Source organism: Telopea speciosissima, chromosome 7 (assembly GCF_018873765.1).
Source record: "Telopea speciosissima isolate NSW1024214 ecotype Mountain lineage chromosome 7, Tspe_v1, whole genome shotgun sequence".
Lineage (NCBI taxonomy): Eukaryota > Viridiplantae > Streptophyta > Magnoliopsida > Proteales > Proteaceae > Telopea > Telopea speciosissima.
Window position 1 is genome coordinate 39,879,453 of NC_057922.1, and position 72,089 is coordinate 39,951,541.

General features: G+C 42.2%; 1 protein-coding gene and 1 pseudogene across 1 annotated transcript; both read left to right on the top strand.

The window, feature by feature from the left end:
• The first annotated feature begins 7,817 nt into the window (after positions 1-7,817).
• Positions 7,818-32,551, top strand: LOC122668552 (annotated as a pseudogene).
• Positions 32,552-38,360: 5,809 nt separating this feature from the next.
• Positions 38,361-39,555, top strand: LOC122668553. Its single transcript, XM_043865100.1, has 2 exons — positions 38,361-38,775; positions 38,873-39,555. Exons 1-2 carry the CDS (start codon positions 38,361-38,363, stop codon positions 39,553-39,555), a joined length of 1,098 nt encoding a protein of 365 aa, XP_043721035.1.
• The last annotated feature ends 32,534 nt before the right edge of the window (positions 39,556-72,089 follow it).

Genomic DNA, 72,089 nt, shown 5'->3' on the forward strand with positions numbered 1-72,089 from the left:
GTGCACAAACAGGGTGTGGCGCAATGATCGCCTTACCCCTGCCTGAGCTCCTTGCCCAAGTGAGGGTAAGGCTGTCATTGCACCATGCTTTATTTATGCACCGTGCTTTATTTATGCACCGCTCAGGCCACTACGATCAACGGCGCCGTAGAAGATCACGATCCTAGAGCGAAAGATTCATCATGCCATGTAGTTCATAGGCTGCGCGCCCTCCAAATGTCACACAATGATTCTCTGCTTGTTCCAATGCATCGAGGACGTTTCATACTCCTACATTACTTTTTTTTTTGGTAGGATACTTCTACACTACTTAACACTTGGAAACCGCGGCATGATGTCTTTCTACAACCATGGTGCTTCATCCGTTAAATTAACCTTATAAATCATCTGAAATGACACCTCTATAAGTGTTCTAGGTGTATTTAGAAAATACACTTTTGTTTTTTTAAACCCGAATTTACACTGGGACCCGGGTTGTCCCTAAATTTTATTATCCTCAAACTCCACAAAAAGGGAAGAATACACGGGAGGAACATTATCGCTTTACCTCAACCCAACCAGAAAAATCCACTCTCAATCACACTTTTGATTTCTGTCTTATTCTTAAAAGTTGTTTAGTAATAGATAAAAAAGGAGTTAGGAAAGGCGTTTATGTATGGTCGCATATGGCGATTTGAAAGCTTCTTCAAATTTCGACCTTTGCATTGTCACCATCGCATGGTTATATGTACAACTTATACACCATGTGCGGTTGTACATATAACCTTTCACCAAAAGAGTTTTCAAAATATTTTAAAAGTGGATAGCTATAAATGTAACAATGGAAAGTGATGTTTCCAAAAATCACAAGATAAATATGAGCCATCCATTTTTATGATTTTTTTATTCTAATTCATCTATTCTCACTTGAAGTTGGGACACATAACATACATGAGATATGTGCTTGTTAGAATCTAAAAGTTTACATGTGGCAAATCTAGACCTTGTACTCTCTATCCAACAGTCAGAATAGATCTAGCAAACGTCCATATGGTAGTATAGACGTGTTATGACATTTGAAAAAAAAAGTATACCTTTATGATAATATTATGTTATTGTGTTTTTTTTTTTTTTTTTTGGGTAAAAAGAATTCATTTATTGAAAACGTGAAAGCTTATGATGGAGAGTTACACAAGTCAAGTATTCATGGATCGAAACTATGCCACACTAGCGTACATGTCACCGATAGGGTCTCCCTTGCCAGGGAATCATCCAAACTGTTGCTCTCCAGCCTTTAGAATTAAGTTGAAAATACAAGTATCAAAGAAAGAAATAAGGTGAACAATATCCTCCAGGATAGATCTCAAGTGAAGAGGAGATGATGTGATTCCGTTTTGTAGATAGGAGATCAACTCTTAATGTCCGATCAATAACCACTCTTTCATAACCTTCTGAAACTGTTTCCAACATAGATGAACGAATAGCAAGTGCTTCTCCGGTTGCAACATCATTGAAGTTCATAGGAATAGAAAAGCATGTAGCGAATGACCATTGCAATCTCGGCATATAAATCCAAGTCCCCCATCATTTGACTTTAAAGGTAAACTCGTATCACAATTAATCTTTGCCATACCTAAAGATGGAACTGTCCACCGGTGGGAGTGGACTCTAAAGCATTGCTTGAAACAGGTTTCAAGGTAGAAGCCGATTGGGAATTTTGGTATTCTAAGAAGGCTGACAGGGAAGCCTGTATTACCACCTCTGGTGTCCAAACCTGTCGACCAAAAACTCCATCATTTCTTGCTTTCCAAAGCATCCAACAAATGAAACTGCTGTGGGTCAAACTTACCATTATGTTATTGTCAAAAAGCACATTTGTCTAGTACATACATTATGTGAAATTAGGCTTTTTCTCATGTCAAAGAAGAAATGTGTTATACTAATACAGTAAACAATAAAGTTACAATTTTTTAATTAAATTATTTAACATCTCGAGGGGTATCAATAACCCAACTTTCAATGACAAAAAAATTCATTCTTACAAGTTTAAGGGAGAAAAAATGGAATGATCAATGGTTAAATTTCTTATTAATTTATAATTTGTTCTTTATAACTATTATAAGGAGCAAAAATACAATGATTAATGGTATATTTTCTACAAATTTATGAGCTCCCCTATAGTTTGTCCGAATTACTTTATCATCACCTCCATTGGGGATACTCATTAATTTTTTTCTCTCTAAAAATCATTTTTATATATAATTGTGATCAATTCCTTATTGAGAGTAACCTATTTCTTTATTTGTTCCAAAAAAAAAAGGGAGGAATCTCAAACATTTTGAACCATTATTAGTAATCTATTTTTTTAACCCGAAAATTACCTGGGACTTAGGGCAGCCCTTAAGATTTTATTAAAATGAATCGACAATAAAGATGAATACAATGGGGAGGACATTCCCGCCTAACCCCAAACCCAATCGAGAACAAAGGTAACAAGACAAAAACACTGGATCACTCAAAGAAAGAGCTCTTAACCAGACCCAACCAAATATAAAGTTACAATATTAACACTGGAAGACCACTAGCATCCTCTTGAGAAATCCGCTAAAGATTGTGAGGTAACTTAATCTCTCCAAAAAACATTGAATTAGATGCCGATTCACAAGCTAAATTTGCTAGGTAATCTGCTGCCCTATTGCCTTCCCGGTATGTTAAAGAAATCATAGGCTTAAGAGCATCAATCAGCTCCAAAATTTCCTGAAACCAGTACCATCCTTTCCAAAAACCACATTTCCTTTTTGAAATGCAACAAATTGTAGCCGCAGAATCCGAGCTGACATGGAACTCCCTAAACCCCATGCTCGAGCAGAGCTTCAACCCATCTCCCAACACCCTAAGCTCACCAATGGCATTGGTACACTCACCATCGTATTTTGCAAAGGCAGCTATAACACCTCCATCATTATTCCTAATGATGCCCCCACCCCCTCCTTCTCCAGGGTTGCCTTTGCAAGCTCCATCCACATTGAGCTTGATTGAGGAAAAAAGAGGACACCACAATACAAGAAACAGCACCTTATAGGCTTTAGTGGGGTGAGCAATACCAAAGAATTGTAAAACAAGATTTTTCCTGAAAGAAGGGAACTTCACAAAAGAAGAATAAAGGGGAATCTCTTTAACCCAATTTCTAATTACGCCCACCAGGTAACTGGCCGCACGAGCCTTTTTCCCATGTCTACGATTTTTTCTTTCTTTTCATAGTTCCCAAATTATGAAAGAAGGTAGCAATCCAATAATCACTCCACACAAGCTATCGTCCTTGGCATGACTATGCCAAAATAATAATCTGCTCCGCACATCCTGCGATGGAACAATCTCCACTTCACAAAGTTTAGAGAAGAAACTCTAAACCTTGGATGCCATACCCCCTTCCACCAGACAGTGATTCGTCGATTTACACTTGGATTGACCACAACATAGACATTTCGAAGCTAAAGGAACCCCCATCCTCATGATGGCATCATCCATGGGGACTCCTCCACTCAAGACCTGCCACGAGAAGAACCCAATCTTGGTGGGGATCATATGATTCCACAACCATTTAGCAAATGGCTTTTCATCCGAAACCATTCTGATTTCATTCCAAAAGGATTTAGTGGAAAATTTACCATCCCTCGCCAGAGTCCAAACAAGGGTATCCTCCTTGTCAGACAGAAAAAGCTTACCATTCATCAAACTATCATGCACATTGACTGAATCAATTTTAATCAGAATCTCTTGATTCCAAGTTCCATCCACACTACTAACATCTTTGACACGAACGGATAAGTCAAGTTGAAGGGCCCCGTTTACATAATCTACCAAAGCTCCCCATTCCGACCAGTTATCAAGCCAAAAATTGATATCTCCTTTTCCAATGAGCCACCATGTTTTTTAGATCAAGAACTCTTTATGCAGAGAGCTATTTTCCAAGAGATTGACCCACCAGCCCACAAACCTGCCAAAATTATATGCTCATTTTTCAAAAATTTTGTTTTAAAAAAAGAACACCACAGCGATTTTGAAGATAGGATTCTCCACAGGCCCTTTAAGTGCAAAGCTAGGCTTATGTCCTCTATATGACGAATCCCCAGGCCACCTTCTTTGATCAGTTTACACACCTTATTCCAACCCACCCAGTGATGTCGCTTGTCCCAATCTAATTGGCCCCACAGGAAGTCAGGGCAAATACTGTTAAATCTTCTAATAATAGTTTTAGGGATATCCAAGGTTGAGATAATATGAATTGACATGGAGGCCAACACATGTTTGAGCAAAACCACTCTCGCCCCTGGAGACAGCAATTTTCCTTTCCAGCCAGCAACCTTCCTTCACATTTTAGATAAGAAGTCATCAAAGAAATTAATGCAAAGTCACCCAGCGTATAGAGGCGCTCCAAGATAAGTGATTGGTAATCTCTTTCCAGTAAAACCCGTAACCAACTCCACCATGCGACAATTGTGCTCAGAGGCTTTCTCACTCATTACAAAGTAACTTTTAGCCTTATTCACCAACTGCCCTGAAATGGTTTCATACCTATTAATGAATCCAAGGATTTGTTTCAAAGAATTCTTCAGCCCCCTGGAGAAGATTATGGTATCATCTGCAAACAAGCTATGTGAAATTCCCAGGCATCCCCGAGGAAGCTGAAAAAAAGTTGTTCTTCCCTCCACAAACAAGGATCTTAAACCTTTGCTCAGAACCTCCTCTGCAAGAATAAAAAGAGAAGGCGACAATGGGTCCCGTTGACGCACCCCCCTCGAAGATTTAAAGAAATCTGAGGGACCACCATCAAGAACTACAGAGAACCAACAATTTTCTACCATCTTTTTTATCAGGCTGATCCTTCCCTCCGCAAAACCAAACTTTTTAAAAACTTTGTACAATAATTCTGATTCCAACTTGTCATACGCGTTCGCCATGTCCAGTTTGAACACTACATTGCCTCCACGAATACCCCTGTTGATATCCTGAACCACTTCTTGCACCAGAGCTATATTATCTTGAATGTTTCGCCCCTGTATGAAATCTCCTTGCTCCTCCAAGATAATAGAGGGAAGAATGGTAGCTAATCTTACAAAAATAATTTTTGCAATTATTTTATAAGCAAAATTGCCTAAAATAATAGGGCGAAAGTCAAATATTACCTTTGGATTGTCCTACTTTGGAAATAACACTAGGTTGGCCGAGGTGTAGCATCGTAGCAAGAAAACCCCCACAAAAAAGTCCTTGACCGCGGCCCAAACATCATCCCTAATAATCTCCCAGCAAGCCGTAGAAAAGTAGCCAGTGAAACCATCCGGGCCTGGGGCACTATCTGCTGACAAGCCAAAAACTGTTGCCTTAACCTCTTCTAAAGACAGAGAGGCCATGAGAAACATGTTATTCTCCTCAGAGACCAGAGAGGGAATGTATTGCAGCAGGTCCTCATCATGCTGACAATTTTGAGAAGTAAAAATGTCAAAAAAATATCTCACCGTCTTAGCTGCAATACCAATTGCTTCAGTGATCCAATTGCCATTGAAATCTTTAATCTTTTCTACACATTGGTGTCGTCTTCGAACATTGACCATCGTATGGAAAAACTTAGTGTTTCTCTCCCCCTCCTTGAGCCATCTCACCCTCAATTTTTGCCTCCAAAAAATTTCTTCCTCAAGCAAAACTTCGTTAAGAGCTTTTTTAGCTTCCTCTAGCTCCCCCTTAGTCGTCTCATTTGAATTTTGCTCATACTCTACCTCTGCTCTGCAAACTCTATCTTCTACCCTTCTTGCATTTTGATGAATATTCCCGAAAACCGTTTTGTTCCAAAACCGAAGCTGAGATCGAAGAGCTTTTAATTTAAGATAAAGAATGTGCAAAGGGGAACCGTAGCACGGTATCGACCAACATTCCCTAACTCAACCCATAAATCTAGGGTGAGAAAGCCATATTTAGTGGAAATTAAAAGAGGAAAATTTCTTAGGCGCCTGAACTGCACAATCCAACAGAATGGGAACATGATCCGAACAAGTCCTGCTTAAATGAGTCACTTTACTCACCGCAAAAAATTTATCCTAAAGGCCATTAAATAGAAAACGATCAAGGCAAGCAACAACTTTACCACTGCCCGTTTGGTTATTGAACCAGGTGAAAGAATTACCTTGGAAGCCTCCATCAAAAAGACCAGCAGCATTCACAAAATTCCCAAATTCCTCAAGAGAAATTGGGCACGCCAACCTACCACCAACCTTTTGACATGTGGCTAATGTAGAGAATTCCCACACTATCCTTTTTTTAATAATGCCAAGAAACTCAATTCATATGGCAAAAACTAATGTGACTAAGGATCTGCTACAATACTTGGTAACAACTAGGAAGACTGAACGAGGGAATGGAGTTAAACAAAATAACCATGGTTAAGCACCAAGGATAAAGATTTGCTCACTCGGAACCAAGGTGCCTTGCGAGTTTATGTTGTGTAAGAAATGAATGAGAGAGAGAGAGAGGGGTTTTAGTGCATGGTACCGGAATGGGTATCAGTCAACCAAGAAACCGATATGATATTGAATCGGTATCAACATGGCCAATTACTCACTGTCTGTATTGTATCACCAATACGGTATTAAGATGAATCACTTGTAAAATCGATACGAATCGCCCAATATCAATATCTCAAACAATGCCGGAGAGTGAGAGAGAAAACGTGCACTTAAACAGAAGGGAGCTGATCTTTTTAGGTATAAACCAAAGGGATTTTTTTGGGTACGATTTTAGGTATAATGTTGGAGAGAGAGAGAAAGCATTGAGTGGAGCAAGGAGTATGCCTTGAACAGGGCGGGTGGAAGTTTACGTGGACCATCCTTGGATCCGATCTCCACCCACATGGGTTACAGGGTATCAAAGGGGGGCAGTGGATCCTAAGTGGGTGAAGATTGGGTTCGTGGACCATCCTTGGATCCGATCTCCACCCACATGGGTTACAGGGGATCAAAGGGGGGCAGTGGATCCTAAGTGGGTGAAGATTGGGTTCGTGGACCTCATCAGCACTCGGTGCAAGTCAGGATTCAGGAACCGGTGGCGTACTTGCAAGACTAATGGGATTTGACATCCCAAGAAGACAAAGGATAGCGACCACGTACCACAAGTAAAGTGAGGAAGAAGTTTATGTTTTTTTTTTTAGGGTTTTTGACAAATGCTCCTTAAAAATACCTATTTCTCCAAATGCCCCTACAATTTTTCTAATTGTTACAAAGTCCCTCTACTTTCAAAACAATGTAGCACTTTGGTCTTGTCGTTACTTTGGGACGTTAGACATTAATTTTAAGAAATCTAATGACAAATATACCCCTCTGATATAAACCCATGAAAATTAATGAATTAAATGACTAAATTGCCCTCATCTTCCCCAAATTATTTAGGGTTTGAAATGAAAATCGAAAAAAAACCTAAAATCATTCAAAAAACCATCTGCCCCAAATCCATTTCATTGTTATACCCTAATTTTGTTGTTTCTTCAAATTTATGTACATATGGTCCTTACTATTTGATTATGATTCTTCATACTTTAGCACTGAAGGAATTTATATTTGAATTGGGGATTTCAAATGCATGCCTAAGGTTACAGCATTAATGGCCGGATTTTGCAGGCCAACAGAAGGTTACACCATTAATCCCTCGCTTGATGTATGTACACCTCAAGAACACCGATGAAGGCATCGGAATCTGCTACTGCGGCTTTCTTTCCATAACCGCCAATCACCCTTGATAAGCTTACTGGATTCTGGACAGAGAAATCCTATTTCTGTCTAAAGAGGTCGCTAATGACAGGGGAGTTCTTGAACAGAGACACGACTGACATCGAAGTAGCCATGATCACAGCCAAGTAATTAACACACACACAGAAAAGAGAAAGAAAAGAGCAAATAAAACCCCAAATCGGAATCAAAGGCTGTAATCTCAACTTCAAACTAAAAACTGAAAAACCCTAAATCTAAAACTACCAAAACTACAGTTGTAGAAGAAAGTAAACACAGGTTTTCAAGACCAAAAAGCAGATAACCCGAGCTTAAAAATAAGCCAAGAACGCAAACATCACAAGGGAGTTAGTGAAACAGGGGAAATAGGAAACTCAAAACACTCAAGCAAAAAACCCAACAATCGATGAAGTTAGCTATTAAATCATTGAGAAAGAGAGGGAAAAAAAAAGAGTCCAGCTGAGAGTTTAGACCTGGGGGAGAAATTAATCCATTTGACCCTTTTATTTTTCTTGAACAAAAGTCAAACCAAATCCAATATTTTTATGGATTCTTATCGAGATGATCTTGAAAGTAATTCCCGAGTCTTTTTGGTTACTTTAATCTCAATTGTATTCATGTTAAGGTCGACAGAAGGTTACACCATTAAACGGAGTTGGGGAAGATGGTTTTTTGAATGATTTTAAGGTTTTTTTAGATTTTCATTTCAAATCCTAAATTATTTGGGGAAGATGAGGCCAATTTGGTCATTTTACTCATTAAATTTGATGGATTTTTATCAGAGAGGCATTTTGGTCATTAGATTTCCTAGAACTAACGGTCTAACATCTCAAATTAACAGATTGGACTAAAGTGCTATACTATTTTGAAAGTAGAAGAAATTTACAATTAAAAAATTTGTAAGAAAGCATTAAGACAAATGGGCATTTTCAAGGGGTCATTTGTCAAAAACCCTTTTTTTATTAAACTCTGATTTAAAAAAGGGCACAAGCAGAGGCACAACATGCAATATTTCTTTCTTTTTATCCGGACGAAGAAGGCCTACTGCAAAATTTCCGCTTTGGAAGAAAGCATTGGGTCGTTGGCTTATGATTTGACCGCATGTTTGTTAACGGCGTCATATGTTCACCGCTCCACTCTGATACTTAGTTAGTAAGTTCGGGAACGGCAATTGAACGGGAACGGATACGTACGGCAGTTAAACGGATTAGACGGTAATAATACTTTTCAAAAATCCAGCTTCATAAAATGCATACGGTAATAATACGGTACGCGTTTAATACGGATATAATACGGCATAGACGGCAATAATACTTTAAAAAAAACGGACATATATTCATTATATAACATGCATTCACCACCTAATAAACAAAATAATATCATGATTTTATTAACTAAAATAAACACAATAATATAATATGCTACATAACATCTCTAAGATTATCATTTAACATACCAAAATATCAATAATCTACAAGAAATGAATGTAGATTGTCTGAAAATGACATGAGCAAGTTGAAAGACCAGAGAAACAAGAGGAGAGTACAAGACTTAAGTGCCGCTTTGTTGAACGGAGATGGCGAGGATGATTGGAGATGGAGGGCGGCTACTTTTGCCTGCTACGGTTGGATGTTCAACGCAAATCGAAAGGGACGAAAGGGAAAGTGAAATCGTTTCCCTAAATTCTAATCTTTTGGATAATTTTTTTTTTATAAAAAAAAACGTATAATACGTGTATTATTCGAGTATAATACGTGCTTGCTTAAAAAACGCATTTTTTTATAAAAATACGGGAAAATACGGGAACGGGAGTATTATACGTTTAAAAATACGGAAACGCGTATAATACGCGTATGATACGCGACTTTACTAACTAAGCTCTGATATCCCTCACATGCCAGCACCGAAGGACGGAGAGAGAGAGAGAGAGAGAGAGTACAAAAAATTAGATGCCAATGATGTTTTGGCTTGATCTCAGTATGATCGTAGACAGAGTTGTTTGGAAGATAAGGACCCGTGTAATCAACCCCTTGTAAGGGAATATTCATGGGATGCTGTTTTGATCCTTTATTTATTTTCTATCCATCTTCCTTTTACGTCTTTATACTTCTCTTAATTCTTTTACTGGCATAGTCTCTATCGGATCCATGTAGCCGATTCCATTTAGTTGGGATAAGATTATGGTTGTTGTTGTTGTTGTTGTACAGTTAAATCTTCACTGTTGAACTCTGTTCTTTTTAGGGGATACCCCTTCAAAGGGTTTCCTTGAAAGGGCACATTCCAAATTAGTGCCTTAGAGCACTCTCAAGTCTCAATAAGGGCATGTCTTTACGTAGAAACATATCCATACCAAAAATGGGCTCAAGACCATGTCCAAGACAAAAAGAAGTCAACCAAAAAGAAAAAGTCTAGCTCATATATCCTCACCCATGCCCCCACTCGGTTCGACGCGCATGTGTGAAAAAGCACCCCGAACCCCCAACACATTGATGAAGGGAGAATCTCTCGTTTATAGGGGTGTAATCTTGTTTATAGGGCTTACACCCCTAAAAAACCCTATCTTTTATATATATATATATATATATATATACATCTCCTCTTGCCCATCTCTAAGCAATATGAGACTAAACTCCTAAAGCAACACACTCACGTGGGAGACAAAAAAACAAAATAAGATGTATTTTTAATTCCATTACCAAACTATACCTGTATTGTTGCCCAGCTCAAATTCCTTTTAATTGATTGTCATTGAAAACATAAATCTTGGGAGAGGGTTCTCTGTGGTATCATACATTGGAGGGCAACGATGTTAGTTCATGTGAGGAGGAGAAAGGAGAGAGATAGACCCAGAATTGCTACCATTGCTACCATACCTTATCCTAGCGGCTCAGACAACCTTATCCATAAATATTTTGGCTGGATCCTACTTGCAGCTAAAATAAAGGGAAGGAAAGTGAAACCAAATAATGGGAAAGGGTTGGACATGCCCCCTGCTCCAAGTAAGTAGGCGGCCTAGCTCAATGGGAAGGGTGGGATGGGAGGGGCAAGGTGGTCTTTTCACAAGGGGGAGGGGAGAGAGATAGATACAAGGTGGGCACCTCAACAGCGTGCCCACCCTTTTCCCCTTAATAATATTGCGGATGAGAGTTCCTCACACTGCCAATGTAGGGAGGAATCTACAAGCCACATCAATGGGTGTCCTATAACAATGTATCATCCATATAAATTCACATTTTCAAAATTGATATACGAGAAAATAAAATAAAATAAATTACGAGAGGGAAACTCCACAGTGGCTGGTAATAATTTTTTCTTATATTAAAATAGAATGTTTTATAATTATTATCTACAGTGTAATTTTAGGGATAGGGTTCTTGAATAATTGGCAAAGAGGACCGCACCAATGAGGAGTGTCAGAATTGTTTCATTAAGAGGATGGCAATGAGGCTATTTTATATGAAGAGCAAACAAATAGATAGAGAGTGTGAGCTAGTGTATCTAGTGGTTTAGAGAACTTTTTCCCTTAATTTTAAAATAGGGTAAATTACACATCACCCCCTAGTTTTCTAACAAAACTCAAATTACCCTTGGTTTTTGAATATACTCATCCGTCCTCCTCTATAGTAACGGTGTTAGTCTGCTGTTAGTTATTGGTGTGAAGGGACTATTTTACCATTGTACTAAAACATTAAAATTAAATTTACAATACTACTCCTCAAAATCTATGTTTGGATGTCAAGAGTAGTTTAGGAATTTAAATTTATTTAACTAGCTGACATCATCAATTAACAGTATAAAACTACCTGTAGGGACTAATTTATCATATTGGGGGCTAATACAGTGGTGATTTGAGTATTCTCAAAAACTAGGGGTGATGTGTAATTTACTCTTTAATTTTAATATTATAAAATTTAGTTATTAATTTTTAGATGGAGGGATTCATACGCTACCCGCTTTTGCTGGCGTCTTATATATTATGCCAATAGCATATAGCAAAATGGTATACTTAATGAAGAGAGAGAAGGGAACCCACATATTTAATGAGGGGAGAGAGGAGGGAGAGAGGAGAGAGACTATAAATGACATTTAGGGTATCTAAATATGTTTGGGATACCTAAACTAAGATAACATTAATTGATTAATAAAAAAAAGATTATTTTCAATTTTACCCTTACAAAGTCTTACTATTCTTCTTCTCATCCTCAAGTAAATTTATAATGTTGTTCAACATAATGTAGACACCTGATTTTTGTCACCCCCCTGGCGATGACGATACACAAAGGACCGACGACTTCTGTCTCAGACACAAAAAAAAAAGAGAGAATGTGTAGACTTGGCCCATGAAAAAGCCCATTGGTGCCAAGCCCATAAGGGGGTGCCACATGGCATCCAAAGGGAATCAAAAAAAAAGGATAAAAAAAAGAAAAAAACTAATAAAACCTTAACCTATTAAAGGGGGAGGGTAAAAAAGGAAAAGAAGAAAAAAAATTTCTAAACCTAAAAGAGGGAAAGACTAAAATGGGAAAGAAAGTCTTTAAAAAAAAAAAGATACCTAAACCTAAAAGAGGGAAGAGGTAAAGTGGGAAAGAAAAGAAGGGCGAGCGGTAGCAGCGCTTGAGCGCTGCCATTATAAGGTAATGGTAGTAGTGCTCCATCAATCTGAACTGTTGATTACCATCATCTAATCTGGAACGTTCATTTTTCTAGAGCACATTACCTGCTCTTTACCCACATAGCCGGTGAATTATTCATCTCTTGCAAACACGATCCCCCAAATCTGAGCAGTCTTCTCCTACAAACACGGTCCCATAAATCTGAACCGCATTCATCTTCTTTAGCAAACAACCTCTTCCTATTCTTCACTGATCTAAAACTGTAATGGCATTTCATTCCAACCTTCCAAAGGTGGAATCCTAACTTAATATTGAAGATAGAAAGAGAGGCAGCAAATACCCATCGCTATTCAAAGGAAAACCATCGGCGGTGGCCCAATCCACTCTCTCAGGCTTGGTTTATACGGATCTTGCTCAGTGATTCTCCTTTTATTACTTATTCCTTCTCTACTTCATTGATTCTTTATTTGAAACTTTTCAGCTTAAGTTCAAAGTTCTGTGATTTTATGGTTTCTTTACAAAAAAGAAACCTGAGAAAATTTTGATTTTATGGTTTCTTTCAATTGGTAGAAATGATGGCTGGATTCCTTCCCCTTCTTCTCCGATTGATATCCATTTATGATACATACGTCAGTGGTTTTCACTGACGGCTTAATTTGATTGAAAAACAAGTGTTTGTAAATGGGGTTTCTATAGAATTATTGAAAGAAGAACAAATGACTCCTTTGGCATTTGAGTATGTGACGGATTGGCTGGATAGAGTTCCCCAAATGGTTAGGTTTCCATTTCATGTTTGGAAGGCAAAACCTCTCATTCTATCTTCAATATTAGGATTCTATTTCACTTTCGAAGGCTAGGTGAAATACCATTAGGCTTTTCAGATTGGTAAAGAAGAAGAAGGGTAAGGGATTTAGGGGATCGTGTGTGGAAAAGAAGATGAAGAAGGTTATCATTTTGTTTGTCCTTTAAAAAATTCAACGGCTCAAATTTTATGTCAGAAAATCAATGACTAAGATTGATGGAGCACTGCCATCAATGTTTTATTATGGCAGTGCTTGAGCACTGCGACCTTTTAGCCAACGGTAAAACATAGATGGAAAAGGTTCTCTCATTTTTACTCGGAAAGTGATGTTTTCTAAAGGGAGAATGTTTTCTAGGTGAGACGTAGAGGCCACACCCAAGCATAACAAGGGCTGGAATGACCACCATGCCTCTCATGTATAGTAAAAATTTTGGACAACGACATATCCTTTTTCTTGGAACCATTCGTCCCATTGGGGGGGGTGCTCTCTGATGAAGTTTGCTTCACGTGCTTTTTCTCTTGTAGCTTTTTTCTCTGTTTTCCCATGGCCACTGGTGGCCCACAGGTGGACCACCTTGCCCTTCCTTCTCCCCAAGCCCTAACTAGGCATGACACGCTGGATGAGGGAAGGTCGTGGGCTAGTCTCTTTGGAGGGGGGCGATGACAGGATGATTCTGTGTCTATTCCCTTCATTGAACCGCGGGTAATCGAGGGGAAGAAGTGGCGTGCTGCAACCCAGCTGATCTTTTGGAGGAGAGGGATTGGTGGGAGGCGGCTCTGGTTGGTTACGTTTTCGGCCAGCGTCCATCCTTCACCCTGATGAAGCGATATGCTAGGGAGAAGTGGGCTCATGTGGGTGCAGTTGAAGTGTATGGATTAGAGAGTGGGATCTTCATTTTTGACTTCCAAGAAGTGTCTCTGAGTCGCCAAATCCTGGACGAAGGGCCCTAGACCCTGGGATCTCGCCCCTTGATTCTCCGGCCGTGGTCTCCGGAGGTGTCTCTAATCAAGAAGGAGGAAACAACCCTCCCCATTTGGGTGAGATTATATGGTTTGAACCTGCATTTTTTGGGTAACTGCTCATTGGGCTGTATTGCTAGTGTACTTGGCAAAACCATTTGTATTGATCATCGAATGACAGTGCGGGAGCGCCTCTCTTTCGCTTTCTTCTGTGTTCTGGTGAACGCGACTAATGGTCTACCAGATTCTATTCCCATCGTCCTAGAAGATGGCACTCGGATATTGTAGCATGTTTCTTATGACTGGGCTCCCCCCCCCCCATTGCAGCTCGTGTAAGGACTTCAGCCATAATGTGAACTCTTGCCCTGCAGCCATTTCCAATGCTGATCCTGAGGCTCCTATTCCTCCTACGGGAGGGGTTACCAGTGCCAATGGCTGGAAAGGGAATGGGCGACGACGTAACCGAGGGAAGGTCTCTAAGGTGGCGCCACCTTCCTCCACCCAAGAGCAGCTGCGCCACCCTCTTGCGATGGATATGGAAGATTCTCCTATTTTGGAAGGTGAGAATAATCACATCCCTCTTGGCGCCGCCGCTTCTGTAGGCTTGACTGAACCTCACCAGCCCGGTTTGGAAGGAGAGAATAGTGCTACTATCCCTGTTATGGAAGCTTTGGATTTGCCCAAAGATCCTTTGAACAGTTCAATATACTTCATTACAGCGTAACCTTTTTTTATTTTATTAAATAAAGTAATACGACTAAATTTCCCATCGTCTCTCTTGCCTAGGAACATGACCATGGGCTAAGAGAGACAAACAAGTCTCACCAATGTGACGATGGCGGCGCTCAGCAGCACCTTGTTGCTCATGAGTGTGAGGGCAAGAGAGGCTATGGGAAATACCCAAGGTGGAGAAAAAATTGGGGAGAGTACGATACTCACCCCCCCAATCGGTTTGAACACTACGAATCTTGCGATCAAAGAGCCGTTCAACAAGCAATTGAAAGGTGTGAAAGGTAGAAAAGACATCAGACTTGTGCATAATAGGACAAAAGCTATGGATTCATACAGAAAAATGACAAATAAAAGTGAAAACACAATACCCTTGTTGGAGAGAGATCGGTGAGTTCTCCGATAGCCTCAATCGGGTTGCCGCAGAAAAGAAAGGAGGAACGTGTGAAAATTAAGAGTTGAGAAGCTGTTATTTAAAAAGGAATACACAAGGAGTAAGGAGGGAGGGAAGGAGGGAAGGAGGTGGCGGGTATAGAGAGAAGAGGGCCATCGCTTATAATATTTTCAAAAGTATTCCGTTTTCCGTTCAATTCCAAAAGATTCGGAATAAAGTTTCGTATTTCATACACGGATTCAGATCTTCTATGGCCTCTATAGTAGCACTCATTGTCCTACCCTGCTTTCTGGGGAGGACACGTGTAAAGCAATATATCCAACGACTACTTTTGAATTTTTCAAAATTTCTTTGTTAAAAGCGGTAACGTGTACGACCGTCTGACCTATTTTCGATCCATGGATTGTGGAGTTTGTTAATTCTCCACCCGTGTATTCTATACGTTGATTAAATAAAGTTGTTATTTCCACCAAAAATAATAATAATAATAATATTTTAATTCCAACAATTGGGGATAGATAGGACATGGTCTCCAAATGTTAAATTTCATAGTCTAATTCAATCAAATACCCCCCTTTTGTATTGACAAGCGTCCAATATATCTTAATGCATATAACACTATTTTAGACATTACTATGCACTTTCCTAATTTGACTAAAGGCAAATGATTTGAATTATAATTAAAAAAAAAAACATAAAATAAATGAGTCAAATTTGTTCTGTGATTATTAAATCATCACCTTTCATTACATAATTAATACAATAAGAGAAAAAGCACTATGTCCGGGAATGAGGCCTATGCCAGCATTTCCATAGTCTATCTCTCTCCTCCCCATATGAAAAGACACATTTGCTGTTATACCCACACCCCGGGAGTATAATTAATTATTATTTTCTTTCCGTGACGTGTAGTTACCGCTGCCATATATGCTGGTGAGATGTTCTCACTGGTGGTCAAACCCAGCTACATAATTATTGACCACAGTACGGATTTGCCTGTAGAGGAAACTATCGGGGTCATGGAGGACAAACCATGACGGCTAAGAAGTAAGTTCTAGCCTTTAATTTTATTTATTTATCTTTTTTCTTGATGCCCTCGAAGTGCGGGCCAAGGTTTGAACGGCCCGGGCTATTTTAGTTGGGTAGGAAATATTTTATTGGTGGGTCTCACTTACCTAGGGAAACATGTGAAGAGCTTAAGCCATATCATGTGAACCCATCTTTTAATTAGGCTCTTTCCTAATTATAACCAGTGGGCAGGCCCATTTAGTTTAAGAAGCCCATTGGACTCAAGTGGCCATTTAACTTATATGGCCCATTTAACTTAAGAGCCCATTTAACTCTATTTGACCCAAGGATGGGTTATTCCATTCCTAATTCCTAAATAAAATCATGGATCGACCCATTTAGCTCTTGACCCATTTAACTTAAAGTGACCCAAGGCCCATTTTCTAGAAATAAGACTAAAGGGGGAGAGAGCATTCATTTCTCTTTACTTCTCCCATCTAACCTAAATCGTGGAGGAGAGAAAGAGGAGTGAAAGAGAAAGGAGAAAATGAGGAGGAAGGTGGAGAAGCTTGGTTGGAGGTTGAGACCCCACTTCTTGGAGCCATAAACGTGGAGCTCTCCTATTCTTGGGGTAGGTAAGTGATTAAATCCTACACCTCTTCCTCTATTTTGGGTTTTAAGGTTTGGGGAAATGGGAGAGACTTGACCTAGGGTTCTCTTGGAACCCAAGGAATCGATGGAACCTCTAAGGCTATTGAATGGACCTAATGAAGCCTTAGAACCCTAATAGGCATAGGAAGAAGCTTCCTTGCTATTCCCTTGCTATTCCTATGCTTTTAAACTACTTGAAAATGGAACCCTTGGAAGAGGGTCCCTTGGATTTTGGACCTGCAGGTGTGAGGTTTTACATGTGGCTTAAGACCTGTAAGAAATCACCCTGAAATTACCTCCCTGAGAAGGCCCCTGGAAAGCTAGGATTTATGTGCGGTTTCACTTCCTGAGACAAACCACTTGTGCAACCGCACTTGACTGAGACTATTCTGAGCCCCTGCTTTTTCAGGATTTACCTGTGGTTTCAGGAATTGGGCGTGAGACCACCCATAAAATCACCCTGTCTCTGAAATCTTATACTTAAAAGAATTAAGAGAGACCTTTTGGGGATCCCTCCCTTTACTTATTTAACCCTATTCTTACTCTTTGTCTAGGTTTAAAACTCCCATCTTGTGGCATATTACTTAATCGCAGCGACAACTGTAACTTCGGGACATAACTTATATTGTGAGTAGATTTGCTTTGTTTGGGCTTGCTATTATTATTAATTTCATATGTACCATGCTATTAGTATATTTTATTAAGCATGATTGAGCATTTTGTATACTTTATTAAATGATTGATATGATGATGTTGTGGTTGCTTTCCATCCTTTATTAGGTTATGGTGTCGGTGAATGCCGGTGCCAAAACTGAACTGTATGCGTCATGCCGTTCTGGTACCCAGGTGCTAAACCAGATGAAAAGTTGATATACCCGGAATACCTCTCAGGACGATAGGACTTGCATGTAGTATATCTGCGGTTAGGACTTGGTACCCTTATGCTACGACCCTTACCAACAGGGGTTTAGGTGTTGGATAACCAGAGCCTGAATTCTGTGGTGTGAGAGAGAGCCAGTAATGGTAGTGATGGTTATCAAGGGGTTTGCCACTGGGATGTTTTGGGGGCATTGTCCGGCGTAGGCCCCCATATGACAATTGAGGATTCATTGTGGTGATGATAGAAGTGACCCACAGTGTTACCCAAGTTGTCACAGTAGCATATACCTCTGACTTAGTTGTGATGATAGGTGAAAATTTTATTTAACATATGCATGCATCATTGGACTATGTGATCTGTGTGTTTGTGCATCCCCATCCCCTTACTGGCTCAGTGGAGCTAACCCCCTTGTGTACACACTTTTTAGATTATGATGCAGGTGGTAGAGGAGCACCATGATCGATGTCCTCGAAATGATGTTGCCTACAGGGCATAATGATGGTTGGGACTTGGTCCCTTTTCTGATTATTGTAGGGCTTAAAGCCCATGTATAAATATTTATTGTTATACCCTTGGTGATAGTTATTAGATGGTCTTGGGAAATATATTAATTACAGTATTTATCATTTAGCCTTTGAACATCTTGTAACTATTTGATTTTATACACTTCCGCAAAACTACTGATCTTTTAGAATGTAATATTCCCTTTCCGCACTCTGATATTATATTACTTTAATATTGGTTATGACTGTGCGTTGGGACACTGTGTCAATGATCCTGGCAGTTTAATGGGATGACACGCGTCGTCCTAGTCACGCCTTGTATTGTATTATATTTCTTGTCTGGGATGGGGGTGTGACATTTGCCCCTTGTTTTGAGGAGGAGAGAGGTAGATACATGAAAGTGCTGGTGTTTTTTATAAAAACACTACTGGACAGAAAACTGCTTCCTAATATACTAATCCTTGGCTATCTGATCGGCTATGGTGGAGGCTACTACCGATGGTTATGATGCTTTAATGGTAATGTCTGATCATAAAGACATTATCTAATTTCTTCAACAAGGTGGTGGTACCATATTACTGGAGGTTAAGCCAATCTTGGATAATATCATTTATTTGTCATCCCTTCTTTCTTCTTGTATTTTTTCTTATGTTCCAAGGGAGCAACATAGCTTTACTAACTCCCTTGCAAGGAGGGCTTTGTCGGTAACGTGTACAATAGTCTAGCCTATTTTCGATCCATGGATTGTGGAGTTTGTCAATTCTCCACCCGTGTGTACTACGAACCTTTATCCCCTCAATTTACCTGCCCGTCAATTTCCTCAATTCCATCTAATAGGGGGAGAAATGACCACCCTACCCCTTGCTTGAACATACTAGCCAGGTGGGGTGCCTCTATTAGAGGGAATTGAAGAAATTGACGGGCAGGCATATTGAGGTGATAATTTTCTGTGTACTACACGTTGATTAAATAAAGTTGCAATTTCTACCCAAAAGAAAAGAAAATTAATATTTCTGTTGCGTCAAGAAATCGTCGAGCGGTCCTGCGAGTGCCGCCACCTGCAAGTGGACCAAGGGGTCAATAGAGAGAACCGGTGTGGTTCCGGCCTAGGGCTCTCTGATGCCAAAGTTAGATCTCCTGGCGCAAACAGATGAATAGTGATTATTCAGTATGAGTTTAGATGTCCCCAATGGGGTTGTGTACCTTGCCTTTTATAGTAGCATATGGCGGTGTGGAGAGTCCCAGTTTGATGGCGATTGTACCGTTGAGTGGATAGAGGCCCTGGGTAACGGGGCTCTATCCTGATTGGCCATCTCCCCGTGGGAGGGAGTGTCCTGGTGGCATCAGGATCCTTGGTGGATAGATACCCGCGTGTGGTGATAACGTCCTTGGTGCTTGAATCCGTCTGGGTGACGTGACCTCTAAGCGGCGGTCCAGAGTCCTGATAGTGGCATGAGTCTTAGCGATACGATCGGATCGTAGATGGGTAGCCCCCACCTCACGTGCCCACGATGCTGTGCCTGGGTGCAGGCCGCGCCTGGGTGAGGCCCGCCTAGATGTGTGGCCATGCCTAGGTGAGGCCGTGCCCGCCTGGATGTGTGGCCGCGCCTAGGTGAGGCCGCGCCCAAGTGGTGGCCGCACCTGGGTGAGGCTGCGCCTAGGTGAGGCCGCGCCTGGATGTGTGGCCGCGCCCGAGGGGTGGCCATGCCTGGGTGAGGCCGTGCCTGGGTGAGGCCGCGCCCTAATGTGTGGCCGCGCCTAGGTGAGGCCGCGCCCTGATGTGTGGCCGCGCCCGAGTGATGGCCGCACCTGGGTGAGGCCGCGCCCCCGGGTGCTGGGACCTGGTTCGTTCTCCTTGGCTATGGAATGGGTCACCTGTGACACATGGCAATCGTTGATTGGCCTGGTGAATATTGGATGTATCATTTGCCCCCCACTCTCTTGGGATAGGATGTCCAAGAGAGTAAGTGCCTTTGCATAGTAAGGGGTCTGCTGCGAATAGACTTTCCTTGTGGGGTTTGTCTGTAAATCCACTAATGAGGTAGGAGAGGTTGGGGGTTCAAACCTTTCCTCCTACACTTTTTGTTTTTTTTTTTTTTTTTTTTTGTAGGTATATGTTCCTTCCTCTCACTTTCTCTTCTTTCACTTCTCATTTCTCTTTCTTACTTTTTGTCTCCCCTTTTGCTCTCCTTTAATTCCCCCTTTGCATTCCCCTTTTTGTCTTTTGTCTTCTCTTTGGTGCCCACCATGTGCTTGTTTTTGGGTCACCTCCACTAGTATCCACTTTGCTTGATTTTGGGTCTTTGTGTTTGGGTTGTGTTCTCTTGGTGCCTTGGTTTGCTGGGAAGGCTTGAGTGGTGCTTGGCTTGAGTGCCTTGCCTCTTGTGACCTCTATCCCTTGATTGTGCCTCGTGGTGTGGCTACGTCATTGCCGTGTGCTTGTCCTTCCGCGAGGTCGCCTTTTTTCTGAGGTAAATCGATCCCCTTTCTTTCTTTTTCTTTTTTTTTTTCTTTTTTTGTAGGGTGGCTCCTTGGTGAGGCCGCGCCTGCGGGTGTGGCCGCGGTGAGGCCGCGCCTGCTGGTGTGGCCGTGGTGAGGCCGCGCCTGTGGGTGTGGCCGCGGTGAGGCCGCGCCTGCCGGTGTGGCCGCGCCTCGGTGAGGCCGCGGTGAGGCCACGCTTGCGGGGGTAGCCGCGCCTCGGTGAGGCCGCGGTGTGGCCGCGCCTGTGGGTGTGGCCGCTTGGCGGCGCTGGGGTGGCCGCTCCTGGGGTGGCCGCGCCTGGGGTGGCCACTCCTGGGTGTGGCTGCACCTTACGAGGGTGGCCGCCTGGGTGGCCGTGCCTGGGTGTGGCCCGCGCCTTACCGGTGGTGCCGCGCCTATGGTGGCCGCGGCGTGGGTGTGATGGACCCTCACTCTTCTTCCCTGTTCTTCCTCTTGTATGTGATGGATCTGCTGTTTATATTTTGCAGGTGACATTCCTTTCATTTTTCTTGCCAGCTTCGGGGAGATTGCTTTCTCGAGTAAGTAGTTCGTTCCCCTCTTGTCCTTCATGTCGTTCCCGGGTGACCTTGGCCCTGCTTCAGTCGGGGTTGGATCTTTAGAGGAGCGTTCCCCCGGATCGCCTTCTTCTGTGGGTACTCCCTCCTCTATACCCTCCCCTAGTGATACTGATGGAGGAGTGGGACCTTCTAGTGTCTTCGGTCGCAGCCCTCTGGGGCGGCATCCTCAACCGCTGGTCCTGCTGATAGGTTAGGCCCTGTTGCTAGCATCTTGTCACCTTCTGACTTGGTCTCCCTCCGTGAGGAGTTCCATATTCCCGTCGAGGTCATGTTGCGTGCTCCTGGGCCTGGCGAGTATGCATTCTCTCACCGTGCGGGTGAGGTCTGTCTCTACCGTTCATTTTTTCTCCAGGGCCTTCGCCTTCCTATCCCTCGCTTCGTCGAGTTAGTGTTAGAGCATTGGCACCTCACCCCTGGGCAGGTGTTGCCCAACTCTTGGAGGGTGATCTTGGGTTTCTATATCTTCTTCGCCCGCCTGGGGCGTGCCGCCACTGTTCCCCTTTTCTCCCACTTTTATCTGTTGAAGAAGGGGAACCATGGATGCTATCACTTTGCTCGCCGCGTGCTCAAGGGGCCCTATGCCATTGTGGAGCTTCTCACGGGGATCACTAGTCACGTGAAGTATTGGAGGGATCGCTTCTTTTTTACCACGGTCCCCCGATGCCCATTACGGATCGTTAGGGAAGTTATTGACCTTAAGAGGGTCAACCAGGGGCTTGAGCTGAGTGATTTTGAGGGTGACTCCCTCAAGCTGTGCCTGAGTCGCGATCCGTTCCACGTCCAGGAGTTGGACTCGGAGGCCTTCCTGTCTCTCTGGAAGCTGAGTCCTGGTAAGAGCATTGTCTTTTGTACTTGATTGGCATGTTGGTATTTGAATGTATATGTCATCCGATTGGTTGGGCGGTCTATGCAGTGGATACGCGTCCGGACTTCAGTTTGCTTCGCGGCAATCTACGGAGGAAGGCCGCTTCTCAGGGTGGTCCGTCTGCTGGAGTGACCGACGTTAGTGGTGCCCCTGCGCCTGTGGTTGTTGGAGCAAAGCGGAAGGGGGGACCAGGACATGCCCGCGTGACGAGCTCTGGCGTGCGGGTCCTCCTTCCCCGTACTTCTCCTGGTGACGATGGCATTTCAGGCTCTGTGCCTCTGCCTCCCGCTGTTGTTCCTTCCGGATCTTCTGTATTGCCCCTTTCCAAGGGGAAAGGTGTGGGTTCCTTTGGCGGTGCTGCCACTGATCTTCCCACGCTGGGTGAGTCCCTGGTGATCACCTTAGGCGTGCCGGAGGGCTCGACCTTGGCCGAAGCCGGCATGTCACGGGAGTGGGTGGATAGGGGCAGGCTCCCTACCGCGAGGATGGCCTTGCAGAGGCTTAGCGATGCTTGTCTGGCTCAGACCCTCTACCATGATATGGCTTCGGTGAGTTATTCCTTCTCTGTCTCATCATGTCCATTGCTCCATTTATTTTTATAATGTTTTATCGCTTGCCTTGTTGATTGTAGGTCCATCACCGTATTGCTGAGGCGGTGCTTCGACTGGAGGGTCACGCTTCTCGTGAGGTACAGATATAGCGCACCCTGCGTGACGTGGAGAGGGAGCTCCAGGGTCAGATCGATGCCCGTGAGAGGGCCGAGGCTGACGCGCAGAGGGTGTCGGGGGAGCTCGCGGTGGCGTCCGGGAAGCTCCTAGAGGTGTATGAGGAGCAGCGTGTGACCTCTGCTGGTGCGATCGAGAGCTCGGCTAGGGTTCTTGCTTTGGAGGAGGAGCTTCATTCATTGAGGGGAAGGCATGAGGCGGAGCTGGCATCTGCAGGTGAGCGAGCTGTAGCTGAGTTCCAGACATCCTCTGCGTTCTCGACGCTGTATCAGGCGCAGCTTCAGCCTGCCTATGAGGGAGGGGTCCGGGACTTAGCGGCTTGTGTCCTGGAGGTGACCCCCGATTATGACTTCTCTGTTTTGGGGTTCTCTGAGTTTGCTGAGGCGCTTCCGGGTGTAGCTGTGGTGGAGAGCGTCCCGGTGTCAGAGGTGGAGGTTGTCCTGCCTGAGGGGGTGCAGCTGCGCATCCTCTTGAGGTGGACATGATGTCCCCTGCTGGGCCGGAGGTGACCCATCCCTCTGTGATCCCTTGACCCCACGGCTGTATGGATCCTGTAGACGTCTCAACCTTTTTCCTTTTTTGAACTTGAATTTGTAAATACTATGACTTTTCTATGTGATCGCTTTTGATCTTCTTTGACTGCATTGTCTCTTGGTGGTTGTTTGCGCGTTGATACTCTCTGACCCTTGGTAGTCATAGGATTTTGTTAGTGGCGTCGTGCCTTGGTGATCCTCGGACCTTGGTTGGTTATCGCCTTAGGCGTAGAGCCTCAGTGTTGGCATCTCGCCTTAGGCATGAAGCCTCGATGTTGGCATGTTGCCTTAGGCGTAATGCCTCGATGTTGGCATGTTGCCTTAGGCATAAAGCCTTAGTGTTGGCATATTGCCTTAGGTATAAAGCCTCAGTGTTGGCATATCGCCTTAGGCATGAAGCCTCAGTGCTGGCATGTCGCCTTAGGCATGAAGCCTCGATGTTGGCATGTTGCCTTAGGCATAAAGCCTCGATGTCGGCATGTTGCCTTAGGCATAAAGCCTCAGTGTTGGCATACCGCCTTAGGCATGAAGCCTCAATGTTGGCATGTCGCCTTAGGCATAAAGCCTCAGTGTTGGCATATCGCCTTAGGCATGAAGCCTCAGTGTTGGCATGTTTCCTTAGGCATGAAGCCTCAGTGTTGGCATGTCGCCTTAGGCATGAAGCCTCAGTGTTGGCATATCGCCTTAGGCATGAAGCCTCAGTGTTGGCATGTCGCCTTAGGATGAAGCCTCAGTGTTGGCATATCGCCTTAATGTAGTGGCCATGATTCGATTGAGTGGTAGAAGAAGACAAGTATTCTTGCAACATTTCTTTATTTTGAATGAAATTCACATTGTCCTTGATGTCGTCTACTGCTACTCCTACTGCTACTGCTTCTGTTATCACTACCACTACTGCTATGCTTCTACTGGTAGTACTTCTTCAGATGTTCTGAGTTCCAGGTACGGTCTACCTTCTTGCCCCCTGGAGTCTTCAAGCGGTAAGTCCCTGGGCGTATCTGCTTGGAGACTATGTAGGGTCCTTCCCAGTTGGGTGACAGCTTCCCCGCCTTCTGTGGCTGTGATGCACTTGTCCTCCGTAGTACTAAATCTCCCTAGTGGAATAGCCTTTCCTTGACCCTGGCATTATAGTACCTAGTAGTACGTTGCTGGTAGGCGACGTTCCTTAGTAGTGCTCTCTCGCGGACCTCATCTATAAAGTCTAGGTTCGCCCGCAGTCCGTCGACATAGGTACGTTCATTGAAGTGCAGAACCCTATGGGACATGGCGCAGACCTCTACCGGCGCCAATGCTTCAGTGCCATATGCTAGGCGGAATGGGCTCTCCCCTGTGGGCATCCGTACTGTAGTTTGGTATGCCCACAGGACGCTTGGTAGCTCTTCTACCCACTTGCCTTTGGCTCCTTCTAGCCTTTTCTTAACTCCTTCCAGTAGCGTTCTGTTGGTGACCTCCACCTGACCATTGGCCTGTGGGTATGCTACCGACACAGGCCGATAGTCGATGTTGTAGCTGTGATAGAATGCTTAGAATTTAGGGTTGTTGAATTGTTTTCCAGTGTCTGAGACGAGGATCCGTGGTACCCCAAACCTGTAGATGACGTCGTCGCGGGCGAACTTCTCCATCTCTGTCCTGTTATCTTGGCCAAGGGTTTAGCTTCAACCCACTTGGTGAAGTAGTCGATTGCGACGACCAGGTACTTTCTGTTTCCTGGTGCTACAGTGAAGTTGCCTAAGATGTCTAGTCCCCACATGGCAAAAGGTATGGGGTTGAGGATTGATGTCAGCTTGGTGGCGGGTAGATGGGGTACTGGGGCGAACAACTGACATTGCTCGCACTTCTTGGCATATTGGATGGCCTCCTCTTGCATTCGTGGCCAGTATAGTCCCTGGCGGAGGATTTTGTAGGCTAGGGCTCGTCCCCCCATGTGGCTTCCACATATCCCCTCATGGACTTCGGCTAGGGCGTACTCTGTCCCCTTGGGTCCTAGGCACCGGAGTAGTGGTGCTGTTGCCCCCCGCTTGTACAGTACCCCGTCTAGGATGGTGTACTTTACAGCTCTCATCCTGATCTTCCTTGCTTCGGCCTTGTCTTCTGGTAAGACATTGTTCTAGAGGTAGTTGAGTAGAGGGTCCATCCAGCTAGGTCCCTCCATTATCTCGTTAACTTGCTTTTCCTTATACGTTGGCTCATGCAGGATCTCAACATAGACTGCGCTGGCCAAATTTTGGAGTTCCTCATTGGCTAGCCTGGATAGGGCGTCAACGGCGGCGTTCTCCTCCCTGGGAACTCGAACCATCTCAAACTTCACGAAACCCTCGATCAATGCTTGAGCACGTGCTAGGTATGATGCCATCCTTTCATCTTTTGCCTCATACTCTCCATTCACCTGATTCACCATGAGCTGGGAGTCACTCCGGGTGGATAGGTGTGTGACTTTGATGGCTTTGGCCACCCGGAGTCCAGCTAGCAATGCCTCGTACTCTGCCTCATTATTGGATGCTTGGAAGGTGAATCGGAGAGCATATTGGATACGAAATCCCTCGGGGCTGGTTAATATGAGACCCGCACCGCTTCCTATCGCATTGCTCGACCCGTCCACGAACATGTCCCACGATCCGTGATCCTTCTCTTCCAGCTCCCCTGTTTCTGACTCGATCTCAGACAGGGTACACTCTGCAATGAAATCTACAAGAGCCTGGCCTTTGATGGCTGTCCTTGGTTGGAACCTGATGTCATGCTCACTTAGCTCCACCGCCCATGCTATCAATCTCCCGGAGATGTCCGGCCTGTGCAGTATCTTCTTCAGGGGTAGGTCTGTGAGGAATATGATGGTATGGGCTTAGAAGTATGGTCGTAGCTTCTTGGCTGCCATTACCAATGCATAGGCTACCTTCTCGATCCTAGTGTACCTGGTCTCTGCATCGATCAGGACATGGCTGACGTAATAGATGGGCCTCTGAACTTTGTCTTCTTCCTTCAGCAGTACTGCGCTGACCGCGACAGGGGTGGCGGCCAGGTAGAGCGGCAACTCTTCGTTAGGTTCTGGTCGCCCAAGCAGTGGTGGGCTCTCTAGGTACTCCTTTAATTCTTCGAACGCCTTCTGGCACTCTTTCGTCCATGTGAAATCTTTAGGGCTTTGGAGGTTCTTCAATGTTTTGAAGAATGGTAAGCACTTATCACCTGATCATGACATGAACCTGGAAAGGGCGGCGACCCTTCCATTCAACCTCTGTACTTCCCTGACCGTTCGAGGAGGTGCCATTTCTTGGATGGCCTTGATCTTGGATGGGTTGGCTTCTATTCCACGGACTGAGACCATGAACCCCAGGAATTTTCTTGACGTTACGCCGAAGGCGCACTTTGCAGGGTTTAGCTTCATCTGGTTCCTCCTCAGTACTGCAAATGCCTCCTCTAGGTCGGTCAGGTGTTGGCTGGCGTGGATGCTTTTTACGAGCATGTCATCCACATATACCTCCATGTTGCGCCCGATCTGCTCCTCGAACATCTTGTTGACCATCCTCTGATAGGTGGCCCCTGCATTCTTTAACCCGAACGGCATGACGTGGTAGCAGTAGTTTTCTTTGTCCGTCCGAAATGTGGTGTAAGACTCATCATCCTCACACATGAGGATATGGTTGTATCCGGAGTAGGTGTCCATGAAACTCAGCATCTCATGGCCGGCGGTGGCGTCGATCAGTAGGTCGATCCTGGGCAGTGGGTACTCATCTTTTGGGCATGCCTTATTCAGGTCGGTATAGTCGACACACATCCTCTACTTCCCATTTGGCTTTGGTACCATGACCACGTTGGTGAGCCAGGTTGGGAACTTCTCCTTTCTGATGAACCCTGATTGGCTTAACTTCTCGACCTCCTCCTTGATTGCTACTTGTCGGTCGAGGGCGAAGTTACGCCGCTTCTGTTGAACAGGCTTCCTGGTTGGGTCGACATGTAGTCGGTGTTCTACTATGGAACGTGATATTCCCGGCATGTCGGAGGTCGACCATGCGAAGACATCCGTGTTCACTTGGAGGAGGTGTCCAAGCCCTTCTTTCTGTTCCTTGTTTAGCAGCGAGCCAACTTGAACGACCTTGGAGGGGTCTTCTTGGCTGAGGGGCCAGGTGATGAGGTCTTCCACTGGCCTTCCCCTTCTCTCTGTCAGTTCATCTCTCTGGTCACTGACCATGCTCTCTAGGCAGAGTGCCATTCCACGGGTGTTGCCATTATTCTTTTTCATGAAGGTGGCATAGCACTCCCTTGCTTTCTTTTGATCTCCTCGGACTTCGCCCACCCCATTCTCGGTGGGGAACTTCATCTTCAGGTGAAGTGGTGATATGACTCCTCTAAGGGCTGTCAGTGATGGTCGCCCTAAGAGGCCGTTGAAGGACACCACGGACTTGACTACCATGAAATTCACCATGATGGTTACTTGTTGAGGGTGTACCCCGAAGGTGACGGGTAGCTCTATGGTACCTCTGATGGAGGCGGTGGCACCTGAGAATCCATTGAGATAAGTGGGCTCTGGTTTGAGCTGGTCGTCCCTGAATCTGAACTGTCGATAGCCGTCCAAGGAGAGTACGTCAACAGACGCCCCTGTGTCTATCAGTACCCTGTGTACAGGTCGATTGGCTACCTCCACCTGTACTACCAGGGCATCTTCATATAGGAAGTTTAGTCCTTCCAGGTCTTCATCCGAGAAGGAGATCACCGCCTCGGTCTTGGCTATCTTGTTGGGCTTCTCTGCCACTCCCACGAACCTGGCATGAGCTTTAGCTTTTCTGGTGGACTCTTGTCCCGGTCCTCCAAGTATGGTGAGGATAGGAGGTCCCTTGGTGCCACTAGGTTCTGTTGCATCTCTCCGCTCTTCTGGGTGGTCTCTCTCTTGATCTGTTCTTCTTTCTTCTCGTCTCGGTTCCACTCTGTCTCCGTTGCGACCTCTATCTCCTTGACCTGAGCGGTTGTCACGTCTCCCCTTCACATACTTGTTCAGGCTTCCTGCTCTTACCAGTTGCTCTATCTCTCTCCTCAATTGATAGCACTCCTCTGTGTCGTGCCCATTCTCTTTGTGGAAGAGGCAGTATTTGTTAGGGTTCCGCTTCTCTGGTCCTGCTAGCATGGGTCGTGGCCAATGGAGTAAGTCACGATCCTGGATCTGCATGAGTATCTGGGACCTGGTGGTGTTCAGTGGTGTGAACTCAGGGGTGCTTGCCCTCTAGCTTCTCTCTGGGCGACGGTCTGTCCTCCTAGATGGGCGGTCGCTCTTCTCTTGTCGACGCTCTGTCCTCGACCTCTTACCCTCTTCGCGGTCATCAGGTGCTGACCTCTTGTTGTCTTGTGGATTGGCCTCGATTATTTTCATTCTAGCTTGTAGTACCTCAGCCATATTTGCAAACTCGTTGCACCGCTCCAAGAGCTCCTTCATAGTCCCGGTCTCATGACGTGCCAGGTCCTTGATCAGGTCCAGGTCCCTAATACCTCCTACCAGGGCTGCATGCTGTGTCTGGTGATCCAAGTCTCGAACCTCCAGGGACTCTTTGGTGAACCTGGTAACGTATTCCCTGAGAGATTCCCCAGGATTCTGTACCACATTCAGTAGATTGACGGTGGTCTTCTTCTGCTTGACGCTGCTTTGGAAGCGGGTGACGAACTGTTCACATAGCTCTGCGAACGAGCCTATAGATCTCGGTCGTAGCCTGGAGAACCAGGATGTGGCTGCTCCCTTGAGGGATGCCGGGAATGCTCGACAGGAGACCACGTCCGACCCCCCATACAGCGTCATCATGCCATTAAAGTAGTTGATGTGGTCATTGGGGTCAGTGGTACCACTGTAGAGTTCAAAGGTGGGTAGTCGAAACCTGGAAGGTAGTGTGTCTGACATGATCTCTGCCGAGAAGGGGTGTTGCCCAGGTATGGAATGAGTCTCGCCTTTGGCCTGCTTCTTCAACCCTTCCAGCTTCTCATCCAGGTCGCGGAGTCTTTGATCGAGCTCCTCGTCCCGTGTCTGCCCCCCACGCCTGGCCGGACGTTCACTGCGACCCCGTTCACGCTCTCTCCTGGATGTCCCCTCCCGCCTTGAGTGTTGGTGGGATGGGGAATGGTCACGCCGTGATGAATCCTGTCGTGAAGGTGAGGGGCTTTCTTCTCTATAGGTCCGGCTTCGTCGTGGTATGTGACTTTCTTCCAGTCGTCCGTCGAACACAGACCTCCGGACCGATCTCTGCGGGCTAGACACCCTCGCCCTGGGTGTTGGCGTCCTCCCATGTTCTGACCGTGGTGAGAGGTCCCTTGTTCTCCTGGGATGCTGGGAAGGCTCCCCCCACTGCGGAGTGGGGGTCGCTCGCCACGCTAGTCTCCCTGATCTCACGCCCCTGGGAGATGATCTCCTAGGGTTCGGCTCTTGTCGAGGTACGGACTCCACCCTTGCTGATGGTGAAGTCCTTCGACGGTGAGACGTCGCACGCTGCGTCAAGTATTCTCGAAAGAGTCGTTGTTCATCGAGGATCTGTCGTTGCAGGTCGTTGATCTGACCCACAGTGGCTGGAGCATTGGGGTCAGGTGTCACCTCCACCACCACATCGTCGGCCTCGTCGTTGTTGGGCTCGGCGATCACGAACTGGTCATTAAGGGGGATCTCTTCCTCCAGAGGGACATGGTCCTGGTCGTTGGCTCTGCGGCGAGAGCACTCTGGGGGTGGTGATCCATTCCTTGCTCCGTTGTTGGTGGTGGTAGTCTTCCTTCATGCCATTGAATGAGTATGGAAGCGAGCTAGTAGCTGTAATGGCTAGCGTCGTTCCCACAGACGGCACCAATCTGTTGCGTTAAGAAATCGTCGAGCGGTCCTGCGAGTGCCGTCACCTGCAAGTGGACCAAGGGGTCAACAGAGAGAACCGGTGTGGTTCCGGCCTAGGACTCTCCGATGCCAAAGTTAGATCTCCTGGCGCAAATAGATGAATAGTGATTATTCAGTATGAGTTTAGATGTCCCCGATGGGGTTGTGTACCTTGCCTTTTATAGTAGCATATGGCGGTGTGGAGAGTCCCAGTTTGATGGCGATTGTGCCGTTGAGTGGATAGAGGCCCTGGGTAACGGGGCTCTATCCTGATTGGCCATCTCCCCGTGGGAGGGAGTGTCCTGGTGGCATCAGGATCCTTGGTGGATAGATACCCGCGTGTGGTGATAACGTCCTTGGTGCTTGAATCCGTCTGGGTGACGTGACCTCTAAGCGGCGGTCCAGAGTCCTGATAGTGGCATGAGTCTTAGCGATACGATCGGATCGTAGATGGGTAGCCCCCACCTCACGTGCCCACGATGCTATGCCTGGGTGCAGGCCGCGCCTGGTTGAGGCCCGCCTGGATGTGTGGCCATGCCTAGGTGAGGCCGTGCCTGCCTGGATGTGTGGCCACGCCTAGGTGAGGCCGCGCCCGAGGGGTGGCCATGCCTGGGTGAGGCCGCGCCCTGATGTGTGGCCGCGCCTAGGTGAGGCCGCGCCCTGATGTGTGGCCGCGCCTAGGTGAGGCCGCGCCCGAGTGATGGCCGCGCCTGGGTGAGGCCGCGCCCCCGGGTGCTGGGACCCGGTTCTTTCTCCTTGGCTATGGAATGGGTCACCTGTGACACGTGGCGATCGTTGATTGGCCCGGTGAATATTGGATGTATCAATTTCAATTCTTATAGTTGAGGATAAAGAGGACATGGTCTCCAAATGTTAAATTTCTTAGTCTAATTCAATCAAATACCCCCTTTTGTATTGGCACGCATCCAATATATCTTAATGCATATAACACAATCATGTGGAATTTCACTTTATGTTATCCCAAACTATAAAGTCATCCATTTCCTGAAAGAAATTGGCATTCTAATGGTTATCTGTGAATATTTTCCAATTGCCCTTATTTATTCTTATTTTTCTTTTAAGCACATATTGGGCATTTTTAGAGACCAAGCATACAAGTGAATTCTTGTTTTTTTTCACTGCTATCCCTAATAGTGATTCAAATTTTTGTATTGCTAATGCTTGCACAATTTTTCTGTTCGTGCTACTTGATTTCACCTAAGCAAAAGAGGAACTTTATCTCATCTAGTGAGATCTTCAATTGTTTTGGTGAAAACTTTGCAGGATGAAGCAGGTGGAGGGTTAGTGTTTTGGCATCCAAAAGGTGCCATATATAGTGAGGCACATAATAGAAGATTCATGGAAAAGAATGCACATAGAACATGGTTATGACTTGCTATACACCCCACATGTGGCAAAGGCAGACCTCTAGAAAATCAGCGGTCATCTGAACTTCTACAAAGAGAATATGTATGATCAAATGAACATTGAGGATGAACTTTATCAACTTCGACCGATGAACTGTCCCTACCATATTCGGTATACAAACGGAAGCTACACTCATATAGAGACTTCCCAATTAGAGTTGCTTGAGTGGCATCGTATACCGGTATGAGCTTTCGGGAAGCTTGCATGGCTTGTTCCGTGTAAGAGGTTTCACTCAGGTACACCTCTGCCCATTGAGGCTAAGAAACACCTTGGAGTCTATTGTTATAAAATTTTTGTTGGCATTACGTAAACTTGTGACACAGCTGCTAGAACAACTTAGATTTGTGACGATATCCAACAAGAGGATGTTCTTGAATTACAGGATGTAATTACTTTTAATCCTTTGCAGGACGATGCACACATATTCTTCTTAGAGAATGAGATCAAGAATGAAATTAGGGGTGTGCTGGATCTAACTGAAGAGATCTTGCTCCAATTTGGCTTTAGCAAGCATGAAGTGAACCTTTCCACAAGACCGGAGAAAGCTGTGGGATCTGATGATATATGGCAAAAAGCAACAGTCACTCTTAAAGATGCATTGGATGATAAAGGTTGGGACTACCTGATTGATGAAGGTGGTGGTGCTTTTTACGGTCCAAAGATTGATCTCAAAATTGAGGATGCTCTTGGAAGAAAGTGGCAATGCTCAACTATGCAGGCAAGTTCTCTATTAGAATGAGTTGCAATTTGCTAAAAGTGCTAACTGAATCTTGGTTTCAAATGGACGTTTGTCCATCTTATCTTGGGGCAACTAAGACCTTTGCAGAGTCTTTTTCTTAAATGTTTCCTTAGGGGATGAGGTCAGTGAGTTATCTGCATTGTCCCGGTCCATTCCAAGGTGGCTGGACACTATTAAAGAAGAATTTCAGAGCGACCAAGAGCTAAAGGAACTTGATAGATTATGCATGAAAGGGGAGGTTGTTGGCCTGTGGGCCTATCATGAAGGAGTTCTTTTCTTCAAGAATCTTACATATTTGAGTAAGAACTCGCCTTCGCTCTCTGAAATCATTAATGAATTTCACTCTAGCACTCATGAAGGTCTTCATAAGATTATTGCATAGAATTTCGTTTGCTTTTTATTGGAAAGGGATGAAGCAGCAAATCAGAGAGCATATCTGATGCAGCTCCAAGTGGGAAGAAGAAGAAGAAGTCCAGAATTAGGGCTTAGTTAGGGAGTCATAGATTAGGATTATTATTCTCCATACTTAGTTTATTTTCCTGTTTAGATTGAACCGGTTTAGAATTGGTTGCACCCAATTGATTCAATTGGTCTAATTTAAGTGAAGTGTTCCTATTGGCTAATTGGTCCTTAAATCCTATTGGCTAGCATGGAATCTTCTTTTAAATTAGTTGTTTTAAGTTAGATTCTTTTAATTTGAGTTAATAGGGGTAATTAAGTCTTTTTAGGGTTTTTAAGTTATTAGCTTTGTTTAATTAGGTCCCTTCCATGATTTTAAGAGAGGAGGTAGTTAATTTGTATTAGGATTTGGCATAAAGCCATATTATAAATAAAAACAAAATCGTGGAGGCTCCCCCACAGTTTTTGAATGAAAATTCCGTGTGTTTGCTGGCTGTCATTGCTTCTGTTCCTTGCTCCTTGAGAGTGTGTGCATCCTTGTAGGTTTATCAAGGTGGAAGGCATCGGTGGACTCCGGTTGACTCCTTGCGCCATGACGGCTGGGAAGATCTCTCTCTCTGAAGGTGGTTTCATCCTTCATCCTTCAAGTTGCTGTTGGTGGATTCCTGTGGTAAGTTTGAGTTTTAATTCTGTTTTTTCATTCCTTCTCCTTCCCCATTTGATCCCCCTTTATTTTTCTATTTTACTTTCATAAACCCTAGACTGCTGAATTCTGTCCAGATCTATTCCTCCATCAGAAATCAATCAAACTTAGGCCATAGCCTCCTCACACCATTGTCTACACTCGACCCTAGCTGCTGCCCATAATCAACACTCAAAACCCTGAATCCCTCTTCTCCATTAAGGCCCAGTAAATCCTAAAATTCCCACAGCACATTCTGGCCATCAGAATTGCACCATATTCTGGTCGAACCTCCCTCCCACAGTCCCCTACACTCGATCCAAAACCCTGCCCTAAATTCCCCTTAGAAACCCTAAATTTAGTCTATTTCATAATTCCCAAAACTCAAAACCCTAACCCTAAATCTACAGAATTGTAAAACCTAACCAAATCCTATTTTCTATATACCAAAATAACCCCCTAAACCTGCCTATTAAAACCATATAAGACCTATTCCAGAATTCTACAACCTAACCCTAGTTTTGACCTAAAACCCTAATTCTGCGCAGCCAACCCAGCAGTCTTATTTAGATCCTATTGCTTGGCCTCTAGTGGGATTTTGTCTCCTATGTAGAGCTACATTAATATCCGACAGTGTGATGTATGCCAATGTCACAAGTCAAAGAACACCCGGCTAGCAGGGGGTTATTCCAACCCCTACCTATTCCTATGCAAGTATGGGCTGATATGTCTATGGATTTCATAGGTGGGGTTACTCGTTTTTGTGGGGGGAAATTCACCATTTGATTTTGATATGCTGCCAGACTACACAACCTCATCATAATTAATATTTAATAATAAGGTCGTTGTTCTCTGGGCTGCAGTGCAGGCTGTGCCTAGGCACATAGGTGTGGGCACAATGATCGCCCTGCCCCTCTATATAGGCTACCCATGAGAACATTCTTCCTTAATAATAACATAAGTTACGTAATCACCATGTATTAAACAGCTAATTTTTTTTTACGAAATATTAAGCAGCTAATCTCGGACTCGAAAACTAAAGCAGTGTTTGGTATGCATTCTTGGAATGCATTCTAGGTCGATTTCGCATTCTCAAACGATAAAAACAACAATATTCACTCCTGAATAAGAGAACAATTCAGTTCTTATTCCTCAACGGCCCTAAGTACTCAAAATAATTTTAAAATTTTTAATATATAATTTTTTTGATAAGATAATATATAAATAACTTCTTAACATTTAAATAATTAAATATATATGTCAAATGTCAAATGCCAAATGTCAACTTATTTCTCTTACTCAAAAAAATATATATATATCAACTCATTTTTTGGCGGATGTGGGCTCAGATGTAGTTCCAACTATTTTTGCATCTCCTTGGTTTTGGCTATTGAGACTCCTATTTGTCACTTGACATTACATGAGTTAGTCCATGCAATACATGAGTTCCAATCCCTACTTATGGGAACGAGAATGCTACTTGGTCATGTGTGGTGCGCAGCCCCTACGCCCAAACACAGGTAACGTTCTTTCTCCCTTTAATAATTATGGGAACGAGAATGCTGCCTGGTCATGTGTGGTGCCCAGGCCTACTGTATGTTAGCAAGTAAACATGAGGAGAAGCAGACTGCCTCAACGTCCAGACCACATAGTTGGGAGCAGATTCCACCCACGGTTTGGAATAGCATATGGTCAATCCAAACACTACTGAAGATCAAGAGCTTTTTATGGAGGACCTGCAACGATGCCATTGCCACTGGTGTGGGGTTAATCTCTCGCTAGTTGCAGGTAGACCCTATGTGTTTGAGGTGTGGAGCGTGGAAACTAGAGACCATGTTTTGTTGGAATGCCCCTTCACCATAAGTGTCTGGTTTGGGTGCCCTATGCAATACAGCCCGCCAAGGAACACAACACCAAAGCTGGTCGACTGGTTTCAGAGTTGGAGTGAGATGTTCCGTAATGATAAGAAGAAGGCCCGTGACTCCCTCTCAAGAGTGTCCTTTATTTGCTGGTACTTGTGGAGGGCACACAACAAATTGGCTTTTAATGGTGTGAAATGGCTCCTTGGTGATGTCATTTCAATGGCGGAAAGAGCCTACCTGGAGTTCTCCACGATGTTGACTGATAGCCCCTTCTCGAGTTCAGCTGACACCGATCCAGTGATTAACCAACCATGCCAGCACTGGGAGCCTCCTCCAGTTGGTGCGATGAAGGTAAATTGTGATGTTGCTTTACCGAAAGGGAGTACTAAAGGTGGCCTAGGCATGATTATCAAAGATCATATAGGAGCTCAGCGCAGAGCAGTGTCCATTCCACATTGGTTCGGATCAGTTATCCAAGGTGAAATCTTGGCTATTCATCATGCTTTGTTGTTGGTGATGGAGTCGGGTTATGATCGAATTCAGGTGGAGACTGATAGTAGGGATGTTGTATTGTTCATCGAAGACCAAAAAGTTCCTACTTCGGAGCTGGTGGCGCTGGTTTCTGACATTCAACGGCTCTCCCTTTCTTTTGTCTCTGTTTCATTTTATTTTATTCCACAGGCTATGAATTCTATTTCAGATGCCCTGGCTAGGAAGACACTGTCTCTTGTGTGTGTGATAGACTAGTCACATTCCATTCGGTGGCTTCATGATCTCTGTGTAAATGAGGCCACTGGTTGTACACACTCCCCCCACAGTAAAATTCCCGTTTACCAAAAAAAATAATAATAATTTACTCAAAAAATTAAATTTAATTACATTAAAATTTTTGTTAAGTGGATAAACATGCAAGGAGTTTCTGTGAGCAAACTTTACAGGCTGAGTGGAGTTCAAGGCCCATTACCTAACACAGTCAATTTTAATTATCAGGCAGTTAATTGGCTAAACCTCGTTATCAAAAAAAAAAAAGTTAATTGGCAGCATCTGATTAGTAAAATCCATGCAATATCAGTGTAGCCCACTCCCAACGTTCCTTGAGTTCGGCTGGTATCATCTTCTTTAATTGAGACCATATTGTTTTATTTGTTATAGATAGGTTCTTCCTAAGTAGGGAGTGAGCTACACTGATGTTGCATGGATTTGATATGACAAAGAGTTGGGCTCCCATAGAGCTTTTGGCTATAACACCAATGCCACCTTCTGAGGTGTTCTGAGATAGAACTACATCGCAATTTATTTTACATAATTCATTCAGAGGAGGAACTCATCAACCGGAGAGTTTGGTTCTGCTGCACGCACCAACAAGTGAACGTACATGTGAGAACTAACCACATATCCTATTTTTTGCCATTTACAAGGGAAGAGGGGTTTTTATGAAAACAAAATTAAAATATGATTGACTCTGAGATGTACGTTCATCTATTGGTACCTGCAAATGATCCATTCTCTCGATCGGACGCTAGTTAAGATTGGGATGACTGAAATTAAGATTGACCATGGTTTTCATAAAAACAAGCTCACTTCTTGCAATCCAAAGAAATCAGCAAATGAAGCGACAAAGGCTAAAGGTCTCTTCTAATCTTCTCTTATCCAAAGATCTGATTTTGTCCTAATAAATGAACTATAAATAAATCTTTGGATTTCCATTTAATGGAAGGGAAAAAGTTCTCTGTCCGGGAGTATGGCCTACACCAGCACTCCCATGAGTCTATCTCTCTCCTCCCCATGTGAAAAGACACCTCTGCCCCCTTGTTTTAAGGAGGAGAGAAAGAGACACATGAGAGTGCTGGCCGGCGTATGCCACACTCCCGAACAGAAAACTGCTTCTGTTGAAAATAAAGCATACTATATTACCCTTTGAATCACCCTCTTGATTAAAGCCAGTGACCACAATATTGTGGCCGCTCTTCAATTTTATGGCAAGAGCCAGTGCGAAGGAAAAATCTATTTCTCCTACTAGGAGAATTTTGTCTATGACCAAGAAGCGTTCCTTTACTGGATAGGAAACTGTTTTTATATTTGTACTTTTTTCCTCCACGTCGAGCAATATCTGAATTGTTGGGTTGGTGCAGTTCTTCCTACAGGCAAGATTGGCTTTATATCAGTTCATCTATTTCAAATCTCTAACTTAATGTCCTTTTAAAAGAAAATATTTGAAAGACTGACCAAAAATTGAAGCATTTGTGCGTCTCAGCCACAACTCCATAAGAGGTTGAGGATTGTGGACTTCTAACCCATAAAGTGCCACTGGTGGGAGGTCCATAAGGTGGGTTGGGCTGATGACTTGCTTGATCATAACATAAGGTGGGTCGATTTGAGTCGATTATGGTCTTTTGGACATCCAATTGAACTAGTGTCCCTGCCCGAACACACAGCCCCAGGTGGGGTCCACCCCCCTATATTAGAGGAACTTGGGGAATCCAAAGGGTGGGGAATTTCCATAACGTCATAGAGGCTACGCCCACGCATAACAAGGGTTGGAATGACCACCATGCCTCTCATGTATAGTAAAAATTTTGGACAACGACCTATCCTTTTTCTTGGAACCGTTCGTCCCATTGGGGGGGTGCTCTTTGACAAAGTTTGCTCCACGTGCTCTTTCTCTCATAGCTTTTTTCTCTGTTTTTCCATGGCCACCGGTGGACCACCTTGCCGCTCCTTCTCCCCAAGCCCTGACTAGGCATGACACGCTGGATGAGGGAAGGTCGTGGGCCAGTCTCCTTGGAGGGGGGAGATGCCAGGATGATTCTGTGTCTATTCCCTTCATTGAACCGCGGGTAATCGAGGGGAAGAAAGTGGCGTGCTGCAACCCAGTTGATCTTTTGGAGGAGAGGGATTGGTGGGAGGCGGCTCTGGTTGGTTACATTTTCGGCCAACGTCCATCCTTCACCATGATGAAGCGATATGCTAGGGAGAAGTGGGCTCATGTGGGTGCAGTTGAAGTGTATGGATTAGAGAGTGGGATCTTCATTTTTGACTTCCAGGAAGCGTCTCTGAGTCACCAAATCCTGGACGAAGGGCCCTGGACCCTGGGATCTCGCCCCTTGATTCTCCGGCTGTGGTCTCCGGAGGTGTCTCTAATCAAGAAGGAGGAAACAGCCCTCCCCATTTGGGTGAGATTATATGGTTTGAACCTGCATTTTTGGGGTAACCGTTCATTGGGCTGTATTGCTAGTGTACTTGGCAAACTCATTTGTATTTATCGTCAAACGTCAATGCGGGAGCGCCTCTCTTTCGCTCGCTTCTGTGTTCTGGTGAGCGCAACTGATGGTCTACAGGATTCTATTCCCATCGTCCTAGAAGATGGCACTCGGATAGTACAACCTGTTTCTTATGACTGGGCTCCCCCCCCATTGCACCTCGTGTAAGGTCTTCGGCCATAATGTGAACTCTTGCCCTGCAGCCATTTCCAACGCTGATCCTGAGGCTCCTATTCCTCCTACGGGAGGGGTTACCAGTGCCGATGGCGGGAAAGGGAATGGGAGACGTCGTAACCGAGGGAAGGCCTCTAAGGTGGCGCCACCTTCCTCCACCCGAGAGCAGCTGCGCCACCCTCTTGCGATGGATATGGAAGATTCTCCTGTTTTGGAAGGTGAGAATAATCACATCCCTATTGACGCCGCTTTTGTAGGCATAACTGAACCTCACCAGCCCGGTTTGGAAGGAGAAAATAGTGCTACTATCCCTGTTATGGAAGCTTTGGATTTGCCCAAGGATTCTGGTTGCGATGTTATGGAAATTCCCCACCCTTTGGATTCTCTTGGTGAAGGATCAAACGAAGACGCAAGTCACACTAGATACCATGCAAATGGGGGTGGTACCGGTTCCAACTCGGCTAGCACTGTTAAGACCAGGGATGACATGGCACGGAAGAGTAACACCCGTGGGTCGAAGGTTGGAGCTAAGGGGGGGAAGCAGAAGACACTGGCACCTACTGGAGGTGGTAATCGTTTCGCCATCCTCACCAACCCCATGTTCACAGAAGTAAATGATGACACAAAAGGTTTGCATGATGGCAGAATTAGAGAGCATAGCCCAGCTAAGGGGAGACCACTGCAGGACTCCCCCTCCCCAGCTTTCAAATGATCTGGCTTGGTGCTTGGAATTCCAGGGGAATAAATGACCCAAGCAAAAGAAGGGCTGTGACGGATTGGGCGGCTTCTCATAGGCTCGATCTTTTTGGTTTAATGGAAACGCGCGTGAAACCCAGGAATTTTGAGCTCTCTTTTCGTATATTTAGTTCTCGTTGGAAGTGCATGCACAACTACTCGTGCTCTGAGGCTGGTCGCATTTAGATCCTCTGGAATGAAGATGTGGTCGAGATCACCCCCCTAGGTGTCTTTCCACAAGTCATCCATGTCCAAGTCTTCATCAAGGCAACTCAGATCTCTTTCTTAGCTTTGTTTGTCTATGGTGAAAACTTCGCTGGTGATCATGAGGATCTCTGGGCGTCCATTCGTAGTATGAGTTCTTCCACAAACACCCCCTGGATTCTTCTAGGGGATTTGAACTCTATAAAGGACCCCTCTGAGAAGGGGGGCGGCAGACCTATCATGACTACAATGGTTCACCCTTTTGCAGAGTGTATAAAGGACTGTGACCTCTCTGACCTCAAGAGTTCTAGTTGTAAGTTGACTTGGAGTAACAAGGGCTTGGGTGATGACCTTATTTCCAGCAAAATTGACCATGTATTGGTCAACTTCGCCTAGGTTAGCGCCTTTCCTGATGCGGTAGCTCGTTTCCTCCTTCCAGGTGTCTCGGATCATAGCTCTATGATTGTAACAGTGGGTTGTAGTACTGGGAATAGAGGGAAGCAATTCTATTTTTATAACCATTGGACTAAGCATTCTGATTTTCTTCCTTTGGTCCAACGGATCTGGGCTGAGCTTGTGTCGGGTTCGCCCATCTTTGCCCTCATGGCAAAGCTAAAGAGAGTCAGACAGGCGTTAAAGGGATGGAGTAGGTTGCTGTTTCACAAGCTGGATTACCGGATTGGATCTTTGACTCAAGATCTGGACAGGGTACAATCCATGATTATTGATTCCAACCCTGATGGTGCCTTGGTTCAAGAAGAGCATCGTATCTCCCTTGAGCTTCGTCACCTCATAGCGGTTTGTGAAGCTGAGTTACGACAACGCGCTCGGGTTCGATGGCTTGAACTCGGGGATGGAAATACATATTTATTCCATCGCTCTCTGAAGACTAGAAGAGCCAGGAACAGAATTACCTCCATTAATGATTCGGCTGGTAACACTCTCACTGATGAGAATGAAATCCGTATTGAAGCTGCCCGGTTCTTTGAGAATAGTTTCATGGGAACCCCCCCACCCCCCCCACGGTTTGCTCCCCCTTCGACCTCCCGATTGGGCGAGCTTTAGATCATGGTGATTGTAACCTCCTCATCAGGCCCTTTACTAGAGAAGAGATTAAAGATGTGATCTTTGCAGCTGATGATGATAGCGCGACGGGGGTTGATGGCTTTGGAGCCCTCTTTTTCAAGCACACTTGGGACATCACAGGGGACGAGGTTCACGATGCTATTAGTGATTTTTTTAAGAACCTTCGTCTCCCTGACCAGGTGAGACTCTCTAGAATTACTTTGGTTCCAAAAGGGGTGGTTCAAAATTCCTTCAATGATTACCGCCCAATCTCGGTCAACTTTCTGATTTACAGATTCATTGCTAAATTATTGGCCAATCGCCTGAAGTTGGTCATGCCCAAGCTGGTGGGTTTAAATCAGTCGGCCTTCATGGAAGGGCGTCAAATTACCGACAACGTTCTGTTATGTTAGGAGTTGCTTCATGGTTACCATTCCAAGAAAAGGATGCCCTTCTTTGCAGCCAAGGTGGATCTTCGCAAAGCCTACGACTCCGTCCAATGGAGCTTTTTGTTCTCCTTGCTGCTTCGCCTACGCTTCCCTCCTGTCTTTAATAATTGGGTGTCTCAGTGCATTGTGAAGCCAGGTTATACCATCTTTGTCAATGGGGCTCAATCCCCTTGCTTATCGGCAAACAAAGGGCTAAGGCAGGGATGTCCCATGTCCCCATTTCTGTTCAATATTGTGCTGCAATTCTTCTCTGATACCCTGGCAGCGGCGACAGATTCTGGGTTTTTTGCTTACCATCAGTACTGTGATAAAGCCAAGGTCACCACTGTCTGTTTCGCAGACAATCTCTTCATCTTTGGTAAAGCGTCTCGGGCCAATGCCATTTTGCTACACAAGGAGTTTGAAGTTTTTTCAGGCCTATCCGGGCTTTCTATAAATCATGGCAAGCCAAATATCTTTTTCTCAAACTTCCCGTCTGAGATCATGGATTTTTTCTATGCTACTACAGGCTTCTCTTGCGGTCAGCTCCCCATAAAATACCTGGGGGTTCCTCTTGCATCCAAGTCCTTGTCTCCTTGCGATTACGATCCCCTCCTCGCCAAGATTGACAGTCGCCTCTGTGTTTGGAAAGCTAAATCCCTCTCTTATGCAGGAAGACTTACTCTCATCTCTTCTGTTCTGGGCAGCATCATCTCTTATTGGTTAAATTTCTTTCCTTTCCCCATCTCGGTGATCGCCACCCTGGAGAGAAGGCTAGCTCGCTTCCTGTGGTGGGGTAATGCTGATAAGGGTGTTTTTAAGGTGGCCTGGGATACTGTGTGCAGGCCCAAGAAAGAGGGAGGTCTTGGCCTGCGCAGGCTTGGTCAGTGGAATACTGCGGCTCTCATTGCACAGGTGTGGTACATTGCTGCAAATCATGATACTGCCTGGGTGCATTTTGTCAAGCATCGTTGGCTCAAGCGTTCTTTTCCACCCGGTTTAGATCCTTTATTTTTTTGGTTAATTGGGAGCTTTACATATATAGTTGATAGAAGGGCGGGGGGCCGGGGGCGGGGGGGCGGGGGGCCGGATCTAACCGGGGAGAGGATAAGATGCCAGCCAAGAGACTCGAACTCGAGACCTCTTGGTGAGCATAGGCATGAAGCGCACCACGGCTCACCAACTGAGCTAAGCAGTTGTTGATACGGATTTGATCCTTTCCTTGCACTAACTGACCGTTATATATCAAGAGAAGAAGGTGGTTCTCAGATGAGGCAAAAGAACATGAGCCCATCTTCCAATTGCTGTACAACTCGGATTAGCCCAAAGTACTATTACCCGTATTAATTTAGTCAATTTCATGTCATGGTTTTCAAAACATAGATACATAAACTACCTACCAAGTCTTATTTTACCCCTTAGAGATAATTTGGTCTTTTTCCAGCATGATAGGCTTTTGAGCATTAGATATCGACTTAACTTACTATTTTTCAGTATGTTTTATTATTAAATTATTACTCACATGCATTTCGGCACATATGCATTCATCTTTAAAAATTTCAATTCACTTTCACGTATTTTTAGAAATCTGGGCACAAAGGGCGTTTTAGGTATTTCAAACTTAATTTTTTGTCCAAATCTTTGGGATAATTTTTATCACTTCACTTTCATGATTTAACCCTCATAATCATGTTTTAAGTTTTAACATGAAAATTGAATTTTGGTTAGGGTTGTGTGCATTTCATGCATTTCCCCTAAAAGGGTATTTGGTCATTTCTTGTGTTTTTAGGTATAACCTTAGTTTTAAGACCTTAGGATTACATATTTTGATGTTCTAAAATCTTAAGAGTCAATTTTAATAAATGTCTTGTTTTTAAACTCATTCTTATGCATCTTTGCACTCTTAGCCTACTAAGGGTATTTTGATAATTTTACCAGTATTTTATCACCCAATTTTTGTTAATATTTTTCTTAGGTCTTTTGCATGATTTTTAATGTCATTAAACTATTTCTTAACAAATTTTTACATTTAAATGTAAATTCATGCATTTATCTTATGTTTTGGCTCCCTAAGGGCAATTTTGTTATTTTGGACATTTTAGTGCTTATTTTTGCCATAAGATAGCTGTTGTATTTTCAATTGCATTAAACCTAGTTGGGTAAATGGAATCTAAGGTACCTAAGGTTTTGATAAATTGTAATTTATGTCCCCAATGTTTCACTTATTGCGTTTGAGATATCAAAATTGGATTATTATTAACTAATGCATTCAATTTTTTCTATTTTCAATTTTACCCTTGCAAATAACTTTTTTTTATTTTTTAATGTATAAACCTAATGGGACCCACATCATCGTCCCCTCTTCTTCTTCTTACTCCTCCTCCTGCAACTCCATCGGCCCTCACCCTCTGCTGCAACCCAACCCAATCCCACCCGCCCCTAACCCGTTCTACAACCCAACCCACCACCATGCCCCGCCCTTACCATCTTCTTGACATGTACCTAGTCATCTAGGCAGACTTGTGTTAACCTCTTACATCGTAAGAGGGTACCTGTAGGTGCAGCGGACGGAGGGTCGCTGGCGTATGCACCCGAGGGAAAGAAAGAAATGGGAAAATGGGAGTGGCCACCTAGATTTAGGGTCTAGGACCCATGAATGGTGCCCCTTCTTCGGAGAAGGGGCACTAAATTAACTCCAATGACTCAATGGATGGTCTGCCTTAGATCTCTGGGTAAGTGTCAAGTTACGGACTAGGAAGGTGTTAGGCACCCAGCAATCGCCCGGCCGATGGCCGGTCTTCCTAGACCAAATTTTGTTGTGTATTGTTGTGTTATACATATTATGAACCTAATTAAACTATTTTTTCTTGTGTTTTATTCAAGTTAGAAAACCCAACCCTCAATACAAACTTACTTAAGAGCCGTAATAGCCAAAATTATGAAAATGCCCCTAGAGGGCCAAAATATGTACAAAGACATGAAATCATACTTAAATAATGAAAAGATTAAAATATGACTAAAAATAATTAACAGCATGCATATGAATCAACGAAAACATATAAAATGCTATGGCGATGCAAGGTGGTAAAATTACCAAAATGCCCCTGTTGGGGCAAAAAAATATAAATATGCATGAAAATGCAAGCTTATACTTAAAACTTGTTTATGAAAATTAAAACATGCAAAACAAGTGACATAAACCTTTCCAGGCCCCCAAACATGATTCGGTTGCAAAATGACCAAAATGCCCCTAAAGGGAAAAATGGTAAAAATGCAAGAACATGCACTTTCAAATAATTTTAGGCATTTGGTATGTCATTAAACATCCAAAAATTCAAAATAAGGCTACTACTGGATGGTACATTGGGCCCACATTTGGTAAAATTACCAAAATGCCCCTAAGGGCAAGAATGAGCTTTATGCATGGTTATGACACATGATATGCATGTATGCATATGAAAACATCCTAAAACATTCTAAAACAAACTGTCATGCTTAAAAGCATCTTTTTCTGATTTCTTGACATTTTTCATTTTTTTGGGTTTTCACATATGAAATCACCATTATGCCCTTATGGTGAGAAATGGCATGGACATACAAATCAAACTCAGACGCAGTTAGGGATCATTCTTTGTAATATGATACATTACAGAGGACACTCCATATCCTTGCCTGTAAAGAAAGTCATCATTAAACATTTTTTTGTATTTTTGGAAGGTAAAAAACATGGATTAGAAAAAAGAAAATACAAAATAAATATTAAAAATCCGAATCAGACAAAACTAAAACATTGACATACTAAGATAAACATGATCTTCACATCCATGTCAGTGGCTAAGCCTGAATCCTATTTTGTGGGCCCCACTCATGCAAAACCCCAAAATACTCATAGGGGCAAAAGTGTCCCAAAACACATGATTTGGAGCTTAGGAAAATTAAAGGACGTCAAAGACAGTGGGAAACACATTCCCTAAATATTCCAATATTTTATCAATCTTGTATTATTTTTAATATTTTTGTAACTGAAAAACAGCCTCTTTGTGTAAAGAAAATCAAATAAAATATATATAAAAATACACTTGAAGCGTGGAAGGGTCTGGGATCAGGTTGGGTAACCTTGTTTGACCATAAATGGTCGCCGGAGACCTCTGAAAGCCGTTCCACATGTGGTTGCTCCGAATGGCAAGAGTGGTGAGAAAGGGGTATTTGTATAATTTTATATATCTACGGCAGCATGGTCTCGTGATACATCTGGAATGGATTGAAAGAGGGGAGCATGGGCTTCACGACGATAATTTTATCATGATTTTTCTCTGCCTCCAAACCCTCCAAATAGCCTCCTATTTATAGGAAAAAATCTGTTCGAGGAAATGACTGAATGAGCCCTGGGCATTCAATGCTGATTGACAAAAAAGGGGGTTGGGGCTGGCGGGCTATGGCCTGTGCACTGGTAGGCTGCGGCCAGGTGCATGACCATGGCCTGTGCACATGGGCCTTAGGCCCTGTAGCCTCTGCCGACATGGCTAGGCTGCCGACAAGCCCAAGCAGGCTGGGTCAGGCTGGGTTGATCCGGGTCGGGTTAACCCGGTCTAACTCGGTTCAGTAAACTTTTTTTTTAATATTTTTATATAAACCTTTTAAAGATTCCATTTTAAAGGGTCCACATTCAAATGCTAATATCTTTTGATCCGAATGGTCAATTTTGATACGCCACATATCGCCGCCAAGGTCTCAACACGTACTTTCCATCCGTGAGGTCAATCTGGCAGGATTTTGCCTAAAAGTGGCACGGATATCGAGGAAAGCACATAAATGGTGTTTCACACCGATCAAGGTCCAAATGATACCGGAATTACATGAAAATTTACGTGTAAGCACAATATGACCAAATAAAGTTATCCAAACGATTTTAGGTCACATCGGGTGGCTCGGGTACCAAGAACCATGCCAGGGGCAAAACGGTCATTTTTATAAAAGTTATCCAATTTGGCCGAACTTGTCGTGAAAGCTTAATATGACCAAATAAGGTCATCAAAAGTGTTTCGGACTAAATCGGGTGGTCCCGATACCGAGAAATGTACCAAGGGCAAAACGGTCATTTTCACAGAAGTTACCCGATTTGGCCTAAACTTTACGTGAAAGCTTAATATGACCAAATGAGGTCATCCAAAGTATTTCGGACTAAATCGAGTGGTCCAGATACCGAGAACCGTGCCAGGGGCAAAATGGTTATTTTCATAAAAGGTGTTGGATTTGGGTGAAACTTCAAATGTGGACTTAAAATGGTTAAATACGGCTATGTTAAGGGTTTAGGCTTCATTTGGGACAGTTTGGTTACAAAAAGTGGGGTAGGGGTAATTTGGTAATTCTTGCCATTCAGTCACCACACGAGTTACGACTTTGACCATCATTGCCAAGACACACTTCTAAGGTGTCAAAATGTGGTGTCTACAGTACCATAAATCCTTAGCGAACCTTGCAAGGCTTAGTTTGCACCCGCTCCGCCGGGTTTGTTGGATTCCCTCCAGTGCACTTACAAGTGTGGAGATGCATCATATTTTTCAATAAGATGTGACAACAGTATGTTGAAGAGAAGAGGCAAGTAAATATTTCATATGCTGCACAATCCGGGTCTGAGACTCAGCCACTAGACCATATATAGATGCATGGATTTGGATTTTTTGTGTATCCACCTCATCTTGCCTATCCACTGCAGTCTCCTTACACATCTGAGTTGAGCCAGGGGAGCCACCAATCACATAGAGATAGTAGTCAAACGGTTGCGAGAAGCATGGGATCCTACTTCAAGCAGTTCTAGTAGGTCACTCCAATAGAGCTCCAACAAGCTTCCTTCATTGATGGGATGATGATGAAACTGACAATAACCCATACAATGAACCACGACATTCGATGCACTGATGGTATTAATGTGGTGTGTATAATTTCATATTTCTTTATATTATATGCCTTTTCAAGTCAGTGAAAATAATAAACTCCTATTATATTTGTTGTTGCAAATTCCAAGCTGAAGTTGTACATTAACGTGGGTTTATTGATAATGACAGGTTAATTTGTAATATCATTGTTTCTATAATTACAAAAATGTAAGATATACTATACTCTTAAATCTTGATTGCATCAAATTTTCTAGTTTTTCACAAAAAATAAAATTCAATTCTTTTATGTAGCATTACATAATGTGTGTGAGATTATGATTAGGTAACTTTATTTTTTATATATTTTAAATTAATATATTTTGGTATTTTTAGAATATTTTCTATACTTAATATATATATATATATATATATATATATATATATATATATATATATATATATATATATATATGTCTGTATGTATTGTAATTTTACTTGTATTCTGTTCCAATTTTCACAAAAATTATTCATATTTCATTTGCATTTTAATTACAAATAAATTTATTTTAATATTATTTTAATTAATATCATCTTTGTATTTCTAATTTTCAATTTATTTTTAAAAATTATTTTACGCATGTATTTTAATTTTTTATGTATTGTATCCAATATTTCACTTAAAAATTAAATTTACAATTTTTTCTCATTATTGTGATTTTTTACAATTCTTATGATTTTTATTATTTTTGGGGTGATTCCTGCCCGATCCCAAAAAAAACTAAAAAATTGTTCTTTTTGAATCGATCTGGTCTGATACAAGGCGATTCAGGTTAGTATCAGATTGGTATTCGCAGAGTTCGATCCTATGTCCGATACCGATTCGTAAAACTAGTGTCGTAAGGTGTAATCTTCGGTTAAAAACGACGAAGGGTCTGAATCTCATGCAGATCTTACCTCTGGTTTGGGAGAAATCAAGGCTAAAAGAAGAGTCCAAGATATGTCAACACCTGGACATTGGCAAGATCTAAAAAGCCAAAATGGATATTTTCAAGTAAAACCAGTCTACTATACTGTCAAGGTCATGTGATTTTTATTTCACATTCAACGAGTGAAACAAGGCAAATACATGCATGCTCGCATCCAAAAAAGGGTGGTTTTTCATCTATTCGATGGACAAAAACTATGGATTGAGAGAAACAAGATCAGTCAACACGTGTAGATTCGAGACTTGTCAACCCAGTCAACAAATCAAAGAACTTTGATTTGCGGTATCGAGAATGGATAAACAAAAGGGAAAATTATAATTTAATTTATAAATTAAGTTTAATTAACAATGATGAAATTGACTAAATTAATACGGGTAAAAGTAATTTGGGCTAGTCAGAGGCTTGCACCAGGGCCTGATTTGTACACGATATTATAGGGTTTCTATCTTTCCAATGTACAGCCCACATGTGGGCTAATCCGAGTTGTACTTTATAAACATTTAATGTTTATATAGTACACCAAATTATAAAAAATTTGGATGTGCTGATTGGCTCGTATTGTTAGCTTATACCTTTTCATTTAGAGTGAATGGTACTAGAATGAGAATTGGAAATGAACTTTGCAGCTTGTTAAGTAGAGAAAATTCCAGATTTAGAGAGATTGCATCTCCAATGGCCATCAATATCAGAAATATGGATTCTTAAAATTCTATCAATAATATCTGGAGGGAAGAAATGAGAAATCAACTATACAAAAAGAATACAAATCTAGGAAAGATAGCATTTGAAACTACAAAACAACAACAACAACAACCATAACCTTATTCTAACTAAATTGGGTCGGCTACATGGATCCAATAGATGCTAAGACAGTAATGGAGGTAAGAGAGATAAGAAGTAAAAAGGAAAATAAGTAAAGGTAGGAGTCGAAGCAATAGTCAAAGCAGCATCCTAGGAACATCCCCCTACAAGGGGTCGGCTACGTGGGTCCTTGTCGTCCAAACTACTCTATCCGCATTCATACTAGGATCGAGCCCTACCACATGCATATCCTTTCTTACCACTTCACCAATAGTCATCTTAGGCCTGCCTCTACCCCTTTTAGCTCCGTTAAGCTGAATTTGGTCACTTTTCCTTATTGGTGCATCCATGGGTCTTTATTGGACATGACCATACCACCGCAGGCAACTCTCATGGAGCTTGTATGCAACCGAGATCCAAAATTTTCAAGTGTTTTTTGGAAAGAATTGTTCCACCTTAATGGAATTGACTTTAATTTCAGTTCTTCCTATCATCCTCAGATGGAAGGGCAAATTAAAGTTGTTAATCAAGCGGTGGAAATGTACTGGAGGGGTTTTACAAGTTCCCGACTAAAAGAATGGGCCAAATGGATTCCTTGGCTAATACTAACCTACTTTCTTCTACAGGAAAGATAGCATTTGAAATTGTATATGGTCGTCTACCTCCAACATTGTTATTTTATGTTCCCTGAACGGCTGAATCAGAATCTGTTGACAAAGAACTAAAGGATAGTGATTTGGTCATAAAGGAGCTTCAGGAGAACTTGAAGAATGCCCAAGCCCGAATGAAACAAATAGCAGATCAATGGTGTACAAAGAGATAATTTGAGGTTGGCGAGTACTAAAGACTACAACTGATGCAGGAGCATCACAAGCAAAGAAAACCAAGGATCAGCCGCCCCCTGGCTGGTCCAATGTAACCTGATAGGCTCCTTAAATTCCAGCCTAACCCATTCCTTCACCTCCCAAATCGTGTACTTCTGGAGCAGTCAAAATTCTGGCAGATTCTTTTGTGCCTTTTCATATTCCAAGGTAGCATTAAGTACCTTTTCCATTATCAGTTTTCTATATTTTGATTGTAGTTTCAATGTCTTGGGAACAATTTTCAATATCTTGGGGATAGTTTTCCATGTCTTGATATTGTTATCTATGTTTGGGGAATTTCAAAGGGTTTTGGAATTTAGAGTCCCTTAATGTTATTTTGCTGTACTCAAGGCTTTCACCTCTATATAGTGCAAATCTTGGCTTCTCTCAAAGGCAGCCATCAAATTTTACAGCATACTGTCTGAGTGTTTACTTGTGTGACTCAAGAGGGTTTAAGTGAGACTCCTACAGCAGGCAACTAGTGGGACACTAGGTTGCCTAGGTTATATACTATCTTCTACATTTAGCTATCAACCCTCCATCAACATTTGAACCATCACCTCCTTCATCATTCAACGCCAATACAGTGGATCAGAACTGAACCTAACCTATCTCTATTCTCTATCAGTCTTCGATCTTGGCATGCCAGTCTTCTAGCTCGACACCAGCAACCCTACCGACTAACTTCGCTTGCCATGAGGATTAATCTCAAACTTTCACGGCATTTTTATGAGCTTTTCCAAGTGATACAAATGATTGGACTTATGGCGTACAAACTTGACATGCTTGTTGATGCAAAAATGTATCCCATGGTACATGTGTCCTACTTAAAGAAGAAATTGGGAGTCCAAGTCCAAGTTCAGCCCACTTTACCAGATATGAGCAAAAGAGACCTTACACTAGTCCTAATTCCCTAAGCTATCTTGGACTGAAGGATGAAGAGGTGGAAGGATGAAGTACTTATCCATTGGAAGGGTCTTTCTCCAGCAGATTCCACATGGGAGGATGCTGAGTTGAAGCTCTGGTTTGCAGATGTTGCCCTTGAGGACAAGGGCAGAATCTAAGAGGGAGGGAGCTGCTGCATGCCAAAATTATCTTAAGAGACACATATCATGTATTTAGGAGTTAGTTGAATAAAGGTTGAATGGAGACGTTGGAAGTGTTTGAATGGGTTATGTGTTGCTTAAGTGTAGGAGACAACCTGAATGTTGCTTAAGTTTAGGAGTTTAACGCTACAAGTAGTTGCTCAATGTTTTGACTCTTTCCAAATGAGTCATTGTGAAGCCAAGAATATATGGCCAGGTGTCTAATAATGGAGATTATCCAGGATTTTTATCAGACACGTGGATTGAGAACATAGCTAATGCGCCATCAAGAAAATGATACCAGCCGAACTCAAGGAAGTTGATTTTTTTTATTTTTTTATTTTTTTTAAGTAAGAGAAATAACTTGACATTTGCCATTTGACATTTGACATATATATTTAATTATTTAAATGTTAAGAAGTTATTTATATATTATCTTATAAAAAAAATTACATATTAAAAATTTTAAAATTATTTTTAATATCTCAATATAAAGCATGTCAAATGTCAAATGCATCTCAACCCCATGTTTAATGTTTAGTTTTGTTTTTCTAAACATCGATATAAACAGATGTTTGCCCCATTTTTTTTTTTTATGAAGGTTAGAGTTAAGACTTGAGAGTTCAACAACTACCCTTTCTTCTACTATTCTTAGTCTTTGATTTTCTTATGTTTTTTTACTTTTGATAAATTATCTCGTATTTGTTTTAATAGATATGTGATTCCATGTATCGCATTGCATAAAATAATATATATAAACCAATAAAAAATCTAGAAAAAAGAATCACATTATCTTAACTTATAAAATTATAAAAAAATTATTTTTCTCTTAATTATTTTTTTGTCATTATTATAGTTTATTATCTTGATTAAGAATATATGTTTTTAAATCCCCGCCGTTATGATTACCAATTTTTCAAAAAATATCCCTATATTCATATCTCTGATCATGCGGAAGCACTGTCAGAACTTCTTAAAATGGTTCTCAAACCATAGATGCATAAACTACCTACCATGTCTTATTTTACCCCTAATTTGGTCTTTTTCCAACATGATAGGCTTTTGAGCATTAGATATCGATTTAACTTACTGTTTTTCAGTTTGTTTTATTATTAAATCACTACTCACATTTTTTTTTGGGGTAAACATTACTGCTGACATGCATTTAGGCACATCTGCATTCATCCATATAAATTTTAATTCACTTTCACGCATTTTCAGAAATCTGGGCACAAAGAGCATCTTGGGTATTTCAAACTTAATTTTTTGTCCGAATCTTTTGGATAATTTTTATCACTTCACTTTCATGATTTAACCCTCATAAACATATTTTAACATGAAAATTGAATTTTGGGTAGGGTGGTGTGCATTTCATACATTTCCCCTAAAAGGGTATTTTGGTCATTTCTTACTTTTTTAGGCATATCCTTAGTTTTAAGACCTTAGGGTTATATAGTTTGATGTTCTAAAATTTGAAGATAAATGTCTTGTTTTTACGGGTAGATGGGATGGGGTGCACAGGCCGCTACGGGCAGTGCGCCATAGAGGATCTTTATTGCATCTAGGCAAACTTGTAACATAAATCCTTAGCGAACCTTGTGAGGCTTAGTTTGCATCCGCTCCGCCGGGTTTGTTAGATTCCCTCTAGTACACTTTCAAGTGTGGAGATGCATTATATTTTCGATAAGATGTGACAACAGTATGTTGAAGAGAAGAGGCAAGTAAATATTCCATATACTACATAGTCCGGGTCTAAGACTCAATCACTAGACCATACATAGATGCATGGATTTGTAAAACCGACACTAGATACATCTATTATGGTATACGAATTGAACTTTTTCAGTTTTCCACATTTTGCAAGTTAGTTGCGAATTCACGATCACCTTGTCAAGTTCATCCATATTTTCTTTTCCAAAAGATCTGATCATTTCGTATCGACATCCTCTACTTCCGCCTGCCCCTACTTTTGTGTATGCTCTACACACAATGAGGTGCGCAAAGATTGCCTTACCCCCGCTCGGGCAAGGCGGAAGTAGAGGATCCAGACTCAATTATTTCCTAAAAAAAAATTAAATTAAAAAGAGGAAAAAAAAAAAAAAAAAACCTTTTCCCTCTCCAAAATCCGTTTTAGGAATTTTAGAAAGAGACATGCACGATGGTTGTGCTTTCTTCTTCCTCACTTGCCTCTGTCGGTCTCTTGCAAACAAAGGTCTTCCTTTCTTTGTTCTTAGTTTGCTCGACTCAGTGTTAGTTTCAATGTTCTTGTCTGTAGTCAAAGAAACGAAGAAGAAACTGACAAAAAAATGTTCTACTCTCACAAGCTTCAGTTCTAGAAAACTAAAGATTTTGTACTTTATAAACATTTAATAGTGCCAAAGATGCCTCGTTCCCATAACTATTAGGCAGTTAATTGGCTAAATCTTGTTATCAAAAAAAAAAAAATGTCAATTGGCTAAACCCAAGGTTAATAAAATCCAATGATGCCTCTGAGCATCCAAAAGGTGCCATAGGAGTCTCCGGTCAAGCAAGCCGGCCGTGTTTAAACAATTGCATTCATGTCACTTTGGATTTTGAATTTTTTATTTTCTAGGCATGTGCTTAGGTTTATATCTTGGCCGGCCCGATGGAGAATAAGGTTTGAAACATGGCATGGAGAGATGTTTTGATGCTATATTCTGTGCCTGATCTCCTGTCTATTGTTTTATCAATCTGATATTGCATCTTTAACTGGCACAATTTTCCTATTTTGTTCTTGAGAGTCTCCTTTCTTTTTGCTACCCATAACTGGGCATAATCTTCTGTATGTATTTTTACATACTGGGCCTACTACTTATATCTAAGGCTTGGGGAAGAGTTCCAGGATGAGCTGGCTTTGTTTCTAAAATAGCACAAGGATCTTTTGTACGTGGCTTCATGAAATACTCCTAAACCAGTTCTCCTTTGCTTCAACAACTCTGCATTCACTAGCTCTTTCTCAAGTTGATGCCCCTGTTTCAAATAGCTGAGGACGAGTCTGAATTTGAGCTGACAAAATCCATGCCAAATCTGATGGAACGAAAGCGCCTACTATATCTTTCCAGGATAGCAGCGATGGCAGGTTATTTTTGCTGTCTCTGTTTTTTATTCTGCATATTGGCTTTATTCCTTGCAAATTTTGTTGGCTTATACCTTTTCATTTGTTTATGCAAAGCCCTAACTTAAATCATGTGTCAAGTTTCCAAATAACAACATTCAATTTCAATTTGCCCTCTTGTTCTTTATTCTCTAAAAAATATGGGTCAGCTAGGTTCTCGTGCTCACCAAAATGACATACTGAAATGACAGTCGATATTGTTCATTAGGTTCATATACATATGGTAGTGCCAAAAAATTTTGCGTCTAATTACATATATGGCAACTGTCTGTATTTGATATCACAGCTGTTAGTCCCACCCTTTTCTTTCTTTTTACAAATGGCATTAGGTGGAGAGAGCTCCTCAAGTATATGAAGGCACCAAGGACTGAACAAACTGATATGGGACTATATAATTCTATAACTCTTAACAAGAAGCCTTTTTTATTCAAGTAGGATTGCTGGGGATAGCGAGGGAGAGTCCAGTGTGTTAGATTTAAAATATATTTAATATATATTTTATTTTATTTTTTAAAAATTTCAAAAGGTTTTGATTGCTTTGTTATGGTGTGGGACCCATGTGATCAAGGAATAATGGTTGAATTCTAAAAATTGTAACATCCTATGGGTACCCTAAAGTCTATTCATGGTCACTATTATGAGTGGAAAGGTGGGTCAAGGATATTGAATAAGATTAATTTCTCAATTCATGACCATAGGCATGTCTTTCCCTTTATGGGATTTTAAGGCATTTTATGGTCTTTAGTAGAGAATGGTCATTTATAGGGTTTTAAAGTCTTTTATGGTCTTTAGTGGAGAATGAATGGATTTTAAGGCCTTTCATGACCCATAGTGGGAGAATGGCCATGAATTAGGAATTGATTTCTAATTCATGTCCATAAATTTCATTCTCCAATTAAATTGGTCATAAGTGTGTGGTTATTTTTGAAAATTCCAAGGGTGTGCAATGATTGGTTTTGGGCCTATACAAACCCAACCAAATGCATTATAAAATACATCTTGATACAGATTCATGCCCATACTTTGCAGTCACAAAAAGTCGTATTTCTCTTTTTCTCTTTTCTTCTAAGTGTGTTAGAGGTTTGTTGTGCTGAAGTTCTTGGCTCCTTCAAGGGACTAGAAGAATTGCTTCATCTTCTAGTTGGAGGTTGTTTTATCTTGAAGTAGTAGTGCAGAACAATCATTGGCAGTAGGAGGCATCAATTACCTTAAAGGCAGCACCACAAGTGTGACTCAACCTTAAGCTTGTTTAAGTTGTTGCAAATGTGACTCTACATCAAACTCAAGTTTTGCTCTTCTCATTTCAGCCAAAGGTCAAGCCTAGTTTCTACTGCTTCTATTATATTAGAATTTATGTTGTTTCAAATTGTTTGTAAGAAATTATAATACAATTATCCAACAAGTTTAAGGTAATTGATTGTTATAAGATCTCATGGCTGATCTTGGAGTTGTAAGCAACGAGGGTGATGCATCAAACAACAATGTCGTTGATGGAGCTGCCAACGAAGAAAATCCTTCAAACAACAGTATTGAAGGAGCAATCAACAACCAAGGGATGGAGTTCCTGTTAGTCGCAATGGTAAGGAGATTTCTTTTCTTCCTACTGTTGACTCAATTCCCACCAATGTTATCCCTTCGGTGACGGAGCTTATCCCGAATTTGGGTAAGATGAGGATTGTCTCTGAATTTGACAAGATCGAACAGTTTGGAGGTCAAAACTTCAAACGATGGAGGTAAATGATGTTGTTTGCTTTAGCCCGAATTGGGGTGGTGTTTGCCTTGACTGAACCCATGCCAAAAAAAAATAATGATCCTAAAAAGGAGGGCAAAAGGGTGGCTTGGATTCAAGTGGATTACCAGTGCAAGAATTGGATCTTGAACGCATTATCAAATGACCTATACCATGTGTATAGTTCTTTGGAGTATGCGTGTTCGATTTAGAATGCCTTGGTAAAAAAGTATTCTCTTGAGGATGCTAGTTCGAGGAAGTACTTGGTGGCTAACTTTTTAAACTTTGCTATGAAAGATAGTGACACCGTCTCAAACCAAATTGATCAATTTCAAATTTTGGTTGGAAAGCTAGCAAAGGAAAAGATGGTTTTACCAAAAGAATTTGTGACCGGTGCCTTGATTGAAAAACTATCATTTTCTTGGGATGCCTTTAAGGCATCTATAAAACACAAGAAGACGGAGTTGGCTCTAGACCAATTGATTGTAAGGATCAAAATTGAGGAGAAGAACCGGCACAAGAACAAGGGTGAAAAAGACCTTGGGGATAGACGCCTAAAAGCGAACTTGGTAAAAACAGACAAACAAAGCAAGAAAAGGAAGAATCGTCAAGACAATAATGAACCTTCTTTCAAGAAGAAAAAACTTACTTGTTTTGTGTATGGTAAGCTAGGGCACTTCAAGAAAGATTGTCGGTTCAAAAAGAAAAATTTTGAAAAGGTGAACCTAGTTGAAGACAACATCTTTACAGCTATGGTCACGAAAGCAAATTTGATTAAAAAACTAAAGGATTGGGTATTGGATACCGGTGCCACAAGACATATTTGTGGTGATTTGAAGATGTTCTCCTCCTATTCCAGGAGTATAGAGGTTGAAAAGATATTTATGAGAAATTTCCAAAGTGCCCCTGTTATGGGAAAAGGAAAATTGACTTTGAAGCTCACTTCAGGGAAGATTATGGTTCTCACTAATGTTCTCCATGTGCCGGATATTAAGCGCAATTTAGTTTCAGTTCCTTTGCTTAGTAAAGTAGGAATGAAATTAGCTTTCGAAAGTGATAAGACGGTTATCACTAAAAATAATATTTTTGTGGGGAAGAGATACCTTAGTGCGGGGTTGTTTGTATTAAGTGTTGAAAATATTGTAATTGAGAAAACTAGTACTTTTTTCGCTTACATGGTTATCTTTTTTAACTTTTTTTATTTGTGGCATGGTAGGTTAGGTCATAGTAGTGTGAAATATATCACCAAACTATACAAGTTAGGCATGATTATCGATAAGGTGGAATCCCCCGTGAACAAGTGTATAACTTGTGTAAAGGCAAAATTAACCAAAAAGCCTCACAAGACTATGGATAGGAAGAGTGATCTCTTGGAACTAATCCATAGTGACTTAAGTGACTACAAGTCATATGAGTTTAGGGGAAAAAACAACTATGTCATAACTTTCATAGATGACCACTCTAGATATACCATGGTGTATTTACTCAAATCTAAGGATGAGGCCAAAAAGACGTTTATATCTTACAAAATGGAAGTTGAAAATCAACTTGGCAAGAAGGTTAAAAGACTTAGAACCAATAGAGGGGTGGAGTACTTTAACCTTGATAAGTTTTGTGAGAAAAATGGAATTATCCATAAAACAACCGCTCCATACCAACCAGAATCAAATGGGGTTGCCGAAAGGAAAAATAGGTCTCTTAAAGAGATGATGAACTCTATGTTATTGAGTTCAGGTGTACCACTTGATATGTGGGGGGAAGCTATGCTATCAGCATGTTATCTATCAAATAGAATCTCACATAACAAGACTGGTATGGTTCCATTTGAGAAATGATTTAGTAGAAAACTAAGTCTAAAACATCTACGGGTTGGGAGTTGTTTGGCTAAGGTGTTGTTATCGGATTCCAAGAAAAGAAAATTAGAACAAAAAATATGTGATTGTGTATTTTTTGGATATGATACAAATAGTACAGCATACCAGTTCATGGTGATTAAAGCCATAGATGATATTATTGAACCAAATAGCATCATAGAATCAAGAGACTTTGAGTTTTTTTTAAATTTATTTTTCTTTAAGTCCAACTTGCCTACAAGTAAGGATAGTCAATTAACTAATGGGAAAATAGAGTCAAATGAAAGGGTTACCAATCAAGAATTGAGTAATGATGACGAAAGTCGACCTAGGATGAGCAAGCGACTCAAAAGACCCAAATATACAGATGATGAGTAGCTTGTCTATTTAATAGACAAGGACCCTCTTGCATACAAATAGGCTATTACATCACTGGATGCCATCTTTTAAAAAGAGGCAATCAAGAGTGAACTAGATTCAATCTTGACGAATAACACTTGAAAATTGGTGGATTTACCATTCGGGTCTAAAACTTTGGAAACCAAGTGGATATTTCAAAAGAAATTAAAAGGTGATGGGTCACTTGATCGTTTCAAGGCCAGACTTGTTGTCAAGGGTTTTAGGCAAAAGCCTAATATTGATTACTTTGACACATTTGCCCCAGTGTCTAGAATTTTTACGATAAGGGTTATATTGACAATGGCGTCAATACATAACCTGGTCATCCATCAAATGGATGTGAAAACGGCATTTCTTAATGGGGACTTAGAGGAGGAAATTTACATGAAGCAACCAGAAGGTTATGTTGTAACTGGCCAAGAGCGAAAGATTTGCAAACTTCAAAAATCCTTATATGGATTGAAGTAGGCACCGAAGCAATGGCATGAAAAATTGGACAAGATTCTATTTTCAAATGGGTTCGTTATAAACGACGTTGAAAGATGCTTATATAGCAGGTTCTATGGTGGTAGGGGCGTATTCATACTACTATATGTAGATGATATGCTTATAATGGGAACAAACTTGGAAATGGTTAATCAAGTTAAGAAACTTTTGATGTCTAGTTTTAACACAAAAGACTTATGAGAGGTTGATGTGATCCTTGGGATTAAGATCATCAAGCAAGAAAATCATATTTCATTATTCCAAACCCGTTATATAGAAAACATACTTAAAAAGTATGGCTACCATGAACTTTCAGCGGTTAAAACACATTTTGATATGGGGTGTCATTTAAAAAGAAACCTAGGTGAACCAATGAATCAAAAAAGATATGCTCAAATTATTGGTTCGGTCACATATCTAATGAATTGTACACGTCAGGATATTGCCATTGCGGTAGAAAAGTTGAGTCAACATACTCATAATCCAAGTAAGGAACATTAGAGCGCGGTTGATAGGTTACTAAAGTACCTAAAAGACACTATAAACTATAATTTACACTATAGTGGTAAACCAGCGGTTTTGGAAGGATATTATGATGCCAATTGGATCTCGAATACAAACGAGTCCTTAGCTACTAGTGGGTATGTATTTACACTAGCAGGCGGTGCAATCTCATGGAAGTCCACAAAGCAATCTTGTGGAACGGGCTCTACCATGGAAGCTGAGTTCATAGCCTTAGAAAAGGCGGGAACGAAAGCCGAATGACTTAGAAACTTAATGGCGGATATTCTATCGTGGTAAAAATCGATGTCATCGGTATCACTACATTGTGATAACCAAGCGGCTATACATCTAGCCAATAACTGGATATACAATGGTAAAAGGAGGCACATACGCCTCAAACACAACCTTGTGAGATAGTACATAGATGAAGGAATGATAGCTATCGATTATGTGAAGTCAGAAAGTAACCAAGCTAACATGTTCACAAAGCCTAAGTCTGTCAAGAACCTGTGTAGTGCATCTACAGGAATGGGGTTAATGCATAATCCATAGGTCATGTGATGGACACCCTACCTATGTGATGAGGCTAAATACCTGAATTAAGTTCAAGGGGTACAATTGAAGTCACCGATTGACCGATTCTGTACTACTACTTGTATAAATATTCATTCCAAGCTGTAGATGGTGAAAGTAGTACTACCACAAAGAAAGAGGTTAAGTGGTAAAGCTCTTAATTAGTCTAATCCCAAGAAATATTGGGGTTTGTTAATTATGGTGCACACCAGGGACTAACCTAAGTGAATGTAGGGGGTGTGGCCGCTGTCGATGAGAACTTATAAGCGGGTTCTCTAAAACGTTCATGAGTTCAAGATAAGGGACATGGCCGGTTCAAAAGTCCAAAGTGATTATATGATGGGTAGCTCAAGAGTCGACCTATGGGATATGGTTAATGGGATGGTCAGCTACACCAATGAGAAAAGATTCAAGGAGTCTGACTTTACCTCTACTTTGTAGCGTGATCCATTAAACCTAGTGTAGGTTCAAGTCCGGAAGACACCTACAACGATGTGTCCTATAATGTCTAATTCAGTCACAACATGTGTCTTTCGTGTCGTTTTGAAACTTGTGGGAGATTGTTAGATTTAAAATATATTTAATATATATTTTATTTTATTTTTTAAAAGTTTCAAAAGGTTTTGATTGCTTTGTTATGGTGTGGGACTCATGTGATCAAGGAATAATGGTTGAATTCCAAAGGTTATAACATCCTATGGGTACCTTAAAGTCTATTCATGGTCACTATCATGAGTGGGAAGGTGGGTCAAGGATATTGATTGAGATTAATTTTTCAATTCATGGCCATAGACATGTCTTTCTCTTTATGGGATTTTAAGGCCTTTTATGGTCTTTAGTGGGGGAATGAATGGATTTTAAGGCCTTTCATGACCCATAGTGGAATTGATTTCTAATTCATGTCCATAAATTTTATTCTCCAATTAAATTGGTCATAAGTGGATGGTTATTCTTGAGAATTCCAAGGGTGTGCAAGGATTGGTTTTGGGTCTATATAAACCCAACCAAATGCATTGTAAAATACATCTTGATACATATTCATGTCCATACTTTGCAGTCACAAAAAGTCTTATTTCTCTTTTCCTCTTTTCTTCTAAGTGTGTTAGAGGTTTGTTGTGTTGAAGTTCTTAGCTCCTTCAAGGGACTAGAAGAACTGCTTCATCTTCTAGTTGGATGTTGTTTTATCTTGAGGAAGTGGTGCAGAACAATCCTTGGTAGTAGGAGGCATCAATTACCTTAAAAGCAGCACCACAAGTGTGACTCAACCTCAAGCTTGTTCAAATTGTTGCGGGTGTGACTCTACATCAAACTCAAGTTTTGCTCTTCTCATTTCAGCCAAAGGTCAAGCCTAGTTTCTACTGCTTCTATTGTATTACAATTTGTGTTGTTTCAAATTGTTTTTAAGAAATTGTAATACAATTACCCAACACAATGTCCCTCATTCAACGCGTCCGGCTTCAAACTTCCAGTATAGATCGATTTCCTATTCCTAGAATAAAGTACCAACCTGTTTATTCAGCCAAAGCTAAAATTGGATTAGAGTGGCCTTCAAAGTCACAAGGGAAGGGAAGGAAAACTCTGTTGAGCCCGAGCTTAAGCCTAAGCCTGAGATTGTGATTGAACCTGAGCTTTCTCATCCCGTGCAAGAAAGGGCAAGAGGAAGTACTTATGTAATATCTGAATCTGAGCCTTCTGATGCTGATGAAGCTTATGAAAATGAGATTTTGGAGGAGCCAACGAATGAAAACACAGACTTGAGTGCATTAAAGCTGTCAGAGTTGAGGTCACTTGCAAAGTCTCGTGGTGTGAAAGTTTACTCTAAACTGAAGAAGGGTGATCTCATTGAGCTTCTAAGTGGAGTCTCGACCTGAACTGTGAAATGTGAGGAAACAAATGAATAGATCACCATTACATACTGAGAAGTTCACATGATTTTTGATCTTTTTCTCCACACCCCGTGTTTGTATTCATGTGAGTTTTCTGTTTCTTGCATTTTGCATTCTCAAGGAGCAATAAGCAAATTAACTAAACATTTGTCATTATTAGGAATTTTCAATTCTCTATAATTTCTTTTTTTTTCCCCTTTATATTTTTTGAATTTCTTTTCTAATTTGTTCTTAAATTTGGAAGTAATGAAAACTGTACTTTGTTCCCATTTATAGAATTTCCCGTGCTTCTGTTTTATGTTTTATGTTTTACTATTGGAAATTCTGATCATTCACCAAATTGTATTCTTTTATATATGGGTCATGTCCCTTTAGTTAGGCAATGTGGGAAATTCTTTCCTTAAAAAATAATAGAAATTTTTTTTTATCTATGTATCCTATAAAAGTACGTACTCTGCTTTTTATGTCAAAATTTTCAGTTACCCAAAAAGCCCCTGACATCCCTCCCAAAAACAAAAAGATGACTGTATCCGTGTACGTCTCCCATAAGCTATCTTTCAGTTAAGAGACGCAACCCCACACAAAATCAGCATTTTTTTGTCCAATTTTTAAAAATGACAGAAATACCCTAAACCTACCTCAAAAGTTAAAACTATCTGTCGCCCCGTGAAATGTCATACCTTTATCTGCTCCTCTACAAATCGTTGCCATTGCCACAGTTTAGAATTCCAACATCTCTCTCAACCTCTCTCAATAGAACCAAGGGAACCTCTGAACCTTTCATCTCTATCAATCCCAATCCCAATCCCAATCCCAACCCCAACCCCAACCCCAACCGTCTTTGCAGCCATAATCCACTCCCATCCGCACACCATGAATCGATTTCTATTCCCCTTTTCTCTCTCTTCCGGAATTTCTTGGATCAAGATCCTCTACAATACCGGCGGGGCGGCAGTGCACATCTGACGGCACAGCAGAGACTAGGTGGCACACATGACACATATGGCCTCTACTGTACCGTCAGATGTGCACTGCCGGCCTGCCAGTCTTGTAGAGGATTTTTATCCATTCCTCTGTCTCTTTCCCTCAATTTCACTTGGTTGATAGATTACCATTGGAGTTGACCAGTCTGGGATCGATGATGGCTTCACTCACTGCCATCAATTTCTCCCTCTATGCGTCCTCATTCCATTTTTTTCTTATCTCCCTCATTTCTCCCTCAATTTCTCCCGCCGCTCTCTCTCTCGCGCTCGCTATCTGTGATTCCATCAATATAAAAAACCCTCTCCTTTTTGCGTACTTTCTTCTCTATCAAGAGAGTCTCTTGACCTCACAAAGCTTATACTTTGATTCTTCCTGCATTACAATTTCAGGTGTGAAAAGAAAGGCCAAAGGAAAAGCAAACTACCGTTTCGTTTCTCGTTTTCTCTACGTATATACATTTCTATATCTTTCTCTCTTAATCATATCTGATCGATCACTTACTGTTGAATTAACTTGGATTTGATCGGACGATCTCCTAAACCAAGTTGTGTCGTGATTAGGAGGATTTTTTGTTCTGGTCTTAGGAAGCGAGAGAAAAACCTTTGGCCGCCGATTTGGAGCAGCCTGGCCGTATGGCTGGGCTGCTCCCCAACCTCTCCCGTCTCCTTCTCTCTTCCTCTCTCTCTTCTTCTTCCTCCTCCTCCCCCTTGCTCCACTATTCTTCCTAAGTTCGGAACTAATTTCGCAGGCAGAAGTCTCTCGGACTGAAGTTTCTGGTTTGGCCGCTCTCTTTGGTCGGCTCCAGGCAGGTCACCTCTCTGCTAGGCATGTTGTTTCCTTTGGTTGTTGGCGCCTCTTGGCTGACATCCTGTCGGATCCCAAGCTCGTTTTGGCAGCACCCGCTCGGTAGCTACTTGTTCGGATCTGCTTCTCCACCAACTACTTGTTCGGATCTGCTTCTCCCTCGTTCATTGGTTCCTCTGCTGTCGTTGTCTGCATCACCGGTGCTCGCAACCTTCCGTCGCTTGGTCGCCAGTCTCGCTTGGCCACCTGCCTGCCGGTTTCGCTTGGCTCGCTCGGCTTTCGACCGTTTTGCTGCCAGCTGCAAGGTCGCAGCCCTTGGTTGCCTTCTTTGCTCGGCCGATAGCTTCTTCGCCATTGCCCTTCGCAAGGCCGGCGCCCTCCGTCTTGGCAGTCTCCCTCGCTTGGCCATGGCCCTCCGCAAGGCCAACGCTCCTCCGCCTTGGTTGCCTTCTCGCCGGCGGTTCCTGATTTCGTCTTGGCGGCTCGAAAGAAAAATGTGTTGAGATTGTTGGTTAGGGTTTGGGGGACCCTATTGGAATTGTCATTGTTGCCCCTCTTCCCTTTTGGGCTTCATTGCTCTGGTTTAAGCCCATGTGGGCTTTTGTGTTGCTTTGGACATGCCCATGTGGGCTTTTAGCTTGTTTTGTAGACCGACTTTTGCTTCCCTTTTGGGACTTTTAATACATTTCCTATTCACCCAAAAAAAGACAGTTGTGTCGTGGAGCTATAATCTCCAATTTCATTCCGACGAGTCGCTCCAAGCGACTCACAGCTGTTGATTTAGTGTGGGACTTTAAGAAGAACTCTGGCAATTACCATTCCAAGCCCTTGCGATTGGAGATCACCAATGTCGGCGACGATTTCGAGGCTGACTTTCAGGAGTTCAAAGACGAGTCCGATGAGGAGGTCAAAGATGTCAAAACATTTTCCTTCGCTCCCACATCTCGGCCTTCACGAGGTATGTCTGATCTCCATCTCTTATCAATTTGCGGTTTTGATCTTGGCTGGTGTCGTACTTCCGCTTCAGTTTTGTATTAGTAATTTTTCCTAGATAATATTTCGGATAAGGTTATTTGAATTTTATTACTGTTTCTAAAATCCCTAGCATTTTTTTTATTTGGAATTTTCACTCTTAACGATTGCTCTACTTTCTTGGATTTGGGATGTTTGAGTTTTCCCTTTGATCCATTATGTCATTTCTAAGTGTAACTTTGCCCTTGCAGATTTTTACTTCCTCCCTGAAAATTTGACCTCCCCACCATCCTGTAATTCTATTTTTTAATCCGGGTCTTTTACGGTCCATCTTATAAATGGCTTTCAACACTCATATTTTTCTTGAATTTGTATTCTTTGAAGTCTTCCAATTGCCATGCATAGAAGCTCTTGATTATTCTACTTTTCCATTTAAAAAACAGATCCTTTTGGTGGTTTATTTCCATTTAGCCGCTCTCCCCTGAAACGAAATGGCCTTTTTCCCTGTATAAACTTCTTTCTTGATTGACTTTGTATATTTTCGAGAACTCGTTTTTATTAGAAAAAAATTTTACCACTGGATTTCATTTACCTTCTGAATGCATTTTGATATAACGAGCTAGAAAATTTGCAAAATTGGTTAAACTTGTGGTTTGATTATTTGGTCTCTATTTTGTTCGCAACAAATTCCCGTTTTATTCTCTGCCTTTATTCATGATTTTGTTTGTTTGTTTCTTTCTTTCTGCAACCTCAGATTAGTCTATCTATTTAAACAGTTGTAAGATAAATAAGAGGAAGGACCCTTATGGACCTAAACAAGTAACGAGAGGAGAAGAATGCAGATGTTCTTTTTAGTTAATTGGGGATTGGGTATGTGATGTGCAAGAGCTGAATTTACTTGTAACCCATGAGAAGTTCTTGTTCTTTCTCAATTAATTGCTGCGGAAAAATTAATTTTTAGTAATTGTTAGGAATCATGGAAATTTAATTTGAGGAATCCTTAATATAGTCTTCTCTCTTAAACTATTATCCATTGGAGACATTCTCAGAGCTACTGTGGTGCTTTTCTTTGTTGAACCACAGGAGGTTCAACTGTTGTGAAACTCGGGGAATTTAATGGGCTTGCTGAAAAATCTACTAAGAGAAAAAGGAAGAACCAGTACAGAGGAATCCGGCAGCGGCCTTGGGGGAAATGGGCTGCTGAGATTAGAGACCCTAGAAAGGGGGTCCGTGTCTAGCTAGGAACCTTCAACACTGCTGAAGGGTACATCTTGGTCTTCATGCTGGTTTATGTAAATAACACAACATGTTAGTAATAATATTCATAATTTGTAGCTCCTTTTTGATCGGTTATCTGTTCTATATAAATTTAATTTTCTTTGTGAATGTGTTTTTTGTGGAATTTCTATTGAAAAACATATCATCCTTTGTCTTCCTTTGTTTCAGGAATAGTTGCTAATGGTAGAGGTGGAGAACAAAAGGTCGCAGATGGTTCCAGCTGTGGAGAGTTCTCAGGCAGCTTTTGGGTTATATGGAAATATATGTAAGTATCATGATGAATAATTTGCATTCTTTGTTCATGATTCCAGCTGTGGAGAGTTCTCAGGCAGCAAAACAAAGAAAGTATATAATAATTGCCTCTCTCATGTCTATGAAATTACAAGGGAAATGTCTATTGAATTTTCACCACTCAACTCAGGTATGGTTCTCTCTTTTTCGCTGGACAGATCCACTGGTTTTTACAAGGGAACGTCTATTGAATTTTCAAACTGATACAACGTTCCAAGATTATATTAAATTCATGTTTTTCTTATGAGACATGGTCCCTCATAGGCCCTGTAGTAGCAGGACCCTCGTGGACTGGGACACTCTTTTTAGAGAAGTAAAAATTCGTTCTCCCTTTTTAGACTTTGCAAGAAATCAAGCACAAAACATATATATATATAGAGAGAGAGAAATCCCTTCCCTCCCCCTCCCCCATCACTCCCCTCATGGCCGTCCCCCCTCTCTTCCTTCCTTTGTCTCACACAGATCACGCTGCCCTTGATTGGTCGTTGGAGAAATTTATGGGAAACCAATAAGGAAGGGTTAGCACTAAAAAAACTGCCCCCCCCCTCTCTTCCTTCCTTTGTCTCACACAGATCACGCTGCCCTTGATTGGTCGTAGGAGAAATTTATGGGAACCAGTAAGGAAGGGTTAGCACTAAAAAAACTGCACTTCTTATTATTTATTTATTTTTTCGATAGGTAAGCACTAAGCACCAAGGAGAGTTGAAGTCATGACCTTTTTCTTGTGAAATGTTGGTCCTTGCCATTTGAGCTACCCCTTGGGATTTTTTATTTATTCCCCTAAGAGTTCTCATCGATTGGACTGAAGTTATAAATCTTGTATTTATGATTTTTTTTTAGATTTCAGCAATTGAAATGAAAATGATGGTTTCCTTTTGGTTGATCTGGTTGGGAATCCAAATTGGGAACGATGCAAAGGCCTTGCAAAGGCTGCCGTGATTCATTCTAGCAGCTATGATTGGTTGCAGATAATAAGAGAGATGAATTGTAAATGTGTCTGCAGATGAAGTTTTGATTGTGTTTATTCTTCAGTATTAAATTTGTTTTTTTTTTTTATTATATTAATATAGATCTGATTTCGATGCAAATGGGCAGCTATAGCTTCCTACCTTCCTCATAGAACAGACAACAACATCAAGAAATACTAGATATCCATTGGAAGAAGAAGCTCAAGAAGCTCTAGACACCTTGATGGCAATACTAGAGATGATGTTCTCGGGTTCTCAGCAAATCTCCAAAGATCAACGGGAGAGAAGGCTTCAAATTGACATCCATGGCTAGGTAGGTTCTATGTGAGTAATTGTCCTTGAAGAATCCAAACAATTTGTCCAACTTGAAGCCTTGCAATGGCTACTGCTATTACATGGGACTATCCTAGACATCAGTATATGCCTCAAGCACTTGGAAGTTATCAATATTGCTCCAATTATAGATAAGAATTAACCAAAATCTAATAAGACAACCTCAAAGACCACTCAGAACTACTCCAACAATGTGGCTGGAAATGATTCTGCTTGTAGTCAAGGTATCCAATTGCAGCTAATAACAATATATAGCTTGATGATGTCTCTCAACCCGGGCTTGTGGATGATAAAGTCAATTTCTCACCAGAGATCCACTTCCAAGATTAGAGGCAGCCAATTCTTGGAAGTGAAGTCCCTCTTGCTTTACTTGAGAAATGGTTGTTTGCTGAAGTTGATGCTCAAGGGCATGTGAAAACCTAATTGAGGCTTCACTAGGGGACACTTCAAGTTGTTCTTGTGCTTCTTCCTTTTTTGTGTAGCTCTATCTTGGAATTCTCTCTCTGTTTTCTTTTATTTTGTTCCTTTGCCTAAGTCTTGAGTAGATTGATCAAATTGTGTTGTGGCCTATTAGGAAGAGGACATTCCCATTAAAAAAAGGGGAGTGTAAATTATAGTAGCATCATTATGTGACATCTATAACTTAAGAATAAATTCTATCTTGGTCTCTGCTCTTCATTCTAATAGATGGAAAAGGGAGCTTGGGAGTATTTGCACTTATTTTAATTCAAAAATGTTTGATCAATCCTTAATGTCACTTTCCTTCCGATCAAATGACCAGGTATGTTTTTTTCCTACTACATATTTTGCTCTTGCAATCTTTACAACACTCTCAATAGATTATGTGACCATCTTTAATTCTACTTTGAAAGATTTGTAAGCAATTAAATTGTGTAACAAATATGAAAATGAATTACTAAAGCAAGAAGAAGTAATTTTATAGGGCTACTGAAGGGAGATTGGACCAAGGGAAACTTTGTAACTGATCCCAGAGTTATTTAACTTACAAGTAAGAAAGAAGAAGAAAAGTATAAAGAACAAAGAGATATACTAACAGAAACCTCTCTCTCTCTCCCTCTTAACAAGTTTCTTCTCACTCCCAAAAACTCTCTCCCTCTCTTCACAATCTCCCCCGTCCCCCCAAACATTTAACCTCACGTGCCTCTCCCCTGTCTAATACCCATCCCCCCTTAGATTCTATCTCCTACCTCTCTCTCGTCCCCACGTGCATTTGCATGTACACGTTTACTAGTATATATATATATTTTGTTTTTTGATTTCGATCCATTTCTACAAACTCAAACAAGGCTGAACCATTAAATGTTCGATTTGGTTTTATTTGTCTGACAAATTTTCAATTGAACTGACTAGTTCAGACCATGGTCTAAAAAATGTGTCGACTGATACAAGTATTGATACAATACAAATCAATTGTATCGAGTTGAATCAGATGGTTTTATGTGCGTCTAGACACAATGGAGGGGCAAAATGACTACACCATCCCGATGACAGATAGAAATCCCATCTCGAGATGCTAACATGGACTTTCATTGGCTACCGCACACGTGGCCCTTGCGCTCCTTATAAAGAATGCTTCCCCATTAAAAAAAAAATGGGGATAGACTTTATTCTAAGTATCGGTATCGTATTGCCCGGTATCGGTTTTGCTAGTTGCTGATATCGATATCGTGCCGATATCATATTGCTAGCATGTTACGGACAAGGGATAAAATGGTCAAAAAAATTATTTTTAAAAAAATTTTAAGGATATTTATGTCCGATACAACCAATCCAGATCGATATCATATCGGTTTTGTGTGTTGCCGATACCCATTCCGATACCATGCACAAAAACCATGGTTGGGATACAATTTGATGGATTTTTATCTCTCGACGCATTTGACAGAGCAGCATGACAAATGAACAAAACTAATACTTGAAAAACTTAGAAAGCAAAACAATCTTGTGGAAAGTTGGGGACCAGAAGAAGTTTAAAAGAAGGTGGGACGAAATCTTCAGTTTTGTTAAAGAAGAATAAGGGTGTCTCTTTTCTGATGTGTCAGTTTAAGCCTATCTATGAGTATATGATAATATAATTGACTCGTGATGCATGTGTTGCACCCGCGTGAGCGTGACGAATCAACGATGAGGTTAGTATATTAGGAAGCAGTTTTCTGTCATGGAGTGTGGTCACTAGCATTTTCATGTATCTATCTCTCTCCTCCTCAAAACAACGATGCAGATGTGTTAAATTTTTTTTTTTGGTAAAACTTAAGTTTATTGAAGGCAAGAAACACACAAGGCTCGGGAACAAACTTCCTGGAGCCAAGGACTGGAAATAGGCCACTCTGTCTTACTTGCCAAAGAGAGGGCCTTCCGGGCTAGGGTATGGGCAATGCCATTAAAGTCCCTAGAAAGAAAAGAAAATACACACGAGTCAAAGGTTGACATAAGGTGGCGTATATTTGCCACAAAACCAAAGATCGACGACGGGGGATGCCTATGGTCTTCATCCTCCAGAAGTAACTTGATAAGATATTCATTATCAGAGTGGAGGTGTAAATTGGCGAAGCCCCTATCCTGAGCATGAAGCAGCCCGGCTCTGATGGCGTAGGCTTCCCCTACTAGTACCTCTGAGAAGGGGACTGGATCCGAGATCGCTTCTAAGGCTGCTCCCTTGTGGTCCTTGGAAAATAGCCCAATACCACCCATTTCGCCATTTATCGGAAGAGCCGCATCACAGAAAAGGAGAGTGCGATAACTCCCGCCATCCTCCCCTTCTTGACCTCCCCTAGGAGGTAAGGGCTGGAATATCTCCGACTGATTGGGATTAGGGTGTTGGGTTGTAGTCCAGAACTCCTCGAAGGCCACCTGGGCTTTAGAAAACACCTTTTGTGGAGACCACCTTGACCGCCCAAACACCAGGTCATTTATGGCAAACCAGAGATGCCAGCAGATGAAAGAGCATAGAGAAAGAACCTCCCGTCTTTTAGCTTTGGTTGGAAATTGAAGCACGTCCCGTTTTGAAAGCCATTCGACTATGGAAGGGTTGCCGTGATTAGGGACCACAAAAGACAGATTGCAATCGAACCATACTGCCCTAGTGAAAGGGCAGCTGAGAAGTATATGATCCACAGATTCGACCAAACAGCCACACCTCCTGCAGGAAGGATCTCGAAAAAATGCGACGAGAGTGGAGGTTCTCCCCTGAAGCAATCCCGTTGGCGCATACCCTCCAAAGGAATGATTTAATCTTCGGGAGGGATTTACAGTTCCAGATCAGCTTCCAAACTTTCGAAGGAACATTCTCCCAGCTGTGCACTCGAGAAGACGACCCGCGATTTGTGGCCAAATGGTCTCTTTGATTAAATAAGAAATGGTATGCAGCTTTTGTTGAGAAGAGGCCATTCCTGGAGGTGCCCCACATAAGCCTATACGCTCTGGGGATGATGCTCAGCTTGATCTTCAGAATTTCCTTTTTATCGACAGAGTTGAAATAGCGGTCCAAGAGGTCCAGTCTCCAAGACCTATTAGGCCCATCGATAAGATCAGATACCATAAGGACATCACAGTTGATAGGGTGATATGATGTGACCCTGAAATCCGGGTTGGATGGTATCCAATTGCTCTCCCAGATGTTTATACACTCCCCATCACCAACATCCCAACATAAACCATCGAGCAACACCTTCTGGCCCACCAAAGCACTCCTCCAGGCCCAAGAGGGCTTATGGCCCGGCTTCGCATGGAGGAAGTCCGAGTTGGGAAAATACACTGCCTTTATAAACTTGGCCCACAGCGAATCAGGTTCCTGAAACAATCTCCACGCCACTTTGGACAACAACGCCCGATTATGAAGTATAGGGTCACGGAATCCAAGCCCACCCCTTTCCTTAGACCTGCAAAGTCGGTTCTAGGAGATCCAATAAACCTTCATTTCGTCCTCCTTTTGTCCCCAATAGAAGTTGCAAACACCTTTCCTGATTGTGTCATGGACCGAGGCTGGAAGGGCAAAATGTGAAGCTGCATAGTTCGATATGGAGTAGGCAACCGACTTAATTAGAACTTCTCGGCCAACTTGTGAAAGCAATTGATTTTTCCACCCCTGGATTTTCTTGCGCATCTTACTCGCAATCTCCTTAAAGACTTCTGATTTTGAGATCCCAATCTCGGAAGGTAAACCCAGATATTTCGAGGGACCATCCCCATAGGGTATTTGGAGAATCCTCGAGAACCAACGTTTAAACCTGTTATACCCGCACCCCGGGAGTATAATTAATTATTAATTCTTCCCTGTGACGTGTAGTTATCACTGCCACATATGCTGGTGAGTTGTTCTCACTGGTGGTCAAACCCAGCTATAAACTTATTGACCATAGTACGAGTTTGCCTGTGGAAACTAGTCGGGACCACGGAGGTTGCACCTTGACATGTCAGGGGTAAGTAGTTGACCAAATTTGTTGTGTGCTTACTGCCCTCTCAAAACCCTCGAAGTGTGGTCCAAAGGCCCTGACCTCTTATGGTGGGAACCACCTTCCTACTCGCATAAGAGGCAAGGTTACTGGCTGCCTCCGACCCTGCATCCAATGCTGCTGACAAGGACCCTTGTGGGTGAAACCCTGTGGCTAAGGTACTATTGGTGTCCTGCCATGTTTGACCCTACCCTTACCCCTTTTTACTAACTTGACCTTATGTGGGCCTTGGGGCCCAAGTTAGGATTTTTAAAGCTTGTGTAGGGATGGATGGTTGTTTGACCCTATCCAAACAGACCCTAGCCTACATTTATGAGGCCTTATCCAAATAGGCCAATAAAGGTGATTTTTATATGAGAGAGATGGGTAGTACTATTCCTTATTCTCTTTTTCTTTCCTAACCTAATCGTGAAAGGAGAGGAGAGCTTTGAAGAGAGGAGGCAACAAGGAGGAGAAGAAGGAGAAGGAGGGGAAGAAGAAGAAGGAAACGGCTGTTGGGTTTGGAGCTTTAAAGAGGGCACATCTTGTGTATCTC

Excerpts from the sequence above, each read along its gene's own strand:
- LOC122668553 (XM_043865100.1), top strand. The coding sequence starts at position 38,361 with ATGATGAAGCGATATGCTAGGGAGAAGTGGGCTCATGTGGGTGCAGTT. Across the intron at positions 38,776-38,872 it reads TCCCATCGTCCTAGAAGATG|CCATTTCCAACGCTGATCCT; the intron begins GCACTCGGATAG and ends CTTGCCCTGCAG.